The 72089-nt window shown below is 37.5% G+C and overlaps 3 protein-coding genes across 3 annotated transcripts; 2 read left to right on the top strand and 1 right to left on the bottom strand.

Annotated features, from left to right (window-relative positions):
- The first annotated feature begins 14142 nt into the window (after window positions 1-14142).
- On the top strand, window positions 14143-33611 carry LOC139730153 (something about silencing protein 10-like). The gene is made up of 14 exons (XM_071641085.1): window positions 14143-14224; window positions 16013-16211; window positions 17639-17864; window positions 18371-18489; window positions 19969-20070; window positions 21328-21384; window positions 25779-25894; window positions 26395-26491; window positions 27267-27396; window positions 28318-28373; window positions 29708-29817; window positions 30355-30418; window positions 32323-32430; window positions 33359-33611. The coding sequence occupies exons 1-14, from the start codon at window positions 14205-14207 to the stop codon at window positions 33446-33448; spliced, it is 1494 nt and encodes a 497-aa protein (XP_071497186.1). The 5' UTR covers window positions 14143-14204; the 3' UTR covers window positions 33449-33611.
- Window positions 33612-41087: 7476 nt separating this feature from the next.
- LOC139730042 (protein DDI1 homolog 2-like) lies at window positions 41088-56395 on the bottom strand. Its single transcript, XM_071640988.1, has 9 exons — window positions 56066-56395; window positions 54075-54382; window positions 52540-52767; window positions 51854-51980; window positions 51045-51172; window positions 46796-46924; window positions 43933-44036; window positions 42408-42594; window positions 41088-41609 (listed from the first exon to the last, which is right to left on the bottom strand). The coding sequence occupies exons 2-9, from the start codon at window positions 54328-54330 to the stop codon at window positions 41371-41373; spliced, it is 1398 nt and encodes a 465-aa protein (XP_071497089.1). The 5' UTR covers window positions 54331-54382; window positions 56066-56395; the 3' UTR covers window positions 41088-41370.
- Window positions 56396-56491: 96 nt separating this feature from the next.
- LOC139729935 (uncharacterized) lies at window positions 56492-65564 on the top strand. Its single transcript, XM_071640890.1, has 4 exons — window positions 56492-56608; window positions 60027-60139; window positions 65012-65100; window positions 65306-65564. Exons 1-4 carry the CDS (start codon window positions 56506-56508, stop codon window positions 65562-65564), a joined length of 564 nt encoding a protein of 187 aa, XP_071496991.1. The 5' UTR covers window positions 56492-56505.
- Window positions 65565-72089: the final 6525 nt, after the last annotated feature.

Here is a 72089-nt window from a genome sequence, read left to right as displayed (position 1 = left end):
ATTGTAGATGTCACACATGTAACATGTACAGCTGTACTGGTATATAATTAGCAATATTAGATGGTTGAAAATTTTCCAATCAAATCATGTATGTGTCATATCTTTTGTTTCATGTACAAATGGATTACTATCCTACTACTATACAGGTAGATACTGTTTGTATGATGTCATACCAGGGAGGTGGAAGAGAAGCCTCCCTGGTCATACCAACAATAATATATATGCATATATATATATATAGTGATAATGATTGTGAAAACCTTGAATCTTGAATGGAAAATCCTGTTTGGCAGCTTAAGAAGAGCTAAACTGGGGTGATGTATACACTGACATCACTTGTGAATTGAGCTGTAACAGAGGCAGAGGGAGATGATTATTATTCCTATAGATCGGTAGTGTTGGAAAAAAAAACCACTTCATGTTCCTTGTTATGTAGCTTTCTGGATCCTGCTAAATGCTGTAGGCCTACCTTTGTCATGCCTGAATAAACTTTGTGAAATGATGGATGATCCTAGTTGTTATTCTTGCAGAAGAAGGAGGACTTTAATACAGGCTCCATGTAATACTTTAGATCACGACTATGTGCTGCTGTATGAGGCTGGAGTGATACTATGTTAATATACATGTATTATGATGCTGATTATGTTGGGAGAATGAAACCAATGATATGTCATGTATGTGTATAGAATGAAAGAATGAAGCTATATTAGCAGAACACATCAGCAAAGTATGAGGAAACTTGAGCAATTTTGTTCAAAAGTTATAGATTTTTGAAATATCGGTGTGACCATTGCTGGATGAGAAGACTGCAAAGGTTCATGATGTCACACATAGATGACATAAAGGAAATAGAAAAATAATTTAAATACCAAGTATATATTTGTCATTTTTGTAGCACAATGAAAAAATGGACATGCCTCTTTCAGAAAAGAGAGGGAATTGTAAGGGGGAAATGTTATTTTCATTAGATATTAAATTTTGTAGGGTTCTTTGTTATTGTCCATGTGTGACATCACATGTAGCCAGCTATGGCAACAATGAAATGTTAAAAATTCATAAGTTTTGAATGGAATTTCCAACTTTACCAATGAGTTCTACTAATATTGCTGCATGCTGTCCATCCACATAATAATTATGCTATATTTACGTTTTATTCATAATATGATGGTGATGATTAGGATAATATGTAATTATCATTATCATCATAATGCTGCTGGGAGGCTACAGGAGCTATAATGCTATATTACAATGTATATCATCTACAAATCACTGCAGTATATTTTACCATAACTGGCATCAAAGATCATATTGGCATGGTGAAGATAATAATGTAGGTGTATAGGCCTAATGTGTAAATATAAGGATATAATAAGAGCACTCGGACAGAGCGTCTCCGCCAAGCCGGCTTTTAACTTTTTGTGAGATACCAAGAAAACACTTCTGATAGAGTACAGAGCATACCATTAAGAGGAATTCAAAGTTTATTTGATGAAAATCGGGTTTGGAATGACTGAAACATCCAAAAACAAAGTAAAACAAAGCGATCATAATAAAGTGTTGGTCACACACTTTATGAGAATATTGCTCTTTTTTGGATGTCTCTGCCATTTCAAAACCAGATTTTCAGCAAATGTTGAATTCCTCATAGAATTACATGCTCTTTCTGTATCATAAGAGGTTTCTCATTATCACACCAAAAAATGTTAGAAACCTGAAATTAGGTCTCGAACCAAAACTATATGATCCTTGAGCCCAAATTTAATTGCTTCTTGCTTATATACCTTGATATAAATACCGGTACATCCTGCAACATCCGATCATTCATTCTCGAGTTGTTGGGAGATTATGAGCTTATTTTACGGTGTACTTGATGAAACTCTTTGTGTGTATATTAATATTCAAACAGTCACACCCATATTGCCCACGCGCACACGCGCGTGCACACAACACACACACACACATTATATAATATATATATATATATATATATATATATATATATATATATATATATATATAATATATATATATATATATATATATATATATATATATATATATATATATATATATATATATATTGGGCCTATATATGAGTATATGCTTGTGTCTAGCCTATAGTTACTATAGCATTAGTCCCACTTCAACCCAATGTCCCACTTCTCCTGCATTCAAAAGCCCCCCTTTTTTGTAATCAATATAATAATTAACACAAATATGAGACTTTACAACCCATCATGTGGTGTACGTCCCATTCTAAATAACAGAAAAGTTACTAGTATAGGAGAACAGTTCATCAAATCACAGTACTGCATAATTATGTCCCACTTCACCCCACTCACCCCTACTTGAGTTAATGGGAGACTACATGCATGCAGCTTATTTTATGTCTCGAATTCTTATCTATGATCGACCTTTGACCTCAGAATTGCAACCCTAAATTTGTTGTAGCTGTTTCTTTCTGCTCGATCGACAGGCTTCATGAAGTAAACACACCGTGCAATATCCCTTGTAAAAAAATACCATGGTTTGACTATGAGGCATAACCATGGTTTTACATTGGATCCATCCATGGTTTAACCATAGTGCAATATGGTTTGATTATGGTCAAACCATGGTGCACTAGTGTTTAACAATAGTTTAACAATAGTTAAACAATGGTGCACTATGGTTAAACCATGATAACTACGGTTAAACCATAGGTTTAGCATGGGTTAACCATGGTAACCATGGTTTAAAGGTGGTAAATTGGAACGCACTTACCATGACATTACTGTGGTATTACCATGGTCACTACTGTGGTTCTACAGTACCAAAACCATGGTTAAGAAAAAGTAAAACCATGGTTAAGGAAGTGTAAAACCATGGTTAGGAAATGGTGAAACTATGGTTAGGAAAAGATGAAACCATGGCAAACTCATGGTTTAACCATAGTGCAATATGGTTTAATTATGGTCAAACCATGGTGCACTAGTGTTAAACCATAGTTTAACCATAGTTAAACAATGGTGCACTATGGTTAAACCATAGGTCTAGCATGGGTTAACCATGGTAACCATGGTTTAAAGGTGGTAAATTGGAACGCACTTACCATGACATTACTGTGGTATTACCATGGTCACTACTGTGTTTCTACCAAGCCAAAACCATGGTTAAGAAAAAGTGAAACCATGGTAAAGGAAGTGTAAAACCATGGTTAGGAAATGGTGAAACTACGGTTAGGAAAAGATGAAACCATGATAAACTCATGGTTTAACCATAGGGCAATATGGTTTAATTATGGTAAAACCATGGTGCACTAGTGTTAAACCATAGTTTAACCATAGTTAAACAATGGTGCACTATTGTTAAACCATGGTAACCACGGTTAAACCATAGGTTTAGCATGGGTTAACCATGGTAACCATGGTTTAAAGGTGGTAAATTGGAATGCACTTACCATGACATTACTGTGGTTTTACCATGGTCACTACTGTGTTTCTACCGTGCCCAAGCCATGGTTACGAAAAAGTGAAACCATGGTTAAGGAAGTGTAAAACCATGGTTAGGTAAAGGTGAAAGTTTGGTTAGGAAAAGATGAAAACATGGTTTTACAGCTGCCAAACCACAGAATTACAACCCAAATCACGATACAACCATGATCCATTGTACATAGTAAACCCACTATTTAACCACAGTGCAATATTGTAGAAAAATGTATTTTTAACTACAGTTGTATTTCACAAGTACTTTGAGAAACCATGGGGGAAATTGGTGAATAATAAAAATTGGTGAATATAATATTTGATGAATAATGATCAATAAATAGCACAGTAGAGTCTTCACATAAAGTGATGAAATAAAAATATTTTCAGTAAATTACCTGGAGCAGAATAATAATTCTTACAATTCCTATACATATGTATTATGATACAGTACATTTGTAAACATGTATATGAACCTGGACTCTGAAACAGGAGAAAACCAATTCTCTATTATTTTCCTTCTAGCTATAGTCTAAAAAATATGTACAGCTGTATTTAAAAACTGACTTCCATGTGTGTGTTGGTGGATGGGTGCAGATTGTAAGTGTTAATTGATTCACTATTTAATAAAAGAAGCTATATGTAGCAACAAGTAGGTCGATGCTCTTACCAGCATTGACTTTCACACAGCCAAAGCTCTCCCCAAAACATACATGTATATCGAATACACTATGGCCAAATTGAGGAAATCAAAAAGTCCCAATTTTTATGGCCTAGTCATGTGTATTCCTCTGAACATGCAGAAGTCAAACACTGGCCAATTTGATGCGCTTTTTCAGTCAAAACTGACTGACTGGAGTTGACTGTACTGTCATTAGCATTTAAAGGCACATAGACCCGGTGGTTTGCTTGCGTACACGGCGCACGGCACAAGCTTCCTTGAGAGACCTATGCTATCGACTCCTCTTTATCGTTAGCGTACACGGCGCACGGCACAAGCTTCCTTGAGAGACCTATGCTATCGACTCCTCTTTATCGTTAGCGCTTACGCTTTGACCCATTTCCATGAGTCCGAAGAAGTCCAATCCACTGCTGATGATGACAGCTTTAATATTTTTTTCTCTGAAGTCAAACAAAGAAGCATGCACCCTGGCATTCAAATTCTACGGACTGTCTGACACGCAGAGAAGACAATGAAGGCAACATTACCTAGCAACACCTACGCGCTTTACTGTTGACGACAGCTCAATTTCGGCAGTCTTTGTATCAATGCTAATGGTGATCGGCACTCTCATCCAAAAGCGCTGCAGCAACTACCGGGTCTAGGCACCTTTAAAATAAGAAAGTACACAAGGGTAGAAACAGTCAATTATGATTATACATTCAAAAATTATTTTTCAGCAGCTGGGTGTGAGAAGTCAAAGTATCATACAAATATCACATTATTTCCAGTTGCAAAACTGTAGGTTTATGTAAACAAATCAATGAAGAAAATGTACTCTTACTGAACCTCAGTCAACAAATAACACATAAGAATGCACATTTGCTCACTTTGCTGTTACGATTGAAAAGTAGCTTTTTATTGCTTCATGAGCAGCATCTTGACTGTACGTAGGTATGGCTTATTGCCAGTCACATGATTTAAAACTATAACAATATCACCTGCAAAGAATTAGTTGGATAATTAAATACAGTGTACATACATTAGTGCATGTTTGATGTACATGATCATTTGTAGCTTTGTATAGATAATGCAAATTTGGACTTAAGTGACACCAGGAGCACTGGACAACAGAACAAAACAGCATCAAAAAAAAAAAAAAAAATATCTAGCAACCAACAGTCCTGACATGAGAGCATACATGCACACTTCACATGCTTTGAAAACTGTCCTTGTACTTCTACTGTCCAAGAATATCCAGCAGTAAGCTTTGGTGCAACTTCTGGATGAGGCTTCGCAGGAACTAGGTCTTGATATAGCTTGGTTAGTGTGCCCTTTGTCGTTGTGGAGCCTTGAGATGTCCTTCTTTTGCAACTGTGAGCCGTGAGAATTTTCTTGGGGAAGATCACTCCTGCAACGAACTGAGAATTTATTCATTACGCTATTATTTTTTTTAAATAATAATAACATGTAGTACGTGTTAAACTCTACTTCAAATACTCAACACACAAAATTCTTGCACAGAATAGCTACCTTGCAAAAAACATAAGAAGAATGGGATTAGATTGATGTGGTACACCTAGCCATCATTTCATCACTCTAATGTGCTGGAGAGATACTGTTTAAAATACAGTGTACTTTTACAATCATTTTAACCCCTAAGTGCCACATACAGGTGAAGCCATTACGTTCAACATTCCATATCATGTATTGTGCACAAATTGCCTAGAGTAATTTGATGTTTTTCAAAAATTGATCACATTCTATTTTAAGCAGGTTGCCAATATTTTAGGATGCTGCATAGCATGCTGCTGGTATTTGAGGATGTTGCACAAGAATGTGGGCATGCTGCAGTGTAATGCTCAAATTCCTCATGAACCACACTAATAATGGGTTGAAAAAAAAGAAAGAAACAAATAAAGAAAGACAGAGGAGTATCTTACCCTTGATGACATGGAAAAGCGGGAGAAAGTATGACATCAGTAGATGGACTTCTCTGCACCAGAATTCAGCCAGGAGGATGCCATACACGTATCAGCACTGCATGTACTTGTACCCATGAAAGGAGCTAGCTAGGGGACAGCCTGATCGATGGTCATGGGTGGACTTCAAGTCTTCTATGGAGAAACCTTCTCGTGTCAGCCACTGGCACAATCAATCATTGATTCTGATGAGGAAAAAAAAAATAACACAACATAACGATAATAGTGATGATTGAGAGAAGTGAAATAAGGTTAGGCAGAAAAATCACACAGGAAAATGACGTAACATACAAAATACAGCATTGGATGATTTAAAGTTTGGTGCTTGTGCTAGCTCCCAAATGACTGCTGGAATAAAAGACTCCCAAATATTCTACAATGTCGCATAGCATGCTGCTGGTTTTTGAGGATGTTGCACAAGAATTTGGGTATGTTACAGCGATATGCTCAAATTTCTAATGAACCATACTGGGTTGAAATAAAGAAACAAAGAAAAAGGAATACCTTCTCCTTGATGACATGGTCAAACTGGAAAAAACATGACATCAGATGATCCACTTCTTTGCACCAGAATTCAGCCAGGAGGATGCCATGTACACATATTGATGGAAATCAGCGCTGCATGTGCATCATGTACTTGTACCCATGAAAGGAGCAAGCTAGTGGACAGCACGATCAATGGTCATGGATGGACCTCAAGTCTTCTATGGACTGCAAGTCTTCTATGGAAACACCTTCTCACATCAGCCACCTGCACAGTCAATCTTTGATTCTGATGAGGAAAAAAAAAACACACGACATAACAATAATACACCTATTAATGATTGAGAGAAGAAAAATAAGGTTAGCCAGAAAAATCACACAACAATCCGTTAGGTGAATGATATACTGGTATAACATACAAATTACAAAATACAGCATCCTTTGCCATTGGGGGATTTCAAGATCAGTGCTAGTGCTAGCTCCCAAATGACTGACTTAAACTGAGCTCCAACACCGACGGTCGGATTAACTAAGCGATACTGATCAAAGTTATTGATCCCCAGCAATAGGTGTTGGAATCGCAGCATCGCGAGGTCCGTGAGAAAAGTGATGGCGCATGATTACACTCGAATATTAAAAGATGCAGGACTGCTTAGTTTTTACACACAAAGTGAGGAAGACAGACTAAAATGCCCCAAATTTCAACCATTCTTCAAAACACAACTTAATATTTAATTTTATGCTTCCAGGCTCAGATTTATGAAGCCACATGCTTGTGTAGGGCCTACATTTTGTGGCGTGGGTGACCATTGCATTAGCATAAAATGTACATGCTACAGGCCTAACTCTTACACTACGAAATAGCGGAGCTAGGTTCAGTAGACGACATTCTTTGATTTCAACACCAAGCCCAGCACTTGACCGAAAGATTGGTCTGTATCTCGTCGACAGGGATATGTTCCACAGAGCAGAGACTGCATCTGGCTTTACGGATCCCCTCCTATAGACATAGTCCGGAGGTAGAGAGCCATAAGTAACGTAAAAAAAAAATAAAAGACTCCTCCTCCGGACAGACGAATCTTTCACAAGTTTGCCCAGCACCAGCAACCAGAAATTTATGACATATTCTTGAGGTCATCCTACCAGCACCTACGGACTTCAAGTTCACTTCAGTTTTATCGCCAGTGCCAGTGGCTGCCAGTGCTTAAGTTAGTGCTGAGACACAATCAAAAAGCTAAGAGGGCGTACTCTCGCTACTTCGCACGCAAACGGGTGTAGTACGGCATGGAGCGGGAGCCCAACCGAGCCCAATGGCAGCCAATTTAGTAATAATACCGCAAGCTTCTTAAACACGTGAGCCTATGGAGCAAACCCTACCTTCCTTTCATTTTCTTCATTTTAAAAGGAAGCACACAGCGGTAGAATTGCATTTCAGACCTCAAAATATCACAAAAAGTATATTTTCTGTCGATATGTAAAAAAAAAAAAAAAATGAAGTAATGTAAAAGCCTTTACTTTTTTATCTATAGTCCCTCAGCAAGTTTGTGTTTGAGCTGACAAACGCCACCTATCTCTTTCTCTCTCCCTCCCGAAACATAGTTTGGTCTACCTACTTCAGCTCAAACTTTGTGGGCCTGCAGATTGCGATTGGAAAGTAAATGACATTTTTTTTTCAAATACATTTCATAGTTAGAGAGGAATGATACTTCTTTACGACAAAACAAGATTCTAAGTACATACATCCGTACATATCTTCCCCTGTATGCCCCCTAAAAAGGGGAAAAATGAAAGGGAGACAGAAATACGAGGACCCAGTGATACGGCACTGATATCATGATCGCGTAATATACAGTACGCCCTCTAATCAATCTATCGGTCTGTTGCTTTCAATGGCGGAATAGCGTCCGTATTTCGCCCATGAGCGTACTAGTTCGCAGGAGTAAGCCCTTGTGTCTTAGCGTAGCTTCTACTGATACTCTTGATTCACTGGAGCAGTTATACCACTAGAAGTCCTAACAGAGTTAGCAGAAAATAGTGTTGTTGATGTAGCTTGCACCGAACCTGACATCACCACCCAATATGAGGTAGGCCTATGCCTACTAACATTGTTAGGGATTACGCCTAACTGACTATCGTCTTGTTAGCCCGACTAGACGCTGTTAGAGTACGCTGTGCTGTGCAAATAAATCATAGCCTGTCGCTTAGTAGTAGGGTTGGGGGTACCACGTATCGTCACCCTAAGGATCTGTAGCTTGTTTATTCTAAATCCGCCTAATTCTTACCTCAAATATGCCATAAATACTGCAGTTTTGAATGTCATGACCGTCTCGTTGATTATGAATCTCCGTTTTAAAATAGCGCAATTTTAGCGCGTGCGTTTCGTTTTCTTCGCGCAGCTAAAAAGGGAACCTTGCGATCGGCACCCCCTAACCTCCATAGGTATACACGTGAATTTCACAGCATAGGTAATACACGTGAATTTCACAGGCCATAGGTAATACACATGAATTTCACAGCCATGCGTCGTTTCTGAGCGGATGTGTAATTTTTAGCTTGGTTTGTTTGAGTTTGATTTTCGTTTCTTCGTTTTTATTGTTTTTATAGCTCATGACACTTAATCCCGTGCGTACCTTTTCGTTCTATACGCAAACAGCCATGATACGCAGGGTGCCGATGGGAAGGTGCCCTGCCGATAGGTGGTGCCCCAACCATACTAACTTGTTAGATCTACACTGTCTACAGCGACTGGGTTGTGTAGTCATCTATAGAATCTAGTTACCGTAGATAACTTGTAGAATTTACGTGACACAGTAACACTAACAGTTCAGTACATATACAGTAGCTGAGTTAGAACAACTCATTCCAAACTCTTGAGCTCTCATGTCATACTCTCACACTCACTGACTCAGTCACACTCTCAGATACAGAACAGTCTAACTGGACTGGTTATCCCCACTTGATACGATCATGCGAAATTTGCACAGCAGGGGCAGGGCCGCTGCCGGCCCCGGGTCGGTCGGGACAATGCAATGCAAATCTCGCTGGTAATTATTTTAGCTAAGATTAGGTCTACATAATGTATTAAAAGTTACGTTGACCAACCTTCCGCGAAGAATCCCAAAGGAGAAGTTCCTCTTTTTCTTAGGGGCCGTTTGCTAGCCATTTCTCAAAATAGATGGTTCGTACCTCGAGATGTTTGACTCCGGTCAGAGATCATCACGAAAGATAAAGAGCGTTTGAAATGAACAGCGAATCGTAACCGTGTGTGTGGTTTTTGAGCGCGGTCGCGGACTAACGGTTCAGCAGTACATACACGTAAGGTTCAATCAGCGACAACAACAACACGCACATGACCTCTTACGTTACATTATTACCAAGAAAACTTGTAATCATTAATTTTTTGGTTTTGAATAATAAAATATATGAATAAAATATTTTTTATTGGAAATTAGAATTTTTTTAATGTGTCAATATTTTTTGTGCTCCATATATTTTGAAATATATTTTTGTTGTGATCCTTGGTACGAACGAGCCTCATATCAACAACCCGGATCTCCCATTCATCGTACACAATTGCTACACGCCGATTGGATTCATATACAGTGTACTAGTAGTTTTCTATTGTTGTGTGTACATGTCAAAGCTACGGGGAACGAACGGGCGGCAATGGGTTACTACCTTTTTTTATTTTTTCACGAGTATGTAATCTCATTTAAGATTTTTTACGTGCTTTATTCCGTAGTGAATAGATGTTGCATTTTAGGAATGCTGTAAATCAACCAAGTGAAGCAGCTTTTTGTTTGCAATGGTAAGACTACTGTTTGTTTACATAATCCTATTGAAGCCAAACGGGTGGTTGCGTTAGATGAATGTCCGTCATGACTTGCATTGACATTGCGGCCATCAAATTATGAGTTTTCATATTGATTTTTGTGATCGACATCATTCAATAATCATAGTGCACGTGGTTTAAACTTTGGTAAAACAAAAAGTTAACCATGGTTTAATAACCACTGTTCTTATGCTATCATACAAGGTTTCATGGTTAGAAATTCTAGAATATGGTTTTTCTGCACTCTATTATCTATATCTGATCAGCATGAAGCCATGCACGGTTGAAACCATTGTTAAAATATTAACCACTTTTTCAACCGTGGGTAAACAAAAGTTAAACCACGGTTTTATAACCACTGTTCTTATGAGCTATCATATGGTGAAAATCATGGCTTTTTAACCGCCTCTTCACTATCATGAAACCACGGTTCGTAGAACCAATCAATGTTTCATAACCATCATTTGCACATCACACTATGATAAAACCATGGTTCAAATCCTGGTGTAGCTATGACCATCGTTTTCCTCGCTAAAATGGAATTTGAGCGATTGTTTAAAACCGTTGTTTTCACACTTTCGTTAAACCACTGTTAAAGTCATAGTTATATAGCCTAACCATCATTTTTTAACTATGATAAAACCATGGTTAATATCATGGTTAATAGCCATCGTTTTCAACCTTTGTAAAACGAAAGTTTAACCAAGGTATTATAACTAGTGTTTTTGTGCTATCATACAAAACATGGTTAAAATCATGGTTTTATAACTATTGTTTTTACACTATCATAAAACCATGATGAAATCATGGTTTTATAACGATGGTTTTCAACCTTAGTAGAACGAGAGTTACACCATGGTTTCCTAACCATTGTTTTTATACTATTGTGAAACCATGGTTACAACCATTGTTATATTATTATGTTATTTTTACCAAAGTAGAACGATAGTCTTGTGGTTTTCTCACCATTGTTTTTTTAATTTCTTAAAACTGTGGTATAACGATGATTTTTTAACCATGGTTTTAAAACACTTTCATTAAACCACTGTTAGAGCCATGGTTATACAAAATGTATATAACCATCATTTTTTAACTATGATAAAACCATGGTTAATATCATGGTTAATACCCATCATTTTTAACCTTTGTAAAACGAAAGTTTAACCATGGTATTATAACTAGTGTTTTTGTGCTATCATAATACCATGGTTAAAATCATGGTTTATTACTATCTTTTTTACACTATCATAAAACCATGATGAAATCATGGTTTAATAACGATGGTTTCCAACCTTGGTAGAACGAGAGTTACACCATGGTTTCCTAACCATTGTTTTTATACTATTGTGAAACGATGGTTACGACCATTGTTATATTATTATGTTATTTTTACCAAAGTAGAACGATGGTTTTGTCGTGGTTTTCTCACCATTGTTTTTTTAATTTCTTAAAACTGTGGTATAACGATGATTTTTTAACCATGGTTTTAAAACACTTTCATTAAACCACTGTTAGAGCCATGGTTATATAACCATCATTTTTTAACTATGATAAAACCATGGTTAATATCATGGTTAATACCCATCATTTTTAACCTTTGTAAAACGAAAGTTTAACCATGGTATTATAACTAGTGTTTTTGTGCTATCATAATACCATGGTTAAAATCATGGTTTTATTACTATCTTTTTTACACTATCATAAAACCATGAAGAAATCATGGTTTAATAACGATGGTTTTCAACCTTGGTAGAACGAGAGTTACACCATGGTTTCCTAACCATTGTTTTTATACTATTGTGAAACCATGGTTACAACCATTGTTATATTATTATGTTATTTTTACCAAAGTAGAACGATGGTTTTGTCGTGGTTTTCTCACCATTGTTTTTTTAATTTCTTAAAACTGTGGTATAACAATGATTTTTTCACCATGGTTTTAAAACCATCGTAAAATGAAAGTTTTATCATGTTATCATAACTGTGGTATTTTAACAATGGTATTACCACACTTCCGCCACACATTTACCATGGATATGAATTAAAAATCATGGACTACCATCGATCCATTGTAAAACCGTCCATAACCATGGTTATACCATGGTTACGGTTGTAAAACCATGGTTTTTTTTTATAAGGGATAGTTGGATGAATATCCAATCATTCATGTTGAAGGACAAGTTCACCTTCATTAACATAAGGATTGAGAGAATGTAGCAATATTAGTGGAATGCATCATTGAAAGTTTGAGGAAAATCAGACAATCCGTTCAAAAGTTATGAATTTTTGAAGTTTTTGTGGAGTCACCGCTGGATGAGAAGACTACTGCAGTGTATGATGTCACATGCGTAACGTACAACAGCATAAGGAAAATACAAAGAGAATTTCACAAAATTTTGTATTTTGAAAAAAATACACCCATTCCCATGACTCGTTACTGACATAATGTTATGGGTAATATCATTCCCATTGCCTTTAGAAAGAGGCAAGTCAAGTACGTGCTCTTTTATTATATGCGAAAGAAGTGAAAATATAGTATATGTATGTTGAATTTTCTTTACATTTACTTTATAGACCGATTCGGGTTCGTTGAAGGCAGCAGACAATTTGTGGCACAGGGCGCAGCCATGAGCTCATTTTGAGGTGTCTTAGCCGACCCTCCCCCCCCCTCCTCTCCCCCACCCCCGGGCAACATGTTTATCACGCACTTGTAACAAAGGTTCGCGCACTAAGCAAGCGTTCGTGCACTCAGTATGAGACGCCTATTGGCTAAAATGGCTTAATTGCAGAATACCCCACATGACCATGCATCAGTTTTTCATTCCGCGCGCGGAAGGGGGTGGGGGAGAGGGGGGGGGGGGGGGGGGGTCGGCTAAGACACCGCGTAATGGCGCTGCCCACGCCAAAAATACACATAGCGCGTCACAGAATCGGTCTATACTGCTGTACTCATATGACATCACGAGCCTTAGTAGAATAATATGAATAAATTCAAAAAAAATATGAGGCCCTCAGACCCGTGGATTTCCACGGGTGCTGCTAATACATGTATAATGCCCTAATTTATTTATTTCCGTATGACCACCTATGACCTTTGACCTCATGACCCCCAAATTCAATATTTTCTTTATTCATTATGGACACAAGCTGCAAGTTGGTGAGAATGCGTTCATCCGGCAAAATCGTGAAATAGGCCCCACCGCAGTGCGCGTGCACCCGTGCGATGCTATGCTGTGGAAATCGGCCCCACCGCCGTATGCATCTCGCGTAAACGCCGTTTGGTGGGGCCGTATTCACGAGTATTATACTGTGGAAGAAAGCCCCACCGCCGTGCTTATCTACCGATGAACGCCACACGGTGGGGCTGAATTCACGAGTATAAACAGGCGAGCCGCCGTAGTATTTGTACGGATACGCAGTGGTGGGGCCTATTTCACGAGTATGCCGTTCATCCAGTCTCAAGTTTTTTTGGTTTTTTTTTTGTGTACACAGACAGACAGACAGACAGATGTGTAGGGAACTGAATGGACATAGGCTAATACACTATTAACCAAACGTCTGGGGCTAAAGTCTATTTGTCTGACCCCTTGTGCACGTGTATCATCTGTACACTACTAGTACGTCTACTGTTTCTGCTGCATGCATGCATGCATGATATTCATGCTGGATCTCAGCCACAGGTTCTGTGATCTCAGCTCGTGAACAGGAGTGAGAGCGTACATGTACTCTGCCTTCGCCTCCAACAGTTTTGCCAAATTTGCTGCTAAGAACAAGGAAAGTGGATGAACATGGGGAAACGAAGGTAAAAGGACAGTGTTTTTTTTAATCGTATATATCATGTCAGACTGCAAGAACGCTAAAGCCAAAGCCAATAAATAGCTACAATACTGTAGTCTAGTCTGTGCTGGATCATTGTGGTTGGTAATCTGAGTAGAAGTCCGACCCCATTACTTTCGTGTAAGTGACTATAGGCCTAGAGGTATACACTTAGGTAGGCCTAGCGCTATACCGCGCTAGGCCCGGCCTATAGCTCTTTGAATAGCACTGATTTAAGGGAATCTACATTATTCAGAACAGAGTCAGACATGGAACTCTCTTCTTCTTCTTCTTCTGGATACTACAAACAGAACTCCACAGCTGGGATTGCCTTCCTTCAACATTGAACTTGATTGTACTCTGAGTCTTGGCGCTAGTGTTTATACGAAATTATAGTAGTGTAGTTTTGCAACAGGTGCCTGAATTCTTGAGTAATTTACTAGAAAAAGAACTCTACTGTAAATATTCCAGTTTTAATGGCATAAAATAGACTTCAATTTCTACTAGATAGTACTAGGCAGCTTAGCTGTGAAAACCTTATTCCATCTCTCTCTGGGCTTGTCGTCACTTAAAATCCTAAGAAATGATGGATTTTCAACTCGAAATCAATGGTACACATTTGTTCTCACGGCAGCTCGCAGTACAGCTATAAGTTTGCAGTTGATTGTTGATCTGAATGTAGCGATCCCATGGCCATAGCGATCACATTCTGCTTTTCTATGGTATCTTTAAAAAGACATACTTTTTTTCATTTCCCTCGGCCTGTCCCACGTCTTGTATTGGTTGTTTACAAAGCGGTTGATTGAGGTGTTGAGTGTTCTGTGTTGCATGTGTATGTGTATGTGTGTGTGTGTGTGTGTGTGTGTGTGTGTGTTTGAATTAAATAAGAATGAAAGTGGGATTTTATGTCGATCTCCAAAAATGGGGAATTATGAAATTTGGCAGATTAGAAATTAAAGGACAAGTTCACCTTCATAAACATAAGGATTGAGAAAATGCAGCAATATAAGTAAAACACATCAGTGAAAGTTTGAGGAAAATTGGACAATCGATGCAAAAGTTATGAATTTTAAAAAATTTTTTGTTGGAACTGCTGGACGAGGAGACTACTACAGCTTGTGATGTCATATGAGTACAACAGTATAAAGAAAATGCAAAGAAAATTCAACATATTTTCATTTTTTTTTGCATAATAAAAGAGCATTTGACTTGCCTCTTTCTAAAGGTAGGGGGAATAATATTACCCATGACATATGTCGGTATGTCGGTAACGAGTCAAAGGAATGGGTACTTTTTTCAAAAGATGAAATTTTGTGAAATTCTCTTTATATTTTCCTTATATTGTTGTACGCATGTGACATCATACACTGCAGTAGTCTTCTCATCCAGCGGTTACTGCACAAAAAACTTCAAAAATTCATAAGTTTTGAATGGATTGTCCAATTTTCCTCAAACTTTCAATGATGTGTTCTACTAATATTGCTACATTCTCTCAATCCTTATGTTTTTACTCAGTCTGATGAAAATAAGAAGACTAGCATACACATCACAACACAATAACAAGCTCTTATGATCCACCTTTTATTATCAGTGAGAAAAATGGCTGAAATAAAGTGTGAAGTTCCTACAAATTAAACTAGTCTACAATGTATGTCTTGTAGATGCCTCAAGATATTTGTAGCTCTAGCATGTCTATCATACAGTGTACATGTACATATTGATCTGTTGATATACATGTACCATGCTGTTTCTCATTGCTTGAATGAATTCACAGGAAAGGAGGACATCAGAAGAAGGCTGAGGACTATGAGTATGATAGCGATGATCCAAGAGCATATGAAAATGAAAAAGTGCCAGATCCAACTTCAAGGGAGTACTTTTATGATGATGTCGATGAATTCCATGCAAATAAGGACAAGATCAATCTTGAGACAGGAGGAGCATTTGAACCAGCAGACAGCTCAGAAAATGAGGTGGGTCAAAATATTATGAGGTCAGGTGTTATCACCCTTCAGTCCAATCACATACAATAACAGTTCCAGTTGTACAACCTCAAATAAGTATAAGTGAAAGAAAGCTTGTGGAGTGTGTATAACATGTAAGTCTCGTACTTGTCCCATGATTCATTCTACTAGATTATACATACATGTATCTCTAGGGCTCTAGATAAAAAGTGTGTTTTTTGATAGCTTCTGATAGGATACAGTATGCTGCACATGTCCATTAGCAGAAAACTGTTTTAATGGGAATTGAATGGCCCAGCAGTAACTAAAAGACATCAGTTTGCAAGCTGACCAAATGATTAGAATAGAACGAAAAAACACAGAGAAAATGTAAAGAGAGAACTGAAACATTTGGTATTTCTATTAAAGAGGACTGGTTTATGACCCAGTTGTGGATAGCAGTCTCTATTTCTTCTTTTTGTTTTTTTCCTGGCTACACCCCTGATTTGCCTCATCCAGACAGTCATTTTCATTATGAAAATTCTTGACATGTAGTTCTTCCTGGTTGATTACAATGGAAATATTGATGTTGTTGAGGTTCTTCTGCTAGACTGCTCTTCTATCCATCAGTGTGGTGGGAGATTTGATATCTATTCACCATGTTAGAGTATAGATCAAAATGAAAAGTGTCTCCTCTTTTTTTGAGGGGCAAAACCATTGCAACTTACTTTTAAAACTATATTTTTGTGTGTTTGCGGAAATGGTATGAGGGATTAATCTGACGGAACATTTTTCCCATTTTTTTTTTTTTTTTTTGTCTAACCTAGCTGTTGGATCTACTTGAATATGTACATGTATACATGTATGCATCAAATGTATCAAACCATTATTGTTTGAAATGACCATAGATATGTATATACTCTATGATGATGAGAATGGTGATTATGAATCACAACTTTGATGACATTTTGTTTATATATGAGATGATTTCGTGGTATGAAGTTAACTATCAATGTGTTCATTTACTCTCCCATTTTATTTTTGTTTTAGTATTGAGCATAATGGTATAGTCAATTGATGTGTTCTATGGACTCGATACCAATTCAATATTTACTGTTTAGACTACAATGTATCTTAGTACAGTACAGCAAAATAGCTTTAAGGAGCTCTTGCTACACTCTGTAGATCAAACAATTCATGAATATTATCATTTATTTAGTTATTCATTGTCTTTGAATTTACTTGAAATCTCCTCTCTATTTTTTTATTTTTTGTTTCCTTGTTAGAAGTGCTCAGCAGTACTGTTGTCATTAGATTCCTGTGGGCCATAATAAAGCCCACTAACTGCCACATGTATGACACTTTGTACTATTTCTTTTTGTCAGGCACCTGTAGTTTATGTACCATAGGAGGAAACAACTCTTAGATGATAAACTTATTTTGCTTTGTCTATACAGGAGGAAATTCTTGGCTGGGATGATGAAGATGATGATGAAGAAGACGCCATCCTGAAGAAACGACTAGAGGAGTTTAGAAGACAAGAGAAGTTAGAAGAAATTGCCAGTGATCTTGAGGAAGACCAGGAGGATGGAGAGGAGGAGGAGGAGGGTGTGTCGTTGTCGTCATGGGGAAAGAGAAAGCAGACTTTCTATGATACTGACTACATTGATGATGATCTTCCAGGTATTAAAAAAAAACCCCACTGTATCTGAACTTTTATTCCAGTCTTTGAATCTTATGAAAATCAGTGGACTAAGGTTAAAATGAAAGTGCACTATTCATACAACTTGTGTTGGATTCTCAGCTTATGATATGCATGTATTCTAGCCTAGGAGAGATGATTATAATCTACTAGTAGATAAATACGTAAAGATCTTTGAGCAGGGAGACGAACATTGAACATTCTCGATGCAAGTCTATGTTGTGAGCTTTCTCTATTTTACTTGAGATCTTCCTACTTCCAAGGCTTTACACTGGTCCTCTGGTTCTCATAACTTTTTTTTTGTTGTTTTAAGCCTGTACCATTGAGGGCGTTAGAAGCAATCTTCCTTCTTTTTATCAGTGATGTAATTGAGGAAATCATATTGAGCAGTAAATTTGTTTACAAACATCAGCCGGAGTATAGTTGATGAACTTCAAACCATGCTGTTTGGCTTGTTCCCATGGTGATGGTATGATATGACCTCCAGGTTTGGACCAAGCTGAGGAGGAGGCCCAGCAGGAGGAAGAGGAGAAGGAGGCACTGGCCATTCAAACCAGGATGGCTGAGGCTCTGGAAGAAGAAGATTTTGGCCTGGAAATATTCAAGGTTTGACTAACCTCAGATGTAGCTGGAGATCACCCTATCATATGTGACCGTGCATCACAAAACCAACAAAAGGTTGCACTCACTTGATTTTGTGTGAGGATTAAAAATAGGTGAAATTGGTCAACCCAGCCAATCTTGATTTTTAAAAACTTTTTCTGAAAGAATAAGTCTTCTACATTTTACCAAAGTTACTCAGTTTGGGATCATAAAATGAAAAGGATTTTTTTAGCAGTCTTTCTCGTACACTTTGGTAGAATAGTGTGATTAGGTTTTACTTTAAGAGTCCCCTTTTCATTTCTTAAAAAAACCCTATCCATACTTTTTGATTTTTAACTCTAATAACTTTGGAAAGGACGGTGCTACTGCTTTGAAAGTTGGCATTAATCATCTATAGAATGTGTTCGTAAAGCATGCTCAATCTCAGATTAATCTGATAATCTCTTCATTGTTCTTGCTCCAGTGGTTTACATCCCGTCTTTTGTTCCATTCATGGCACAGCTAGCACAGCTTGGTAAAGATTAAGCACTTGAATAGACGCTGTACGTCAAAGCCTCTTTCCAGAGTGTGTGCTTTCTTTCCAATATCAGATAGCTTTGGAGAGTCTATTTGAATTGAGTAATCCATCATTTTAAAACTTAGGGTCTGCTCTTTCAGAATCTGCTCTTAACTAAAAATCCATGTCTGGCAACTTTTTGTTGGCTTTGTGGTGCAGGGTCACATATACCAACATACATGTACATTGTATACCAGTATTTCAGAGAAAGGGAAAGAGGTAGAATCTTCAGGTAAAGAAATTGCACTACCAATTGTATGATTCCAATAAAATGAGATAAACTAGCAAAAACAAAAGAGGGGTCAATGCGTTGATTCACTTTCCAAAAGGCCAATTTATGGAAATTACAAAACAGTGATACACTGCCATGCTGTTCATTATGATTTTTGTTTTTGCTGATGACATAAGAATTGTATGGTTGCAGTAACTTTATTTCATTAGCAATTTTCTCAAGGATGATTCTTCCGCCTGCTAAAAATGGAGAGAAAGGCAGCACAAGTGCTGATTTGAAGAAAATATTTCTGCATCTTTTCACAAACACTCATTTAAAAAAAAAAAAAATCTTCTCATCAAACCTCTTAAGTTCCTGTACTACCTACATATGTGTACCAGGCTGACTACTATTTTGCCATATATGTAGCGAGTCTAGTTTTTTTGCGAATTGGGACTTCTCAACTATTTCGCGTGTGATTAAATTTGTGATTGTAGAGTACTGTACTGAATGGGGGAAATGTATGCGAGCACGTCTCATTTATGTCAGGATTAGAGTTCATCTTTTTGTGTGTTTTAAATTCAGGAATAGCACCTGATTTGCAAAATTTTTGAAAATAAAGACATTGTGAAATTTTTGGCGTATACAGGAACAATTCAGTGAAAAATAGAAGCTGGAATGAAATGTAATGTTCAATAGTCGCATTAATTTACAGATACAAGGCCAGCATGCAGAGAAGGTGTCCAAAGATGAGAAACTTGAAGAGAGCAAAGTTGCCAAGGATCTCAGCAAGTTGTCTAAACGAGAAAAGCTGGATGTGAGTATTAACCATCAGTTGTCTTCTTCATTCTTTTATTTTTTTTTGAGTGTGTGAACCATCATATTGCAGTTCTCTTGTACATGCATAACTCTTGTATGCTATGAACCAAGAGAAGTTTGATTTTTGTAAAATAAATGTATTTTTAATCTAAGAAGTTGCTGTGCACAGAAACCCCATATTGTCAGATTATGAATGAATAAATGGTACACAGAGCACACATAATATTCTATGACTTGTCAAAAATGGACCACTTCCCAATGTGGTGCAAAGGCATCTAGCTTACATTACCATACCATGCCATAGATCACTTGATTGTAAACTGGTCCAAAAGTAGACCGTACCAGAAGTTGACAAAGAAGAGTGTGGGTAACACACACTACATCATAACATGTGACCACTCTGACTAGAGTCCATAAATAACTTGTGATGTACATTTACTGTATGCTGTCTTGACAGAGCGCTTGCATGCTCCCAATGTGACATGTTATGGTACGGTTTGGTTTGCTTTTGAGCGCTTGAACATGGCTTATAATACAAGACAGTCTCATTGATGAGATTTTATGTGGCATACCAAACATGAGTCAAAGTGTATTTGAGAGAATCCCAAACTTCAGCCTTGACTTGGTTTAAGCCTCTCATTTACGTACTGTACTCTCATTGAAAAGAAAAGGAAGCTGAGATTAGTTGAATAGCACATGTCTGCTGAAGTATTACAACAGAGGACAGCATTCCCTTTATATAGAGCGATATCAATATACAGTTGTATTACATGTACACGAGCATTTGTGCTGCAAGGTGCACTATATTAGTACACTAAGACCTTTGTTTCTAGCTGAATACATCATTGTGGCTCTTGTGTAATTTAGTATATTCAGTCGCAAGGGTAGATTTATTGATATAAAAAAAAAATAGAGCATGTGGCAACTTTTTTTTTTCTTTACACTGTACTAATTACTCCAAATGCTGTTGTGATAAATTGTATTAATTGGACCCATGTTGTCAAGCAAGTTACTAACAATCATGGCAGCATGATGTAATTTAAGTTTTGTTATTGCACCTGGACCTGAACCAGCTAGCTACATATATTCTCTTTTTTCTCTGATCAGTTCATTTATCATAAGTTCTGATACTCAAATTGAAAAAGTTTGTAATAGCAACATTAGGCAAAGTTGACAATAGGTTGCTTTTGATTATTACTCGCTAAAGAAAAGTGAAACTCATATGTGTAAACTTCATTTGCCTTCTCAAAAACAGATCTTGAAGAAGGAGTCTCCAGAATTTCTCCAACTTGCAGCAGATTTCAAACTCAGGGTGGGTATCTCAATACATTTGTTATTACCTCCCAACTCATTGTGGCAATTGATTTTTCACTTGCTTTAAGTCTTCCACATCACCACCTTCTTCTTCTTCTTCTTCTTCTTCTTCTTCTTCTTCTTCTTCTTCTTCTTCTTCTTCTTCTTCTTCTTCTTCTTTTTGCCTATGAAGCCTGCTGCTACACTGATCACTGATCAAAGTAGAAGTCATGTAGATAAATGTTGCTGAGCATACAGGCAAGATAACAAGCAAATTTTATTTAGAAGACACGTTGATGTAGTGCAAAAACTGTTTGACTTGTTACATTTACTTTTTTTTGTATAATAAAATACCTCTGATTATAACTCATTGTCTCTTCTCGGCACACTAACCAAGATTGAATCATTTCTTAAAACTTGTAGGTAGAACATGTCCAAACATGTGAGGTCTACACCATTTTGATTTGGAATGGATGCTGATGTACAGTGTGCACAGTGCTCTGTATTACAAACAGAAATGTAACAAACTTTTATACTTTTGTAGTGCCAAAATGCACTGATGGTACACTTCTTGCATTCAGTGTACAATGTAGGTTCTTCAATCATTGATATTCTGGTTGTCAACAGATACATGTATGTATGTTGTGAAGTAGTCGGTCTCTTTGAATTCATTTCATGTTTTGTCATCAGATGTTTTGATCTGGCTGTAATAAATGTACACTGTCCTCTTTTTTATTTATTTTTTGTTAATTCTCTCCAGTCTTTGGCTACATGAGTACATTGATGATACATTGAACGCATTAAACAACCATAGAAGCAACACATTTTACTAGTCCCCATAAAGCAGTGTTATGACCAATGGATTATGCAAATTTTGAAACTTTAATGCTATTGGAATTATGTATTTGGTCCAGAAAAAAAAGTACTGATTTCTTGTCACAAAAACTGTTATCTGTGGTTTCTCGGTGTACATTGTATAGTATATGTAGTGTTCTGGTAGTAGACCTATGCGACAGATGCCGGACAACGCATGACACACGACGGACACCGGACGAGGAGCGATCGCAATAGCTCACTTGAGCCTTTGGCTCATGTGAGCTAAAAATATTGGTAATTTCACAGAAAGTGAAATTCAATTCGAATGATAAGCTTTGCAGTAGGTCTACTATAATGTTCTCTGTAGTACTTGGAAAGTCCTATAGTCCATTGGTGTGTATGTACTGCAAAGCTTATCATTCGAATTGAATTTCACTTTCTGTGAAATTACCAATATTTTTAGCTCACATGAGCCAAAGGCTCAAGTGAGCTATTGCGATCGCTCCTCGTCCGGTGTCCGTCGTGTGTCATGCGTTGTCCGGCATCTGTCGTGCGTCGTGCGTAAACTTTTTACATTTTCCTCTTCTTGAGAACCCCATGACCGATTTTCACCAAACTTGGCAGGTAGCATCCCTAGGGGGATAGGATCTCAACATGTTCAAATGGGCACCATGCCCCACCTGGGGGCTGCCAGGGGGCCCAAACCCACTAAAATTAAGGAATCTTAAAAAAAAAAAATCTTCTTCTCTAGAACCAGAAGTGATAGGACTTAGTTAATAATATGAGTTAGTACATTGATGACTGCAGTTTCAACTTTGTTCATGGCGGAATCAGGGCCCCCCCGTGAGACCCAGCCAGGGAAGGGGATGGGGAGGTAAACTGGCACCTCGTCTACAACCACACTGTCCACTGTTCACCTAGTCTAATGCCATCTCGTCTAAACTCGCTTCGTCTACTACCAACTCGTCTACCAACCATTTTGTCTAAATGCCAATTAGTCTAATTGCCATTTCGTCTACTAACCATTTAATCTAATCTCTAATTTGTCTAAATCACATTTCGTCTAATACCCATTATGTCTATCGACCATTTCGTCTATTAATCATTAGGTCTATGAATGAAACAGTCTACAGCTCAGTTTGTCTAATAGCCAATTGGTCTACATTCACCTTGTCTAATACTCAATTAGTCTAATAACCAATTAGTCTACTCCCAACTGGTCTACACCCAACTCGTCTACTCCCAACTGGTCTACTCCCAACTGGTCTACTGGCTATTAGATCAATTGCTCAGTAGACGAAATGCTCCTTAGACGAGTTCGGTATTAGACAGTATGGGTAGTGGGCAAAGTGACTACTAGACAATATGTGTACTAGACAAAACAAGTTGTAGACCAAATGGGTATTAGACGAATCGGTAATAGACGATTTGCCAGTAGACCAATTGGAAAATAGACAGAGTGGCTGTAGACGAGGTCACTATAAACCGGAAGGGAGGGGTCCTAACGGGGCCCAAATTGTACATTTTCATCTTCTTTGAAAACCAGGGATACCATTTATGTCATCAAATGGACATCATGCCCCAAGCTCTCAAAGCTGCCCTTGCCCCAAGTTTCCAATGTTTTCAGGTAAGAGTCTGCAAGAATGCATGGAAAGTGAACTTGCGATACTCAGGTGAGCGCGTGACCCCCTGGTCTCTTGTTTTTATGCCTCCGCCACGAAGTGGTGCCGGAGGCATTATGTTTTCGGGTTGTCCGTCCGTCCGTCCGTCCGTCAGTCCGTCCTTCCGTCCGTCCGTCCGTCCGTCCGTCCGTCCGTCCGTCCGTCCGTCCGTCCGTCCGTCTTTCCGTCCGTCCGTCCTTCCGTCCGTAATGAATTTTGTGGACAGCGTAACTAAAAAACCTTTTGAGGTATCCTAATGAAACTTGGCATGTATGTGTATTAGGGGGTGAAGTTGTGCCTATCAACTTTTGGGTGCACGTGCTCAAGGTCAAAGGTCAAAAGGTCAAGGTCAAATACGTAAAATTTCACTATTTCCACCATAACTATGCAATGCTTGAAGATATTTTCTTGAAACTTAGTGTATACATGTATTACCCAATTTAGATTCTCTGGTGAAAGTTCGGGGTCATGAGGTCAAAGGTCAAAGGTCAAAAGGTCAAGTAAAAATATTAAAACTTCACTTTTTTCTCCGTATCTTGGAAATTGTTCAAGGTATCTTCATGGAACATAGTACTAGTATATATACATGTACTGACTGGCAGTGATTATCTAGAGAATTTAGGGTTCATGGGTCAAAGGTCAGGGGTCAAAGGTCAAGGGCAACACTTCGAAATTTTACTATTTCCCTCATATTTATGCAATGCCAGCAGGATTATTTTTATGCCTCCGCCACGAAGTGGTGCCGGAGGCATTATGTTTTCGGGTTGTCCGTCCGTCCGTCCTTCCGTCCGTCCGTCCATCCGTCCGTCCTTCCGTCCGTCCGTCCGTCTTTCCGTCCGTCCGTAATGAATTTTGTGGACAAGGTAACTATCAAAACCTGTTGAGGTATCGTAATGAAACTTGGCATGTATGTGTATTAGGGGATGAAGTTGTGCCTATCAACTTTTGGGTGCACATGCTCAAGGTCAAAGGTCAAAAGGTCAAGGTCAAATACATAAAATTTTACTATTTCCACCATATCTATGCAATGCCAGAAGATATTTTCTTGAAACTTAGTGTATACATGTATTACCCAATTTCAATTCTCTGGTGAAAGTTTGGGTCAGGCGGTCAAAGGTCAAAGGTCAAAAGGTCGAGTAAAAGTATTAAAACTTCTTTTTTTTCTCTGTAAATTGGAAAATTGTTCAAGGTATCTTCATGGAACATCTGACTGGCAGTGATTATCTAGAGAATGTAGGGTTCATGGGGTCAAAGGTCAGGGGTCAAAGGTCAAGTGCAACACTTCAAAATTTTACTATTTCCCTCATGTTCATGCAATGCCAGCAGGATTATTATTATTATTTTTTTTTTACACTTGGTGTATGCATGTGTAACCTAATAGAAATTCTCTGGAGAGTTTTTTCTTTTTCTTTTTTTTTGCCTCTAAGGTCAAAAGGTCAAAGATCAAGTGAAAGTGCTGAACTAACTTTTCCGCCATATCTCAGAAGTGGCTCAATTTATCGTGAAACTTACTGCATATTTACGCATGTTCTACCTGAAAGTTATTACTAGTATCTTATGAATTTTAGGGTCAAAGGCCAGATGAACATGGTAACAATTTACTATTCAGTACAGAAATTGCACTTTTTCTCCATACCGGTACCATGAAAATTACTCAGTGCATAAATGTATGAATGGGTCAAAGTCAAGTTAAAGTCCTTAAATCCCCAATTACATGCTCTCCTATTCATCCAATTAAACCAAGGTCAAGGAAGGTGAACATTCAACACATTTGTGACAAGCTTGTCATTTCAATATTTTGCCAGTTTTGTGAAAATGTAATCACACATTGTCCACATGTACTATCTAGACCTATTAGGAAAATCATGCATTATGGCGGAGGCATACCAGTCGCCATAGCGACATTTCTAGTTAATGATTGTTGTTTTCATTTCAGATGAGTGAGCTGGTGGATCGCCTTGAACCCCTCCTTACACTCATAAAGGAAGGGACCATTGATAAAGATTCAGACGTTGCCCATTACATCCACACCAAATACCAGTTGTACCTGTGGTAAGGTCATTCTACTTTTATCATCTCTATTGTCTAATGAAGGTGACTGTGATTTGACAGTTGACAATCTGTGTAAAATTTTCTCTACATGGGAAAAACCTTTTACAAAGTTTTGATGGAAATTATTATTTTCAAAAAACAACCCTCCCCCCCAAAAAAAAATAAGATGAAAGAAACCCTGTACAATGTTTGTTTGCTTGTTTGTTTTTTAAAGCTATGAACGGTATTCAATGCTACAAAGCCATGAACAAAGACCTGTGTTGTTTAGCAACACCTGAAACATAGTTCATGGGGCTAAGCTGTTGATAAAAGTCACTAGATGAAAGTACAGTCAAAAACTATTTTACTTTTCACATTTTCCCTCCTTTTCAGTCATCATGAAGCATGTTCTTTCTGTTGCAAATCATTTCATTTTTAAAGTAATAAGAGTTAAGGTACATGTAGTCTGTTGAAGATCAAGTGATGCAACAGGATTGATCGACTTTATATCCCTCTCACAGCTACTGTATGAATATTAGCTTCTACATGGTCCTGAAAGCAAAGCAGGCAGCTGTAAGATCTCATCCAGTCATTGCAAGAATCTTGGCTTTTAGAAAGGTAACACAATAGTCTTGTTATTCATCTATCTATTGATCACTGAGACAAGGTTAGGATGAAGTGACTTACCTGAGTTATATCCATCCAAACTGTTGGTGCAAGATGCAGTCAGCCAAGCAGTCAGTCAATCCAGACGAGTCATTAGGAGGAACCCGCAGGATAGGGAGGGTAATTGCCTCTGGATATATTGTCGGCACTATTGATAGAATCTGCTTGGAAACTGTCTGTCATAAACTTAGTGGAGTCCTGCAGAAACCACTCCCAACAACCACCAAGAGATGAAAACTTGTGTGTCTTTTCACTTCTTGGAGCATGTTTGTCTTCCCATTTATCTTGCAAGATACCATCAAGATACAAATGACAAAAGTTGAGCTGGTTCTGACAGTGTCAAGGGTTGGCCAATATAATCATACCATATGTACTCTGCAATATATGCTCCCGTACAAGCCTGGTGTATTGAACAAAGAATGTCCAAATAGTTGAGTGACATGTCTGCTGTTAGAGACAGTTTTTTATAGACAATGTAGTACACACTTGGATTTTGCCCTCAATATTAATTCATTGTCTTTTGTTTCATTTTACCCATTCATCAGACATCAGACATGTGTATTTAATAGTCAAATTCACAAAGAACTTGACTCATACAGTGGGAGATGTTTCTCTTTAGATTGTGTCATTAAGAGCCAATATGCATTCTTTGCAAAGGCCCATGATGAGAAACTGAGCTAATGAGGGACTTCTAGCTGTAAAAGTACAAACTGCTACATTCCCACAGCTTATCTCTGAACTTGAGCCTGTTGAGAAGAAACTAAGAGATGAAATTGATTCTTGTCTGGATGGAGAGAAGACACCAGGTGTAGATGACAGTGGCCCAGCTCAGAGGAGAGATAATAGAAGAGAAAAGAGTAAGTCTTGACTTTATTTATACTGGTACTGTACATAGCGACAAGAGATCCCACTGAGGCACTGACAGTGGTTTGAGGTTTAATGGTAACGTGATATTCAGAACTTTTTAAAGAACACAAACACAGCAACACGGAAATAGAGACATTTAACACAGCTGCACACACACACACACACACACACACACACACACACACACACACAAGCTACTCAAACTGTAATACTGGTTCCTCGTTACTTCTTGTTCTGCGATATGGGTTGATGTGAATGTTTTCATCATGATGTACATGAAGAAGAAAATGTTTTGTCTAGATGGATTGTCTGGTGATTGTTTAGATTGATGAGAAATGATTGATAGAATTGAAGGCAAGCCAGGTGATCTCACTTACCTGGACTCCAGGGGCATGCCAGATGAAGAAAAGCTCAGATGATTTTGAGAGTTAGATGTTTGTAATCATATAATCCAACATTGACAGACTCATCAAAAAAGTTCTAAATGTTGTTGTTGTGTTTGTTTGTTTTTTACAGAGGTTTGGAGGTTTGTCAATTAAAAATAGAAATATATAACCCTGAGAAAAAAACAAAACAAAACTTAAGACAGATGTGTCTACAATTTGAAATACAACCACAAAACATGAATGAAAGAAATGTAATAGGAAAAAAAGAAAACAATAGCATGACTTATGATAATTATGATCACAACATGACTGATGATATATGACCATAACATTTATGAGTAACAAAATTCAGTTCATTGGTAGTAAAAAAAAAATTGTGGAAAGTTTTTCAGTTTTTCAGGTTTTCAGTGCCTGAAGTAGAGACTGCATAGAGAATAAATTTTTTACCTAACTAATGATTGTGTGTGTAGGGGCAAAGAAATTTTTATTTGTTGTTGCTTTTTCTGACTTTGTCTTTGTCTTCAGTGAAGAGGAAACAAGAAGGCACTGTGCCAGATAGAGACCACCCAGCACCATCAAAGGTAAAATATTATCAAAGTTATCACCTAATACCATCAAACATAAAACATACTGTAAAACCAGAAACAGTTGTGGTATGAAACTTTTGCTGACATTTTTATGCCTCCGCCACAAAGTGGTGCCGGAGGCATTATGTTTTCGGGTTGTCCGTCCGTACGTCCGTCCGTACGTCTGTCCGTCTGTACTTACATCCGTCCGCATTCGTTTACGCGATAACTTGAGTAATATTGACTGGAATTATACCAAACTTGGTCCAAGTATAAAGTATGATGGGGCAATTGATTAGATATTGGGTGAAATCGGCTAAAGGCCAAGGTCAAAGGTCAAGGTCAAATCATGAAATTGTATCTGTTTACGCGATAACTCAAGACTGGATCAAGCAAATTTCACCAAACTGTGTTAGAGGATGATGTATGATAGGACAATTACTTGATAGTTTTTGAGTGAAATGGGACAGTGGTCAAAGGTCAAAGATCAAGGTCAAATCCTAAAATTTATCTGTTTACGTGATAACTCAAAACTGGATGAAGCAACTTTCACCAAACTTGGTCCAAGGATGAAGTATGATGGGCAATTAGTCGAGTAGTTTTTTAGTGAAATTTGCAAGGGGTCAAAGGTCAAAAAGTCAAGGTCAAATATTAAATTGTTGCTAATTCCCCCATATATCTATGCAATGCTCAAAGGTATTTTATCAAAACTTAATGTGGACATGTACTACTGCATAATGATTCTCCAGAGAGAGTTTCATGTCATGAGGTAAGAGGTCAAAAGGTCAAAGGTCAAGTGAAAATGTTACAATTTCACTTTTCTGGCAAATGGTTCAATGTTTCTTCATGGAACTCGGTACATATGCATGCATTGACTAGCAGGGATTAGCTAGGGAATTTAGGGGTCATGGGTCAATAGTCAGGGTCAAAGGTCAAGGTTAACTCCTTAAAAATTACTTTTTCTTCATACCTTGAAAATTATTCAATGCAATACGAATAAAGGAACCACTCAGCACCATCAAAGGTCAAAAACACAAAAAGGACCAACTGTCCCCCTTTAAAAACATGCTATATTTCCACATTTATTTATTTTACACATCATTACCGTAATAAAAGTTTCTACTGTGAAAAGAGCATCAAACTGAAATGCAGCATATTCTTTATGGTAAATGAACTTCTTCTTTCTCTCTCTGTCATCAACCTTATCACGAGTTTAGGAATTTTTCAAAGCAATGACAGTAAAACAAATCAATGACATGTACATGTATACCCCAAAAAGCTGATGGTGTTGTTAATTGTGAGAAACCATTCACAAAGCTTTTCCATGACATTTTTACCCAACATCTCAGAAGACTGCTGGTAATCCACACCTGTCAGAGGAGGAACTTAAGGCCTTGGAATACTACAGGAGTGTAGCTAGCAGAAAGCAGGAGAAGAGAGCAAAGATGGCTGATGATGGGTAAAGTCATGTGTGGAAGGATGTACAAAAAAACGGAAAAAAAACAAACAAACAAACAAACAAACACATGTAGGCAGAGAGAGTCTTTGGTAGTGGTAGAGATATAAACAGATACATATGATGTAGAAAGCAATGTAGTCATGAAATCAATGACAGACAGTCATATCAATATAACAAGAAACTAATGGCTCTGTTCTCGTACAGGCCTTACTCCTACTTGTTAGCCTTGTGAAAAAGTGTTTCTTTGTTGCCATGGCAACCCATAAAAGTGATTGAGATGAGCTTTCTTGAAATAAAATCAAAGCATCGACAATGTGATAAGAATAGTTGCTCAATTGTTGGCTGCCTGTCCATCACAGCTGCCCATGCTGTGTTCACTTTTGTAAATCAAGTACATTTTATTTTTGTCTAACAGAAATTAAAACACTTAAATCAGCGTTGTGTTTAATCCAGTACAGCTTACATTCAATGTCTTTGATTCATACTACATGTGAGTGTATGTATATTGTTTCTTTCCTTTCTGCTCTCTCTACCCAGAGAGCCTGATGATGATGATGAGGAGGAGGAGGAAGAGGAAGGCAAGAGAGGAATCACTTATCAGGTGAAGTCAACAAAAACAATAACTACAGCAAACCCCTCTTCTTGATCCATGCTGTAATCAACATTTGACTAATATAACTCAGCATCCAAATATGCACTTTATTTGATATACTCATGAAAAAAAAAATATGCCCTACAGTGGCTGCTAGGAATGGTTGAGAAAGTGATGATTTATGGTTACACACAGAATAAAATCAGTGATTATTGTAAACTCTGTGCAAGTGGCAGAAACAATTCTTGTGAAGTGAGTTTAACCCTAAAAAGGCCGGGGGGGTTGAATCAACCCCCCCCCTCGACATTTTTCGCGACTTCTCCGCCGCGCGAAATTTTTTGACCGCGCCGTTCGCTGACTTTTTACTTTGAAGTCTCGTGCATCTTTTGACACCATTTTCGCGAAAATCGTGCATACAGTTACGACGCTGCATAACGTTTTATACATGCCTGTCAGACCGATAATGGCTCAAAAACGTGATTTTGTGTGTAAAGTCTATGCAAATTGAGTTTTCTCTTCTTATTCATAAAGATATGATTATTTTCACTTTTATCGGCTGAAACTAATTAATTTTAGCATAATTATGCTTGATATAGGTTCTGTCATAAATTTTGCGGAAAAAAAATTGTAAAACAAAAGGTCGAAAAAACAAAGAAATACATAAGAAATTCATAAAACAATAAAATACATAAGAAATTGATTTTGATACCAAATTTTTTTTGCAAGTACATTGTTAGGAATGCTACAAAGAATGTTCTCACCAAAAATTAGGATTCTAGGAGCTTTAATTTCTGATTTAGAGCAAAATGTATGATTTTATGCATATATTAGCATAATTAATTATTATGACAAAAATTTCCATTTCTTTTTGTATAGCTTGGTAGATTACGCCACAGGTAATGCACGTGCCAAATTTCATGGCGATTGCGCGATCGACGGCCGAGATCTCAGGGGGGGGGGGGGGGGGGGTTGAATCAACCCCTCCCCGGCCACAGAACACCCAAAAAAGCCCGGCCTGGTTAGGGTTAAGGCCTGATGGGTGGGGAGACAAGCTGGCTTCACTGACTTACTGTAAAAGTGGACGTTTTCATCGTGTTGAAATTTTCATGCATTTTATGCAACAAGAAACTAGCTTGAAAATAAAAGCACACGAATATCTTTGCTTACTCTATTTTGCAGTAGTTGATGTTTTGATTCTGTGGAATTAAGAACTCATAAAACTCTTCTCATCTGGCCAAGCACAAAAAATTACTCAAGCAAAAATATAAACTTTTACAGTAATCTTTATTCTCTGCCAACCAGGGTACATTTAAAAGTCAAAACTGGTGCAGGCCTGCTGGAATAGAATTACCCATCAGGGAGTATGCACACCAAAGCATACGCTAATCAGTAACTGTCAACTCCTGTCAAGATTCTCACCTGTATACAAGGTTGTATGTTCTGGCATAAAGATTAAATGATAGAACTGTACACAATTCTTTATGGATATTCCTGAATATATCCTAGTTTGGCCAGCTTCCCATCGCAATGTGTCTCCATGCTACCAGCTCTTTAACAGAGTAATGTGGCTGTAATATTGGCCAGATTATGCACAGCCTGAACTGTTATTGAATTTTGGCTCTGAAAAGCCATCTGAAATTTCAAATCAACTTTTGATAACTTCTGATGAGTAGTAATAGCTGAAATTGTGAATCATGCAATTAATGTCAAAGTGATCAAAAAGCACATGAGCTGTTTAAACAGGAAAGGTTGAACCAGTAGATTCACATTGTATACAGTATATAAAGTATAGTAAGTACAAGGATGTATCTGTGAAGTAATTCATTTCAGAGAAAGGAATGTGTTTTCAGGCAAGGAAGAAACTTTTTTATGACTGTTGTAGTAATCCAATGATTTCTAATTTCTTCCATCAGATTTCTAAGAACAGGGGACTGACGCCACACAGACGAAAAGAGCTGAGGACTCCAAGAGTGAAACACAGAATGAAATTTAAGAAGGCGAAAGTCAGGAGAAAGGGACAGGTAAGTCTTGCTGAGCAGCTGAATTTTGCTGCATTGAGATAATAAGAGTTTACATTTACCAACATGAACAAGATGAATTCAGTGCTAGAGAAGAAGAAAATATTTGTAACAGGATATCACAGTATGCACACTATGCAGTTACCAGTGTGTGTGGTTGAGGTATTAGCCCTATTGAATGCAGGATCCCATAGTTTTGGAAGTCCCTATTATCCTGTTCCTTGCGCAATTCTCTGAGACCTTCAATGCCCCCAAACGAGATTTTTTTTTTTTGTTGTTGTTGTGCAGGTCGTAAGGTTGGTTACTAAATCCACCTGTGCGAAAGCAGTTAAGTGGTGCAATGTTCAGCGTATCCTCTATCCATGGTCAACTACCATATGCCAGCAAACAGTGAAAATATCAATCGGGTGCAAGGTATAAATAAAGCGTATGCTGATGGGCTCACACACTCTTTTGTTAGACACAAAAGAGGCACCTGAATGGGGCCAGCAAAAATCAAAATCTACTGAGCTCAACCTTGATCGCTATGTACATCTTCATACAAGTTTTGTAGCAAAACAAGCCCACGCTTCATTGGAAAAAGTTAAATTACACAATGATACACACAGATTACAGGTTTTGTACAGAAAGAGGTCAGATATTGAGAGAGGAAACTCTAATCTTTTTATAAAAGCCATTTTTCTGGGCAGCATAACACAAATTTCCATGAATTTAGGCCACAAATGCAGAGAGTCATGTCTACATTTTAGGAAACTGGTATACCAGGTTCCAGTATATCAGTTTTATGCCATAAGGATTGGGTTATATATTCTAATAGTGTACAGAAGCCATTCTTTCCCTCTCCCTTGCCTGTGAGTTCAGTACTTTTCCCTCTCCCTTGCCTGTGAGTACACAGAGTTCAGTACTTTTTCCTCCACCTTTCTTTGCACAGGTTCGTGAGGCCAGAACAGAACTACATCGCTATGGAGGAGAAGCTTCAGGCATTCGATCAGGAGTCATCAAAAGCATCAAGATTAAATAACTGTGGAGTATCTAACCATTTTTAATGAGGTTGTTCATTGATAGATTCAAACACCTCCAATAATCAGTGCGGTGTTACAAGTAGCTGTACTTGCAAGTCTTATCAGTGTACATTATCATTGCAGTTATGCCCTTTCTTGATGAGAGGATTATCAACGATCACTTTGGAGACTTTCATTTTTTTTTTTTTTGGACATAGTAGATATTTTTATTGCAAGAACCTTGTTACGTGTCAGATTTACATTTTGCAGTTCAATAAAATAAAACTGCTTCTTTATCGCTAGGTTACTCCATGCACCAAGTGTTGGATTTGTTTCAAGGTAGATGTGATGACCTGACTGGTGTAGAACCTTTCAAAGTTTTATAATAGCCACTTCTCTCCCAGGAACAGCTTTTTAAGATGTACATGTATCTAATCAAGTCTGGACAATATTACACACTCAATATGTAATGTGGTCTTTGTACAAGCCTTCTCACTGTAATACTTGTGAGAGAAACAAGCTAAGTTTAGCCAACAATGGGAGACAAACTCCAGTGGGAGAGCCTTGGAACATCCTTCCAGATTTGAAGAGTTTCATTGCAAAGAGGACTATGCACCATTGTAAAACAATTTATAGTTAGTCCAAAAGGGCAAGATTAAATCTTTCCAGTGGTACTTCACTTGTATTCTTGAAGTTATGATTGAAAATTATTTTTTTGTTTTTTAGCAGCATTAATCACAAATACGCCTATAGAATGAAGTTAATGACAAGCTTGTTTTTGTCATAAAACCCTTAATTTCTTACCTTCTATGCCTTTTGATTACTGAATCTTGCTATCGGCATTTGTTAGCATAAAATTACAACCAGTCGGCCCATCTCTGTTCCAAAAAGCTCATGCATGATACACTGATAGCTGGTAGTGAAAGTCAACATCTGCTGGAACTAACTCTATTACTAGTATTCAGTGTGAGTGGTGTGTTGGTTAGGCATTCTGCCTGAATAGGAATGATAATCACATTTGTATAATTATACAATAAACACTCTTACAAGCTTGGCTTCAGCTCTCTTCACTCACAAATCTTAGTACATGTACTACTGTAAAAGTGGAAATTTTCGCGGTGTTGAAATTTTCGCGCATGTCGCACAACCCAAAACTAGCTCGGAAATAAAAGCAAGCAAATATTTTTGCTTGCTGTATGTTCCTGTAGTTGTGGTCTAGATTCCGCGGAATTAAAAACATGCGAGACTCTTCTTACCCCGCCAAGCGTGAAAAATTAGTCGCGCGAAAAATATCCACTTTTAAGGTAACTGTTGTGCGGTCTTTGGATGAGGCTCTTTGTAGTATGACAATCTTCTGATTTGAGTTGAGGCTTTGAAACAGTTAAAAGCTCAGGAGGTCAACAATCTGATTTAAATTCTTGTATGTTATCCTCAAGAATTACCATATTATAAGGCCAGATATTGTTCTGTATGGGATGCTTGCAGTCATTAGTGGGTATTGCGTGTTTATCATCGAACAGGAATGAAGAAAAAAGATTGTTCTTAAATCATTGTGAATGGCTCCAAAAAGCAGGAAAGTTTAGACAAAATCTATAGTAAATTCAGGGTGATCTTCATATTGACATACGTGTACGTGTACCATGCTTGATAATGTACATTCAAATCTTTCCATATCACTGTCAGTGTGGTTTCTCAGGGTAGCTTTGATTCACTTGTCATTGCAGCAAGATTTCTGCCATGTCATGTGTACCTGTGCACATATTACATGTATACACTGTATTTTAACCCTGAAAAGACTGGGGGAGCTTTTTTGTCCCCCCTCGACATTTTTAGCGATAAATCTGGAACGTAAAAATATCGCGCCGCGACGTTTCATGACTTTTTTCTTTTAAGTCTTGCTCAACCTTTGAGACCAAATTCGCGGCGCCTGGGTATGCGGTTCTGAAGTTACGCAATATTTTGTAAGTGCATGTCAGACCCGAAATTGCTCAAAAACGTGATTTCATGTACAAATCCAATGCAAATTCTGTTTCTGACCAAAATTCGTAAATGTATCATTATTTTTACTTTTACTGATCAAATTCAATTAATTTCATGTTCTTTATTATTTAAATAGTGTTGCCGATGATTTCCATCAAAAAAAAAAGTCAAAAACAATGAAATACATAAGAAATTTTTAAAACACTAAAATACATAAGAAAAAATTTTGATACCGCCGTTTTTTTTAATGTACATTCAATATTTAAAGGATCCTACACAGATTACCTAAACCAAAAATTAGCAGTTTTGGACATTTAATTACAGATTTACATCCATTTTTTTGAATTCATGCATAAATTAGCAGAATTAATTGATTAAAAAATAAATTTGAATATTTGTGAAATAATTACCTATTCAATTTTGTAGATTACCTTAGAGGTGACGCGCGTGCCAATTTTCCTTGCGATCACGCGGTCAACGGCCAAGATCTTGGGGGGGGGGGGCCCAATGAGCCCCCCCAGTCCTACGAGGCATCAAAATAGCCCAGTCTTTTTAGGGTTAAGTGTAGAATATTTTATCACAAACATGAAGATGCCTTTTCATGAATATCTGGATATACATACTCTAATCAATTGTTAAGGCAATTTTTCACATTTTAAAATTCAAAATACCGGTGCATGGTCAGATTTTGCCAAAATTGGCAGGTACAGTGTATTGTCACAACTGTGATAAAATGTATAATCATGGAAATGAGAACCATGATGAGGACTTTTGTGCAAGTCAGTGCATGACTTTAATATGAGACAAATGACATAGTTGAAGACTAGTTGTTCCCAGATACATGAACGGGTGTCTATGGGAAATGTGTGCTACATATGTACAACAAAATCAGCTTGTCCTCAGCAGGTAAGGTACCGGTACTTATCTAAACGTCTTATGTGACTGCAGTCAACTCTGTGTAAGTTGATCTTGGTGGGAGTGAGAAAAAAAATGCATTGACTGAGGTGACATTCGACTGAAGTGTGTGCACAGAAGGACAAACATAAGGCTACCATTGACTTTCATCGACTTAGCCAATGATTTGACATATGTTGTATGTGGCATCGACTTACGCTGTGTAACCGATACTTTGATGTGACCGCTCAGCCCGAAACCCACAGACAATTGCAGATTGATTGTCTGTGATGGGCTAAAATACTGTAAAAGTGGACATTTTTTGGCTCATTTCGCACAACTGGTAGTGTGAAAATAAAAACATGCAAATATTTTTGCATGCCATATGTTCCAGTACTTATGTTCTAATTACACAAGTTAGAAATATGCAAAATCCATCTTAGTGAAAAATTACATAAAAATATCCACTTTTACAGTAGTCATTTTTATTGACTGACTTTCTTACCAGGGAGAGTAACTTTTTTTGTATTTACTGTCAAAATTTTGTGGCGTAGAATAAAACCGAAATAAAGGTACATGTATTTCCAATTTTTTTCTGGACCCTATTTTTTTTGGACAGGAACTGCTTTCACTGGGATGTAGAATATATATGTACACCTGTACATTGTGCTTTCATTGATACCTCTGCACAGCTCACCTCGGTGATCAGAATCTTCAAATCTTTCATTTTCTTTCTGCACCTCCTCTAATATAAATCACTTCTTGAATGGATTAAGAGGGTCCAATTTTGATGTTGCATCAATGTACAGTCATGATTGTTTTAAAGCTTAAAAGAGGTTTATTTTTTAGGCTGTAGAAAAGAGGAAATTTGCTTTGGCCTAATTTGGGGTTTTCGAGCTGGACGGTTATAAACATGGTTGTACTTTCCATATACTGGCAAGCAGAAGTAAACGATCCTCTCTTCAAATTCTTGTGGCTTCATAGCTTTGCTTGTCAGCTGTCTGCTTTGAATGACTCATGGTTTTATCATTTTAACTTATTAAGAGGAGAAAGTGATGTGGAAATTAGATCAGTACATTGTATTGTGTGTCTATCAATTATGTAAAGTGTATATTGACAGCAAGCCTTGCTGTAAATTAAAGCAAAAAGCAGTACCACTAATTCCTGCATAAAATCATGATGCTGCAGACTCTGTCTTCAAGTGCGAGTAACAAAAACCTAACATTATGATGATGAAGAGTGAGGTTACTGTGGCAAATAATATTAGAGAAATGATGATGAGAGTAACGATTGTAATGATAATACATGTAATGGTGATGGCACAGCTGGAAGTGGTAATCTGATGCAAATACCTTTGATGATAATAAAGTTGAGAATGCTAATGACAACTTTAAACAATTTTTGTGACGACGATTAGTTTTAAAACCGTCAGGAGATATGCTGGTCTGTACATTGTTCCTCTAAAGTCAAATGTGATATTTACCCAAGCAGAATTCCTCCTTGTATACACATTCCTTTTGTACTCCTAAAAGCACACAAAATGAGCCCATACAAGTGTGGATGGAAAAACAAGCATTTTATTGAAGTGGCTTCATTGCAAGGTATGTCTCATTAAACTGGCTTCTTCATCGACCCCTTTCATATGCACCATTCATGTCTATTAGCACACAGGAGGCTTGTTTCCATGGATCCAATAGTTCACATAAGCCATTTTGTATGCCTATTGATCTTTGAGGATTGCATTTTAAGTAGGACTGATGGTGTAGGTCACCTAATCCATCCGAATGTACTACACTTACCTCTTAACCCGTTGAAGACAAGTTCCAAGAATACTTGGGCTGGTGTCTATGGGAAATGCGTGTTATAGTAAAATCAGTTTGTCCTCAATGGGTTTAATACAGTAGTCTTTGGAAGCAGGGACATTGGAGCCTTGTTATAATGCAGACCTAAACACCATGACAATAACACATTATTTTGGGTCTCTCACTATATCAGGTTACAAAAAAAAAGAAGAAGAAATATATTGGGACCTGCTAAATCACATTGTTATTGGAGGGTTTAGTTATATGTGACCTTTTTATAACAAGGTTACACTGTCCTTGAGTTATCTTCAGCCTCTAAATTAATGTGGTGCTGGAGCTTCAGCACACTAGATGAATGGGCAAAGTGAAGGTTAAAAGCAATCCTCATAATCTATAAACATACTTCATACAAGCATAATTGGACAAACATTATATATCAGTTAAAATGATAGTCTAGGGGGAAAAAACAGTGGAAAGATCAAGTGGCTTTGTGGTGAAACAAAACTGGAATGTGCAAAATTTCAGAGAAAGGGCAATGATATACACTGTAGCTCTCATGGTTACATGGAATCGGCCAAAACATCTTAAAGCATTTGTACCAAAGTGCTTGTTGACTCTTCCCCAATGACAAACTTGAAATACTTCAGCACAAACACACGACCAAGAACTGACCATTTTTCAAGCTATCTACTCACTCTCATGGCATGAAATAACTTGAAACTTAAATTCAAATCAATACAAGTGCCTGCGAGTCTTTCTCTCTATGAAGTACAGTCTGTAGGTGATAATGAAATAGTGCGGAGAGGCACAGTTCATCACAGTTTATACTGTAAGTATTTGGAAGGGAGCTCTGACACAAGTTCCTACAGTGTACAGGCAACTCTCACTAAAACAAAGCCCTAAAAATGGCAGTTGTCTTTTGTTACATCAAAATTCCTATTATAACTAGACAAAGTATGTAAAGACAGAAAATGATTGTGGGACCTGAATTTTTATTTCATTGTATCAGGAAAATTGTTTTAACTGTGTTGATTATAATGGGAGTGCATTTCATAACATTACCACTTTATGTACATTGAAATCCATGTTTCTCTGTTTCTGTAATTACCGCATGACAGCACCATCTTGTGTTTAAGACCAATAACTATCACTAGGGTAGCTGATTAGTAGAAATACAAAGAAATCCCTCTTTTTTTTCTCTCACTAGCCGTCAAAAACAGGTTGTGAGTTTATTAACCGTAACTACTTTTTTTTTTTTACACAGATCGAATCATACTTTTGTGGATTCAATAGCCACTGAACTACTAAATTACTTACGATAATTCTGTGATGATACCTGTGTTGAGACAAGCATGTTTAAGAAAAGGAAAATAGTCCTCACTCCTAATACAATGTGACATCTCCACACTTTCACAGATATATTCAGAGGTGTTTGATTATCTCACATACCTGTATAATTCATGAAGACAGCTACAAATAATGTACAGTGCGGGACTTCCCTGTACATGTAGTCCGGTGAAACCTTGTATTTCAAAGTTGCATTGGAGGTTATTCCCCATTTGACAAGCAACAAAAGGAATGTGCAATGAAGTTTAGTCACAACACAGTTTCTCTACTGAAGGAAGAATGGGCAACAACCAAAATCTTTTCACAAGACTTTTCTTGTAACCAATATCTACCTTTTTACATTGATTCATATTTGTACTTTAGCCTGTCACTCTTGCCATGTAACAAACAAAATCTGACTTGTTGACAGTTTCAGAATACATAACAGTCATTAAATAAATGTTTCATGGATTTGTATGTAGATTAATCAGCATGGCAGTGAAATGCTCACCATCAATAAATTGAAAATGGAGGCTAATTTTGAGACATTTTTGTTTGTGCAGTATGCAGACTTTGTCAACTGTAGATGATTGAATTCACTTCAGTCAGAAACAATAACTACTGGTTGGTTTGTGGCGTATGGTCTAACTAATCAGAGAGTTGTGGGTGATAACACAACCTTGCCTAATTTGCATATTTGACTGCAACTTATGCTTTATAATAACAAACTTAACTTCAGAATCTGTTCAGTGTCTTTTAAACCTAATTCCAATATAAAAGTTTCATTGCTATGCTAGCTAAAGTTACTCGTCTCTTTTTTATTACAGTAAATTGATCCCAAATTGGCATTTCATATTGTCTACCAGCAATGCACCATCAAAGCAAAAAATAGATAAAATTTCTAGCTCAAACCTGATACCAGGTTCCCAACATGTAGACAAGAGTGTCTGCATTTGTGGCCTAAATTCATGTTTATTTGTATTATGCTGATTTGAAAAAAAACAAAACAATAACTGACTGAAAGATGAAAGTTTTTTTCTACCAATATCTGTTCTTTTCTGCATAAAAACTGCACATATTTTTGTCTAATATATGTTTTCCAACACTTGGTTTGCTATAAAACTAGTATGAAGGCATAAGTAGCAGCTTTTGACTTTTGCTGACCCCATTGCGGTACCCTTAATGGTGTTTCACAAAAATTTGCGAGCTCGGCGCATGCTCTATTCATATCTCACGTCTGGCTGATATTTTCCATTGTTTGGCGACACATGCAGTTGACTTTGGAAAGGGAATACATGTACTGCTTGACTGCTTTTGCTTGTTTCGACGGATAAAAAAATGTTGTTTCGACGGATAAAAAAATCTTGTTTGGGGGCACTGAAGGTTCTCAGAGAACTGCAGAAGGAATGGGTAAAATGCAAGCAAATATTTACCGTTATGATTCTTTGCATCGCAAATATCTTGCATGACATTACCAGCAGTTTGCCAGGTGTAAGCTTTAATGTGGTCACATTATCTGTGGCATAGAGTAACATAACAGCATCTTGGCAATTAATATGTTTCAATATGCTCCACTTGCCCTTAGTGGCTATAAGAACCTTTTTGCATTGAAAAGCTTGGTGGGCAAATTTTCAAATCATGAACAAAAGTGCTGTGTGAAATCCATTCCTGGCCAAGCAGAGGTGAGACTTGTATTCCTGTCAAATGCTGCAGAGAAGTCACAGATTCCCAGAGGTAGTTGCTTTTTCCTTTCTTTTTTTCCCCCAATCTCCTGCATCTAAAAGAAACAGTCTTATCCCTGCCAAAGGCATTTGGGTTTGACTAGCATGGAAGAACTTGGCTTGCTTGTTGATGAAGATATGGCAATGTGCAAACGAGAACTTTGCTGGTAATTGGTGAGCACATTTCAACTCATATTTCAATTTTCTGGCTTCAAGTTTTCATTGTTTCGGCACTGTGATGGACTTGGCAATGAGGCCCATAAGTGCTTTGTTAACGTCACCGCTACTTTTACGAAGTTCTGCCAAGACCTGGTCTCGAGTGTAGCCCATGTCCACCAGCTTTTTCACATCAGCTTCAGGAAACATCCTTGCTGATGCTCCTGATGAAGATGAAGATGAGGAGGAATTTGTTGCTCTGTTGCCTTGACTAACAGAGGATGTTGATGCTCTACTTGCCCCTAAAAACAAAACAAAACAAAACAAAACATGAACACAAACTTTTCAAGAACCTAGTTATTGTTTGTTTTTCCTATTTTTGTTTTCGTTTTTTGTCCACCAGGAGACAGATATCCTTATTTCAAAAATAAAGCTCAACAATTATCACAATATTTATGACTCATAATGCAAAGACTCTAAACCCAAGCATCTGTTGACCCATTCCAATACTGAGCTTTGAAAGTCTCGAGTTGGGAGCCAGAGATTTTGAGAAAACGGCCTCAAAACAGGAAATGTATCTAAAGATGGAGCCTACAATGAGAACCAATCAGGCAGTCACCTACAGTATCCTGGTTTCTGGGATCAGTTTCTGGGATGTGGTATACAGGATGTAGTCAGACAGACAAAGAGATCTCCTTTGATGCTTTTCTTTATAACACAAAGTTATGGGCAAATTATTTGATTGAAGGCAAGAATAAACTGGCTGAATTTTTCCTCTGCAGTAACACCAATACACATCATACACATGCTGCCATGCACATGGAATACATGTTCTCACCCCAACCACAATACTAACTTCTGGCAAGTAAACACTATGGAACCATTTCCAAAGAGCAGAGAGATTATTCTCTAGTCTTGCTTCATGGTAAAATTTTCTTTCAACAGCAATACCATATCTCCTAAGTACAATGTGAATGAAGCTGAATGTTACCAAATGAAACTAGAGTTCCATCAAATTTCTCATCACACTGACAATTTGAGCTCTATCTGGAACACTACCTTACATGATATGCTATGGAAGGGACTGAGACAGATCATACCTGCATCCTCTGCTGATTTAGCCAAAGCCTCTGCCAAAGCCCTGTCTTCATCTTCCCTCATTGGTTCATCTGAGAGGGCACTAGATCCTGTCCTGTCGATGATGGGAATTTCTGCCTCACTAAGGAATGGTGTTTCTGTGCCTGTTGTTCCAATCACCAGGCAGTTTCTCTTTAAATCTATACAACACTGGTAAAAACAACAACAAAAAATGATAATACAAATAAATACCAACCATGCAATATGTTTAAGCACCTTCATTACTGTTTGTTTGTTTGTTGTTGTTGTTGTTTTTTTGGGGGGTGGGGGGGTGGGGACTTGCTCTTGCATCCACAGCAATGCTGACGTGAAGAAACAAAATGACACAAATATTTAAAATTAACATGACTCTACTAGCAAACATAATAGGAATGCCAGATCTACATGAATCTGTAAAAGCATGATTTGTCACACTTAAAAACCATACAGAGATTTATTGAATATAATGTGAACTTTCTGGTATATCTTATTGGTATAATCTTTCAGTTTAATATATTGTACAGTATAATATGCCAGTGTTTTACTAAATCCTGGTGTAACCGGTTTTTCTAAATACCATGATTTGATAAGGTATCGTGCTGGTCAACACCAAGTCATATGTACACTGTACTCCACATTCCAATGATTAAAGATGACTGCAGAATGGATGGCTGTAAGTAACTGTTTCCTCACTTAAATTTCCGCATATAGTTTGGATGAAACAGTCATTGTCACGAAGTGCTTTTAATCAGCAGTTACATATTACTGTACCTGAACAACTATATATACATGAACATAATGTGTCGTAAACATTAATGATGAATGATAGTAAGTGTAGAAGGAAGTATAGTTCAACAAAGAGAAGACCATCCTTTTTGTATGGGTCCTTTGATTTACAACAGATGTGCTTTTTCTTTTTGTGTAGCTTCTGTAGGGGATAAAGATCTTCAAATGCATTACTAATCAGGGAGGTACTTCAATAATCCGGTCAAGAAGGGATTAGGAATATACACATCAAGTAACAGGTATCCATATTGATGTATCTTCTAATTAATGCAATGTTACATAGAAAAAATATTAACTGATTTACAGACATTGGTTACATGACCGTTCACTGTTATTCTATCATCTATTGCTCCTCCTAGGACATGGAGAGAACTATGGGTAGGTAAGTAGAGGAACTACTTACAGTCAGCTGGTGCTTCCAGTACTACAATGTATTTTCTAGTCTCATTTAATCAATGTCAGCAGGCAGTTTATGATTGTGCAATGGAAAACAACAACAACAACAACAACAACAACAACAACAACAACAACAACAACAACAACAACATAAACCCAGTCTTCTCTTGGTTATCTATTAAAAAGCACTTTTTAATGACAAAATAGTCATGGGCAAGCTCAATGAGATGAAACTGGTAGAAAAAAGAAGTGTGTTTAAATATACCTCCTTCTCAAGTCCATAGTATAATACTTGGGTCAATTATTAAGGAGGCAGTGTATGTATACCTGATGTCTTTTGAGCATATCTAGACCAAGAAGCATGTCCATCGGTTGGTCCTCTAAGATTGAGAATGAAGACTGGAGGAAGTCATCACCGATCTGAATCTGACCTACCAGTGAAAAGAAACAACAATATTACTCATTGGTACGAAAATTTCTCACAAAATTCCATTACATCTTAAAAGATCAACAATCTAAAACCACATGGTCATTGGAATGGAGTAAAGGAGAGACATGCCAGAGATTATTCTGTCATCTGAATTCCTGAATTCATAAGGTAATTCAGTAAGTTTAACCACATACTGACCCGACATCAATAATCTACAATGATCACTTGGTCATCTTGAATTCCTATATTGAAAGTATCACATTGTTTTACATGTTAAAACACATTTGACAAATCTCTGAGCATTTCTGCTACTCTGGACCACATGCAATGGTGGTACAAGAATTACAGACCATTCTTCAGTATTCTCTACTGCAGAAACTAAATTGGGGGGGGGGGGGGGGGGAGGGAGTTGCAGCCCCCAAGATTATGCTAAATTAAGCATTTTTTTTTGTTGTATGTGTGTGCAGCAGATTTTAAGCTCTAAATCCCTAATTGGCCTTCACATGCACTCAGCTAATTATTGAGATAACGTAAACCAGAAATGATACTAAAGGTGATTTTATAATGCCCCTGGACAACACTTCCGTACTAAAACACTGCCAAGAATAACAATCAAGAGTCCTGGGAATCCAGCATTCACCCGAGTATCACCAGTTTTCTTGAAATACCAACATTCTAGCAGACTATTACATAAGTAAACAAACCATACTCAGGGTGCTTTGGCGACCACCAGGGGGCATGGTGTCCATTTCTATGTATGCTTTCATACCAGCAATAATACCTGCTAAGTTTGTACAAAAATTTGACCATGCCTTTTAAAAAAGAAGATCAAAATGTGAAATTTGGCCTCCAATTTAGTCCCAGTCCATTGGGGCCAATCCTTGCACCCCTCCACCCCCTGGGGGTCAGGTGAGCTAAAAAAAACCTAGAAATGTCGCTAAGGCGACTGGTATGCCTCCGCCATAATGCATGATTCTCCTAATAGGTCTATAGTACATGTAGTCAATGTGTGATTACATTTTCACAAAATTGGCAAAGTATTAAAATGGCAAGTTTGTCACAAATGTGTTGAATGTTCACCTTCCTTGACCTAGGTTTAATTGGATGAATAGGAGAGCATGTATTTGAGGATTTAAGGACTTTAACTTGACTTTGACCCATTCATAAGTTTATGTATTGAGTAATTTTCAAGGTATGGAGAAAAAGTGCAATTTCTGTATTGAAAAGTACATAGTTACCATTTTAATCTGGCCTTTGACCCTAAAATTCATAGGATAATCACTGTCAGGCAGAATATGCATAAATATGTAGTTAGTTTCAAGATAACTTGAGCCATTTCCGAGATATGGAGGAAAAGTTAGTTCAGCACTTTCCCTTGATCTTTGACCTTTTAAAGGTGCATGGTCCCCGTGTTTTAGTCAAATGCGTACGCGGGCGCACTGCGCAAGTTTCCTATAGAGACCTACGCTATCGACTCCTCTTAAGCGCTTACGTTTTGGCCCACTTCCCCGAGTCCGAAGAAGTCCGATTCACTGTAGTCAGTGGTCTGATCACAGTTCGGCTCATGATTCGGCTGAGGGGGATGACAGCTCTAGCAAACTTCTTTTGTGATGTCATAATAACACGCATATATGCACGCACCCTGGCATTACTACAGACTGCGCAATGCGCAGAGAAGACAGCGAAGGCAACGTTACTTAGCAACACCTACGCACTTTACTCTTGATGACTTCAGTAATCTTTGTATCAATGCTAACGGTGATCAGCAGTATCATCAACAGCGCCCTCTACACTACCAGGACTATGCACCTTTAACCTTTGAGGCAAGAAAAAAAAGAAAGCTTCCAGGGAATCTCTATTAGGTTATACATGCATACACCAAGTGTTTAAAAAAAATAATGATCCTGCTGGCATTACATAAATATGAGGGAAATAGTAAAATTTTGAAGTGTTGCCCTTGACCTTTGACCCTATGAACCCTAAATTCTCTAGATAATCACTGCTAGTCAGTACATGTATATATACTACAAATCGTTTTTCTCTGTACCTTATGTTGTCCACAAAATTCATTACGGACGGACGGACGGACGGACAACCCGAAAACATAATGCCTCCGGCACCACTTTGTGACGGAGGCATAAAAAAAAAAAGAGTTACCCCAATCCACAATACATGTAATCTGTATTATCTTCTATTAAAACAAAAACAAAACAAATCAAAAAACAAAAACAAAAACAAAAACAAAAAAAACACACACACACAAAAAAAACCCACTAACAATCTGTTACATGCATCATACTATCATGGAAGTTCATTGTCCAAAATCATAAATCAACAGGTCAAAAACTAAAGGAGTTAAACTAATCCACGATATCTTCACACCGCATCAAAACCAAATTTTTGATAACATGGCAATATATGGTTGAACATTAATGAGAAATAAGACTTGAAAATCTACATATCATTTGAGGCATATGCCACATTTCAAGTCAACTGTTAAACTATTGAAATCTAAGGTATAATTTAATATTCTAAAGATCAATTGACCATGCACTGATTCCTATTAATATACCCACTTAACGCTTCAATTGGAAAAGGTATAATAAACTTCTATTTCAATTTGCTTCTTGAATTGTTGTCAGAGAAACTCTTTGGCATAATATTGGTGTCATGTTTGATTAGCCCAGGATTACACTCACTTGCTGAGTGTTCATAGAATACATCTTTGAGTGTCATAGGTCAAGATAAATTCACACCAACCTAGGTGGACTCTGCCAATGATTTTCTGGGTGCCAACACCTTTAGCCACCCCTGCCCAGCGTTTGTCTACTAGCCTCATGATGTTACACCTCTCTGCACATGCCTGGCTCATAATGGTCATCTGTGCACCTGCAAAGAAATAAACCCTTTAAGATGACGTATACATACCTCATTACAATTAGATACAATTTATGATATATATATATATATATATATATATATATATATATATATATACTTTCATATCTACAAGTATCCGTTTTTTTTTATTGATTCAAGTTGTAAATCTTATCGTATTTTGCATTCATGTTTGTTTCAATTCAGTTACAAACCAATGACTATAAATGATTACATATATTTACATCACAATATTTCTTAAGGGATCATTTTCAATAAGCCTTCTTTGTGCTTCTCATGATTCCGCCACTATCATATTTGACACCATGTATTTTTGTTTGTTTGTTTGTCTGTCTGTTTGTTTTTAATGCAAAGTTTGTAAACCAATTATGAAAGTGGAAATAAATGAAATGAAATGAAATATAGACTCAGTAAAACAAAAAGAAAGCAAACACTTTTTCAAGTTTATATTTCTCATAGAATATTTGGCTAAAAGTTAATGTTTTATGTACCATATCCATGGTAATTCAAAGGGGAATACTGAAGATATTATATTATATATGAAGTCAAAGAGTAGGACACATAGAACATATTGTCGTTTACATCGTTTAAAATGGCCTTTTTGAAGTGGAGTTAGAGGATATTGAAGATTTACACCTGTCACCCCCCTGAAATCTAGATCACAGCGTAAATTTCGAGGCTTTGCCGATGACGTCATGGGGTGAAGGGAATCGCACAAAGTCTCGAGCGCCGCAGGCCCCCACGCGCATATAATGCATGCATTGTATTATACAAGTTGTTGTAGATACCCGGTATTTGCATATAAAAAGAAAGTTTTGAAAGTTTGTTTTTTGATAATGACATCGTATGTTAAGATCAGTGATGATCAGGATGATTTCTTGGTGGAATTTGAATGTGGAAGCGATGATGAACTGAGTGATATACACTAGTGATGATAGCGATGATGAAACTAGTGATGATGACCCTGGTGAAGTTGGAGAGATAGATGTTGATGACGAGCCGCACGGCGGGGCGCAGGAGGGAGACGCTGCGGGTGAGCTAGGAGGGGAAGGCCCAGGGCGGTCCGGTTGAAGCGGACGGACTTCCTGAAGATTGGCAGTATGAGCCCTTGCCACACGGCAGGCCAGGGGACAATGCTGGTGACGCAGGACCAATGCCAGACAGACTTCAAAATTTAGATTGGTGAGAGTTGTTTTTATTCTGAACTGAAAATGAACTGAGCTTAGTGCTGACTTGAACTCGTACTTCAGAGCAGCAGTAGGACTAACAATTTAAATTGGGCTGGTCGCTGTACTAACTTGGGTCTAGGGCCTACTGTAAGATTTTAGCTACGTTCAGAAAATAGAAGTCCATGTCAAAATTTCGGCTGTGTGATGAGCTTTGATGTAAAATGTGAGACACATTAACTTCGTAATATCGCTCTTGACTCAGGTCTCAGTGTCATCTCAGTACAGTAGGCCCAGGTCTTTCTATCATTAATTTAAATCCTTACGTAGGGCCTAGCCTGACCAGACGCAGCTGTGCAGCGACTGGGCTGTGTAGAGCCTAGGCCCTAGTTATCCTTCACGCAATCTCAACTTCGCAGCTCGGCCGTATGTAACGTTAAGAAGAGTGGATTCCCGAATTGCCTACTCATCGAAGATCGACCATCCTCCTCCCTCAATGGCTTTCTCACGTGTAAAATCAAAAATACGCGTGGGCTGGGGCGCAATACGCTGGAACATTCGCACATGAATACAAATCAAGAAAAAATAGGGGGATACATGTAAATAACTTGAGGAAACAGGAGGAAAAAGAATTAAAGAATATCCTCATTAAGGCAGTAAATACACGTAATTATTGTTAACACCGGTCTATTTGCCCATTCACTGGATTTACATGCTTTTCAATGGGAAAACGGGCGGTCGGTTTAAAAAACATAGGCGCCTATACCTATACTAAAGTTATCACGGGCGCACGAAAAAAAAAATAGATCTAATCATTCACTCTGAATTTTGGAATAATAGACTGCAAATTAACCCTTGTATGAAAAGTTATCTTTTTACTGTAGCGCTATGTAAACATCGCATTATAATTCAGGACGATTTTCGTCACGGAATAATCAACGTCTTTCACGATACACCACAGCAACTTTACCCATTAATTCTACCGAGCAAACTAAAGAGAAAATCGGTAAAGGGAAGCACAAATTTGGTATTGTACTGTGTAGTAGAAGGTCTAACATGAGCATTTCAAACGTTTGCGATCAAATCTTGTGATATATCAACATCTTCTAAATCGGAGGTGAATTAAGGTGAATTTCTTAGCGTTTCTACATTTTTGTGTCGCATTTTTGGCGAATTCGGCCCGTAACAACGCTCTGTAGATCATGATATACTAGTAGGCCTACCTTAGTATCTAACTATACACAGCCCAGTCGCTGTAAGTAGTGCAGCGTCTGGTCGGGCTACGTAGTATCATATCTTATCACATCACACTCACTCCGTACTCCCGGTCACAGCTCATCAGCATTCTATCTAGCTTGGAACCCTCATAAATTCACTCACGATCCATTCATTACTTCACCGAGTTCATCAAAGTTTTATCACAATCGATGAAAACCGCAGTGCTCTGTATCGTTTATTTTATCACCAGATAGGCCAGCTGGCCTAGTCAAGACTTCCACTTAGCCGATGCCCGCGCATTGCGTAGTATCTAGTATTAGCGATCCACATACGCCAAATGTTTCGCGAGGTTTTTTTATTTTCACCAATTTTGCGAACCTGGTGCTTTTTGTGAATTTAAAAACACGAGAAAATATTAACTCTCTTTCCGTATAGCGTCCCCCTTCCGTAGTGTACTCCACAACCACAAATTCAAGCACTCGCGAAATTATTGGCAAGACCCGATTCGCGAAAAAAAGACTCGCAAAATATATGAAGTACACAGCTGTAGTAGCACCAAGGAGCTGCTGATAGTACGTACCAAAGAGGTACGAAGCCCAGGCTTCTCCACTCTTTGATACACGAAGGCTACTGCACAGGGACATACGCGGCTGGTGATGGGTGCATGCATGTGACTGATTGACTATGAAGCACCCACTACAGGCACTAGGCCTGACAACTTCTGTATTCGTGGCCTAAATAACACGAAACAGACTTTATTTAAACGAGGAAATGTATGATTTCACAGGAGAATTGAAGTAGAAAACAATTCTATTTCATTTTTTGCGACATTCTGATAAAAAACGTCTTGGGATTTCGGGGTATGAGCCTCGACATCTCGCTCTCATCGGGAGCATACATAGGTAAGCTTAGGCTGTTGTGTGATACTTCCGCGTTTGCCCTTCACCCCATGACGTCATGGACACGTCCCCAAAATAACCACGGATCTTCCGATTGAACATGATTCAGGATACAATTTTTCTAAGCAGCCGTTCTCCAAAACGCAATTTTCTAAATGGATGAATTAAAGGCCGCTGTGTTTAACATGCTCTAAGCTTGAAATGGGGGAATAATCCAACATGTTATGCGTTTCCTTTAGTATTCTGCTTTAATTGGCTGTCAACCTGGTAGGTCAATAAAAAGGGAAACTTTATGGATGAGTGAACACCTTTGTTTCTCTTCTAAGGCACAAAAGTAAGAATTGCAAATATGAACAAGTTGTCATTCATGCATAAGTGCTCTTCCATATAACAATAAGAACAAAAGATGAATTAAATACATTAATCAAGGAGCAAAATTAAACCTACGATCTCTATATCTTTGAAGCCCAACATACATTTGTATCAATAGAGGCTAAAAACACAGGAGAAAAATGAAGAATCTTGTGTCAAATCCAAATTCAAATGAAACAAGAGAAGAAGCAATATCAACATTTGAAAATGGTAGGAATTTGAATTGTTCTTTTCAAATTATGAAAATTGTAAATATTTGGTTCTTAAATTTATCTAATGAATTCTTAAATTACTAAATTAAACAAAAAATTATGTTTATTTAATTATCTTTGTGCCATTACTTCCTATATTGTTTGAAGTTTGAGCGGAGAGAAAATTCTAATTTCCCCCTTGCATGTCCATAAGGGGCATAATGAGGGTCCGTCCCTTTAATTAAAAGTTAAAAGCCTTACTGACCGGAATCCACAAAGGCCTTGACAGGATGACCATTGACCACACAGTTGATATACAGCATGACCACTTGACCGAAACTCTCAGGTGCATGTTCCATAGCGGTCTCCATGTTATCTTCCACATTCTGTAATCTAGACAATATTGAATCAGACAGAGCACCGACTGTAGCGAGACACTTTATATCAAGATATGATTCTACTATATAAACACACAGCCATACTAATTGGCGATGCTTTATACTCACTACAAAGGCTGGAAATAGATAACATGAAATAGGACCTTGTATCACTTTCTCCTGCTTAATTCAGTGGAATGTTCCTAACAAGAAAATTGAAGATTGGAAAGAAATAATTTAAAGTATCTCAAACTTTGGCTTTTTGAGGAGCACTTTTGAAAGCACAATTTTCCTAGACAGCCTTGGTCACTTCTCCCTTTATTGCAAAGTATTCTGACCTTTACTCTGCCATTTGCTTTCTTTTTTTTCTTCTTTTCAAAGGAGGGTCAGGACCTCTGTCTGTTTTCTCCACATTGTTTTCTTTTTAATTCTATTTTATTTCTTTTTTTTTTAGATACTGCATTAGAAAGTCTCTGAAAGTGAGTTTTCAAGTAGAATTTGTATATATATTCATTTTAAAGCTTTAGCATTATCTAAATCTATATTTAATTTGATGTACCGCTTTTTTTTTCTCTCTGTGATTCAGGCCTAGGAAAAAAGATTTTTCAGATAACAATTCTTATTGCACATATTTAGAAATGCATGACATATGCTTGAGAAATTAGCTGCAATTGAGAGGTCAAGAGTCTATTCTTGCCTGATTGCTTCAGCTATCTTGGACTGTGCATTTGGGTCAAACGGGTCAGCATTCAGCATCAAAATCCTCTGTCTCTCTCTCTCTGCTTTTTCTCTCCGCTGCCTTTCTAGAACTTCTCTGAATTTTTCTGTAAGGGGAAATAGAAACAAAGGGGACAGCAATGATTTGAGAAATTAAACATAAGCGTTATCTTAGAAATAGGACAAAGATGTGGCAATAATCATTTTATAATCCTTTGTATCTGAATAATTTCTTCAAGCACTGGTACACATTATTACAGCATTTAACTTCAAATATGAATAACTGGAAGTCATGGGTATCCATTTCGAAAGTCTCCCCCCCCCCCCCCACCAAAATATATACATTTCTTGAAAATATACATGTTGGTAGGTGGCTCAATTAGGTAAACATTTCTTGAAAATACACAGATTGGAAGGTGGCCCCATTACTCCCCCCCACCGGGGAAAGTGGGTAGGCACTCTATTTCTATTATCTTCAAGGTGTATATATTCAAATTAGAGTTGGAATTTTCAAAGAAAGTTTTTTTAGCACAACTACGTGTATGTACATGCAAGGGGGGGGGGGTAGGGGCTATGCACCCTCAAAAACAAACACACTAACAAAACAAGAAGCAAAACATTTGAGTAGGAAATTATCATATCGCTGATGTGTTGATTCCAACTCACGCAGGTTGCCCTGTTCTAAGGCTTCTGCCAAGGGAGGGTTTCTCTCTTTCAGGATGGCCCTCTCCGATGGGTTGGCCCTCAGCATCTCCATCAGTCTAGCTGGATCCTCCTCAATTGGTTGAGGGCGCACTGAAGGACCAGTACCAGGGGCCCGGGCCTGAGCGTGACTGGGACCAGCCATTAAGCCTGGGATCCTCACACTGCTAAAGTCTGGAAGTTGTGCAGATGCTAAAAAGAACAAGACAAACAGAATTCTAAAGGAATGATTCATTTCTGTCATGTATTAAGATTTACAGATCATGTTTCTTTTCCTACAGGCTGGCAATGAACATTTTTATTCACAAATGAATAGAGCTGTTCCCTACAACTAAAGGCAGGACAATTCACTAAAGCATTCATCAGTTCTGGCTATGTAGGGAAAGCCTCCATCAAGCTTTGTGGTTGTTAATGTAATCTTTTGTGAACAATGCATGCATAGAATCTAAACACATAGAACAAAACAAATGGTCTATTGCAGAAACCCAATGACCAATAATCAGAATCAGATCATATTGTGTTCTGTAATTAGATATTAAAAAGATTTGATGTCACAAACAAAATACTGCAATGATCAGAGAGGATACTCGGATCACCTAAAAATGAAAACAGAAACATAAACTTGTGTACGTACATCCAGCTTCACGCCCAAATGTAAAATACATCTTACTGCTTTGAATACTGGAACCTCCTGAAAGCTCATAATTAATTTTTTCGTTTGCCTTTTAGAACTGCTAAACAGAATGAACATATCATGTACAAGTATTTAGTCAGAAAGTAGACCACTATTGAATCAGTGAACATCACCACTCGGTGGATAGCGACTCTAAATTCTTCTCACTGACTATCAAGACATGGTGAATGATTTCTCTACCAACATATTCAATTCAAAGCTTGATACCATAGGGAGATCATCCACCGCATTCTCCTACACAACATTAAAATTACTTGCTGTTCAGTTTCTAAGTTTTTAATTTGCCATGTTATAATCCTGCAGAAAATATGATTTGCTGCATCCAATCAGGAATGAATTTCACTGATCTTTAGCCTTTAGAAAAAAAAAAAAGGCCCTGCAGCATAGTTTTTATTCCACATTGCTCATCCCATATGGGTCTAATAATGGTGACGCAAGTGGTGCAAGGGCAAAGGAGTGGCTTTGGCAAAGGGAGGCCATTCTGCAACTTCCTTTTTGTTAAATCTTATTTATGATTTCTCACTCAGGTTCACAAACAGCACCAAAAATGGGGATATGTGCATGCGGCATGAATCTTCCTGTGTTTCACATACCAGTACCAAATTTGACAGAAATAAAAATCTTTGATGTTCCAGTTTAAGTAATAGATCCCTTAAAGACTCTTGAACAAAACTTTATACACACTCACATGGGAACAGAGAGACAGAAGTCCATGATTCACTAACTTTATTAACCCAACTGGTCCCTGTGTTAGACCCCAAAATCTCGGAGGGAACGGGTTAAGAAGCAAGAACTAGAGACTTACATGATGATTGTTGCTGCTGCTGAGGAGGCATCATCATCACGGGTTGAAGCAGAAGTACATCGCCTTCGATAACGCCATATGCTTTCAGCGTCTTTTTCATGTCCAGCATGGGACGTCCATTGAAGAGAATGACGCATTGACTGGAAGGCAACCCAACTTCCACTTCAACCAGCACCTTGAAGTTTTCTAACTCAATCTCTGGACTCACTTCCACCGAGATGAGGGCACCCTCTAGATTAGCGATGCTTACTTTCATCCTTGTTGCATAAATACCACAACTATATCTCGTCTTGTCTGCTGTCTAACAGCTGAAAAAAAGGAAAAAACATGTACGCTAAGGGTCTGGGTAAAAGTTTATTTTGTCATAATCAGTTGCAAATTACCGTATACCTGTTCTTGGAGAGACTTTTGCTATCTGTATGCTTCTTTTCTAGATCAAACACTGTGACAGAGTCTTCCCACCAGCTGATGTAGCTGGAGCACGGTGACGCCGATCTGAGAGAATGGGATCGTATGAGGAAAGTGAGCATTGCCCCAGGTCTTGGTTGTAGGTTTTCCCCATTCTTTGTGAATTCTCTTTCATATAAAATAGTTGAGATAGTCAAGAGTTATAAATACCTAGGGACAACAATGGACAGTAAACTTTCTTGGACTGAAGAGTGCAGATCTGTTATCTCAAAAGCCCGGACTCGTATATGTACTCTCTGAGAAAACTGAGATCACTCCACATTGATAGAACAAATCTCAATCTTTTCTACAAATTAGTTGTTGAAAGTATTGTACTGTTTAACTGTGTCATCTGGTTCGCGGTTTGCAGGAAACAAGACTTCAAGAGAATGGAAGCTATAGTGAGACAGGCTAGCAAAATCACAGGGGAAAGTTACGACCTTACCAAGGAATGTACAGATCAGCTCGTCAATATGGCAGATGGTATTATGTTAAACAAGAATCACCCGCTACATGATTATTTCAAATTCCTACGATCAGGCACAAGACCACGTTCTCTGAATACGCACTCCATGTGATATTTTGTAAATACACTACTCATGGAAATTGACTGGTGGAGCACACATACGGCTGCACACTCTCACACACGTCACACTACAGTGCGTAATCTTCAAACATGAAAACTGCACTTAACGGAAGAAGAAGAAATGGCATACTCGTGAAATAGGCCCCACCACTGCGTGTCCGTACTAATACTACTACGGCTGCTCGCCTATTTATACTCGTGAATTCAGCCCCACCATGTGGCATTCATCGGTAGGTAAGCACGGCGGTGGGGCTTCCTTCCACAGAATAATACTCGTGAATGCGGCCCCACCAAACGGCGTTTACGCGAAATTGCTACAGCGGTGGGGCCGATTTCCACAGCATAGAATTTTTCGTCCTCACTTTCTTCTCGAAAGGACTCCCTAATGTCCCTCGACCAATTTAACGGCCAATTTAACCATAAATACAACCCTACCTAACCCTAGGACCTACCCTTGCTTGCTAATGCACGGATGCACGCGCACTGCGGTGGGGCCTATTTCACGATTTTGCCGAAGAAATGTCATACAAATCAATATGCAGACTCCTTGGCCTTTGTTCCATATGCAATCAGGATGTGCAATAACAGCTGCTGATTTTTGCGTAAAGTGAAGGGAGAGCTGTAGCTAATTTTGTGTAAGAAGGCAGGCGGGGGGGGGGGGGGGGGGGGGGGATTTTTGATTTTGTGCATTATTCAAAACACATGCCACATGGAAGAATTTATGGTTTGTGATTTTTTGAATAAAACAAGTGAAATAAGATTACAAAAGTAAATTGATTTTTTTTTTTGGGGGGGGAACATTATTTTGTTTTGTTTTTCAGTTTTTGTCTTGTACGTATAAAATCATTTTGCTGTGAAATTAAATTTACCTGATTAACAAATAGTTCATTTTGTAATTTTCATTAGCTAATCCGAACTGAAAATAGTAACAGATGCCTAACCTGCTAATTAGATTTACCTGTCTTCCCGTCCAACTTCTTCGGTGTCAGAGGCCGATGCGCGATGGCCCGGCCCCTCAGAGGTTAGGTATCGGCCCGGCCCACACACAGTCGAGTTGCCCACACGACACACTCACACAGGCAACGTGTTTCTTCTGCAGTTCTGCCCTTTTCTTTTAGGTCATGGACGCATAGATTGCCCTGATGTTTCTAGACTCTTATGGCTCAGCAGAATGCGCTGCACACCCATCCAGCTACCATAAACGAGTTGCTCAAAGTTCAAACTATAAAGTTGAGTAGTAGATCTGTAATTTTAGCAGTCTTCATGAGCGACATTGTCACACAGTACAGGCTACAGCTATGGGGCAATATCTTATGTATGTACAGCTAGTTTAGGTCATGAACGTTGAGGGCAGCATTGAATTTCTCGAAACACAGTCACAACATAACAAAAAACAAAATGGATTGCCTCGCCGAGAAAGTCTTACGCATCTCTTTAATTATATTTGTGGCATGTTTCGTATATTCCATCGCCAGCGAGGGATCTCTCTGCACATACTATAGTACGTACTTTCATGTGATTTTATTCATAACTCTTTGTTATTCATTGATTAACTTCGAGTGTGCTTGAAATATATGAGCAATCGAAATGTAGTCCCATGTATTGAATTTCTTGTCAAGTAAAAAAAGAGTGACCCTTAAAGCCTATTGACCAAATTTACTAGGGTACCTAATTTAATTCTTCTTCTTCTTCTTCCAGTAAAGTACAGACCGCCATTGGCGTATTATCGTACTTGTGCTTGTCAAGTGCCCAGATGAAAAGTGCGAGTAAAAGGATCACTACAGATTCTATATAGGCCTATGTGCAGTTAAAAAAAAAAACAGAAGAGGCTTAACGAAGCCTAATCTGTTGCACCCCCTGTTTGAAGAACTGTAGGGAGGTGCTTCTACTTATAATGTTGTTGAGCTTGAGTGAGAATGACCTTTATTGCATAATGACAAGAGGCCGGGATCTGGTACGAGGTGTCGGGCTAAAATGTCAGAGGCCCGGCAAGTTTAATAATGCAATGTCGGGTAGGCCTAAACAATGTCAGTAAATTACCAGGCTAATACCACATTTACATAGGTCTAGGTCTAGTCTATCTTCTTCTTCTTCCAGTAAAGTACAGACCGCCGTTGGCGTATTATCGTACTTGTGCTTGTCAAGTGCCCAGATGAAAAGTGCGAGTAAAAGGATCACTACAGATTCTATATGTGCAGTTAAAAAAGACAGAAGAGGCTTAACGAAGCCTAATCTGTTGCACCCCCTGTTTGAAGAACTGTAGGGAGGTGCTTCTAGATCTACTTATACTTGGTGGTAAAGAGTTCCATAGTTTAAATGCGTCAGGAAAGAATGTCTTCTGATATGTTTGGGTTCTGGCATACGGGATTTGAAATTTGTTTGGATTCCCTCGTGTAGATGGTCCAGTGGCTGGTATGAAGTGTTCATGCGGGATGTCGATCAGCCTGTGGATTATGGAGTATACCATGCACACTCTCTGCTGAGCCCTTCTCTCCTGAAGAGTGGCCCACTGAAGTTGCTTCAACATGTCAGTTACGCTGCTTGTACGGCTAAAATCTCCTACAGCAAAGCGAGCGTAGCGGCGTTGCACCATTTCCAATTTCATGATATTCTTCTGGGTAAATGGGTCCCACACCACGGCAGCATATTCTAGAACAGAAGTGGGAGGACAAGTGTTTTGTAGCAGAGCACTTTTGTCTTCAGGGGGCAGTCTCTAATGTTTCTCTGAAGGAAGCTGCTTGTTGAGTTAGCAGACTTGGTAGTGACATATCGCATATCGGCAGGGCCAGGGACAAGGGTAATTTACCTTGACATCGGCAACATGTGTATCATGGCTGTTGATACATAGTGTTGGCATAGATTCTACAATCAATAGAACGAAAAGCAGGCCGCAGGTATGTGTGGGATTACGCGCCATATCTAGACTAATATAAGCTATGAAAGTAAAAAACAAACAAACTTGTAAACGAACTAAACTTAACATGGGAATATACACATAACAGTTAATACACATCCATTTAGTAAATTACGAAAGTGACGCATGACTGTGAAATTCACGTGTACATGATGTATTACCTATTGAAGGATAGGTACGTTTTAACTGTGCGAAGAAAAATGCATTGCACGCATAAAAATTGCATGTACATGTATTTCACTAACACAGATTCAGAATCAACAGGATTGTCATGAGATTTGAAAATTCTGCAGTATTTATGGCATATTTTAAGCAAAACTTAGGGGAATTTGTTTTATACTTTTGGAATAAACAAGTTGCATATCCTTGGGGTGGCGATTGGTGGTACATACTGTTTTCCTGCATATTGTACATTTAAACAATTGTATGAAAAAGTTGACACAGAAATTTGGACTAAAGAAAAGAAATAATGATTTAGGAAATTACAATCAGTTAACAAATACTATGAAAAATAATTAACTGTAAGTCTTTTTGTGCCAAATGAGGAAAGAACAGGTAAATAACCTGAGGAAACAGGAGGAAAAAGAATGGCAGGAAATCCTTTTTAGTGAATACATACAATTGACGTTAACACGTCTTTGTCATTCACTAGATTTACAAGTGTATGTGCTTTATCAATGCAGAAAAGGCAGTTTGTTAAAATCATGAGTTTACACTGGCACACTGTAAAAAATGTCACTTGCATTTGTCGCTGAAAATTCTGCACATGCAATACAAGTCAACAATCTGAGCACATGATATGAATGTGCAGTATTTTCTGCCATATGGAAATGAAATCAAGGTGAAACTGAGGAATACTTTCTGAAATACAAGGTAATTAATCAAAAAAGCGGTCAATGAGTGCACTAGTACAACCTAGTAGGTCCGACCATACTTAATTAGAGAGGAAAAGGAGGAGCTAGAGTAGAGGGGTGCTAGTGCTAGGAATGCTTGGGGCTGCAGCCACTACCTGCCCTGTCCCTGTGTGAAAATAACAATATTCAGCCATCCACCACATCTTATAGCAGGTTGCCTGAATTTCCTTCTTGGTTATGCTGGAATATCTACACATTGCAGTTTCCTCTTCACAACAAAAATGCTCGAAGTATTATATTACTGACTTCAGAAAAGATAATAAGACAAAGTGTCAACACTTGACTTTTTTGGAAGGTGCATTTCTGTAATTACACAGGAAAGGAAAAAGAACTGATGTAATGTATTCATAAGTTATTATTTTTTCGTACAGATACTTTCACGAATGAAATCATGGACATTTTCGCGAAATGTTTCCGCGATTTTGACACCTGTAATATCGGAAGTGCGCTATTACTCAATGACATGACAACATTTTTGCGTGTTGTTAAATTAGCTGTCCTTAACAGTGATTCGCAAAATTTGTGAAAATTAAGCCCTTGCGAAAATAACAGCTTATACAGTACTGTAGAAGTCATGGCATCCAATAAGGGTCATGTGAAAATAATTCATGATGGACATACAGATATCTCTGATATCTTTACTTCTGACATTTTTACCTTGAAACTGATTAATATTTTTAACTCTTTAATTTTTACACCAAACTGTACTTGAGCTTTTGGCTGTTATTTTCTCTCCTTTGCAAAGTAGATTCTAAATCTTTTAGACAGGTGATCTGAGCAGCTCATGCTGTTTGTTTTAATGAACATTCCTTCTGTATTTTCTGTTGTGTTATTTTTACAATAAATGTATGTTTAAGTTGATAACTCGCTGTGATTTTGTGCCCACCTAGTCATTTCTTTTTTCTTGAATGTACGTGTACATGTCTGAAGTGATTACTGTGCTATACATAATCATCAATATTACCATTGAGTCAAAGGGGCCTGAGCTTTTAATCCTAACAGAATCTTTATCAGAGGCAATTTGACAAACATGAAAGGAAAGCAGACTTTCTTCATCCATCAGTATTTTCTCTGATTACTGTCACATGCAGTAGATGCCAGGGTTTCACAGCCTGAATCAAGCCTTCCCAACTGCTCCTGGTACAGCAAAAATGCTTGCTGTAAACGTACAGAAGTGACGGCTGTATTTGGTAGCATGTACAAGGTGAGTTTATACTGAACTATGGAGAAAGTGTCTCAGACATTCTTGACACACAAACATCCCCATATCAACATTGATATCATTTGTTAATAGCTGTAATAAGAATAAAGAAAGAACAGATAGATTTCACTTTGTCAAGGTTGTCAAGGTCAATATTTGAGCATTATAAATCTTTATGCCTTCACCGTGAAGTGTCACCAGAGGCATTATGTATTCGGGTTGTCTGTCTTTCCGTCCTTCCATACGTCCGTCCTTCCGTCCACAATCAATTTTGTGGACAGCATAACTCCAAAACAGTTCTAGGTTTCCTGACGAAACTTGGCACGTATGTATGAGTGGATGAAGTTGTGCCTATTTACTTTTGGGTGCACTTACTCAAGGTCAAAGGTCAAGGTCAAATTGTCTACGTTTCACTATTTCTCCAATATCTATACATTGCCTGCAGGTATTTTCTTGAAACTTAGTGTTGTATGCATTAGCTGATATAATTTCTCTAGTGAAAGTTTGTGGCCATGAAGTCAGAGGTCAAGTAAAAATGCTACAAAATGGCAGAGATGGCGGACGAGCATCACTCGCCATAGTGATACAACTGTATATCTAGTGTTAAGTTCTATTCTATTCTATAATGTACAATAAATAATTCACGTGGTGGACATGCTCAATTGTAATAATTTGTATTACCGGTACCCGTACTGTATGTTGTGTGTGTTTTAGCTACTCCCTGATGTGCTTGGAGAGACCGAAGGGTCATAGTGATTTGGATTGCCGTTTTCCAACCCGGCAACTTACGGAGGTGCACCAGAGAAAGCCTGACAGCGTGTACCCTTGAATTTTGCTTTTTTCTTTTGTTTATCTGTTATCGCTTGTATTGCCTTGCAAATGCTGAATAAATGATAAATCAATAATGATGATGATAATGATAATGATGTTAAATTTCATTTTTTTCTCTATAGGTCCTACATCTAGGAAATAGTTCAATGTATCTTCATGGAATTTGTATATGCATGCTGCATAACAGAGATTCTCATAGAAATTTTGAGGCATGGGTCAAAGGTCAAGGGTCGAAGGTTAAAGATCAAAGATCAAGGTCAACTTCTCAAAATGTCTGTATTTTTCTCATATCTATGCAATGCCTCAAAACTTAGTGTACATGTATTACCCAAAAGAAATTCTGTGGGAAAGTTTTTGGCTTAAAGTTCAAAGGTCAAATGAAAATGCTGAATTTCACTGGAACTTCCGCCATATTCTTGTACAGTAACTGATGTGGCTTTAAAGGGTGTCATCATGAAACTTATTATGGATTTTCTGCCTGACAGTGATTCTCTTGGTCAAAGGCCTGGTTAAAGGACAAGTTCGCCTTCACAGACATGTAGGTTGAGTGAATGCAGCAATATTAGTAGAACACATCAGTGAGAGTTTGAGGAAAATCCGACAATCCGTTCAAAAGTTATGAATTTTTTAAGTTTCTGCTCAGTCATGGCTGGATGAGAAGACTACTATAGCTTGTGATGTCGCATGAGTACAACGGTATAAAGAAAGTATAAAGAAAATCCACCTTATTTTCACTTTTCTCGCATAACAAAAGAATACTCGACTTCTCTCTTTCAGAAGGCAAGGGGGAATAATATTATCCTTAACATACATCAGTAACAAGTCCAAGAAATGTGCACTTTATTCAAAAAGTAAAATTTTGTGAAATTCTCTTTTTATTTTCATTATATCGTTGTACGCATGTGACATCACACACTGTAGTAGTCTTCTCATCCAGCAGTAATTGTGCAGATACTTTAAAAATTCATACCTTTTGAACGGATTTTCGGATTTTCCTCAAACTTTCACTGATGTGTTCTACTAATATTGTTGCATTCACTCAATCCACATGTACATGAAGGTGAACTTGTCCTTTAAAATGCTAAATCTTTTACATTTAATGGCACTGAAATTACACACATACTGTGGAGATTTCTCAATGCATAAACTTATAAAAGAGTCAAAGGTCAAGTAAAAATTCTCAAATTCCCAAATACCGTACCTCTCGTAAACAATAAAGCAATTCATCCAATTAAATCTGTTTCAAGAAAAGTGAAAACTTTCCCCAAAGAGTCTTTACTTGGGAATAACATGCCCAAGTACTAAATATATGTGACCTGCTACAACAAAAGGATCCAATAGTCGGGGGAGGACAATTATTCCTGTACTCTTCTACTTTAATTCCATATCATAGCACAACTCATAAAAGTACTCGGTTGCAGAGATATCGATGATTTTATTAGCACATGTCAAGTGGTTGTGGAAATCAGAGTTTCGAGAAAAATGCCTGCAAAGTTTTTCTTCTGACTCTATCATGATCAAGGGGAGGCGAGACAGTTTTCACCGCTGGACAGTAGAAAGTATGCTCATAGCGACCTCGGCGATGTTCGTTCAAGCTTAGCGCCAGCAGTCTACGCACAACCAATCAGTAATCAGGATGCCACGCACTGACCAATAAGATTGCTCCATCATTGCTAGGGGCAGAGTCTACTAAATCGAAATCTTCGGACAGGATTCTGTTATGTTGAAAGTCGGAAAATCATGGCCTGGAAAAACGCTGATTTCTTGTCTTTCCTTTAATCATTTAGCTTCGAAATTTCGGCAGTTGATAGACAAAACATTAGACTACAAAATTATGCCAAAAACAGAAATCTGATTGTTTTGACCAATTTTGATGATGTGACTTCAAACTTGATTTTCTCGGCTCAGCCGTCAGCGACTTTAGGATCCTTTTGTTGTAGCGGGTCACATCTATTCATGAAAATACCTATAAATAGGCATTGTAGAGACATCAGGGAAATAGTGATGTTTGTAGATTTGACCTTGACCCTTGACTTTTGACCTTGAGCATGTGTACCACAAGTTGGCAGATTGTGCAGCATTGTCCACTCATACCCTAGCATATGTATGGTCCACGCCAATGTTCATTTTGATGCATATCAAAAGTAGGAACATACAATACCTCAAATAGATCTATACGAAGACTTGATTTTGGACAGATGGATGGACAGTCAACCCCAAAAACATGATTCCTCTGCTGGGCAATTCTGTGGTTGATAGTTACGTTACATTTACGCCAATTTACTCTTTAATTTGTACAACTAAATCACCAATTATTCATTTCCAAATCAAAATCATGTTAAAAACATGTTTACCCTTCCGAGGTTTATGATTTTATACCGTAATAAAAATTGATACAATTCAATTAATATTAGAGTTGCCATGTGGCTTTAGACGTTACAAAAAAGATAATGACAACAAAAAAAAATCAACGTCGTGTGACAAAAAGTGTGCAAAAATATAAGTTTCCAAACCATTAAGTGTTGCTTTAATTTCAATTATGCATCATGACAAATGTTCCCACAAACATTTTTAGCATTTCCATCAATAAGTTTTTAGCTTCCCTGCCAAAAGTATGTTTCGTAACGTTGCATAATTGTCCATGGAATAATTTTGCAGGTCATTTCACCCGTTTATGATTGATAAACTATCACATGACCCCTGAGATTTAATTCATCTTTTTCCCTTTAGCAAAACGTGGAGGGAAAAAATATCAAAGGAACCCACTGTAATTAGCATTTAATCCATATCCGCCGATCTACGGCATAATATGCATGTAACATATATCACTGTAAAGCTCTTGCTTTGAATATTTTGAAAATGATATTCAAATCTACACGCAAAGGAAGAAAATATTTTTGATTTATGAATAAATATCAAATATGATATTTATTATTCATATTTTCATAAATCATGTATGACTTCTGTCAACTTGTAAATTCTTCTGATTGGTCAAAATGCATGGAAATTTATATCATGATAAAGGCAATTTTATGCTCTTTCTTTTGATACATAATTTGTCAATTTTCCTTTATTTTTTAGTGCCTTTGAAAGAGATGTATAACCCGTTGAGGGTGCTTTGAGTGCAAATATTTGCCTGTAGTGGCTTGGTACAAATGGCGTTTACAAAATATAACGCAGTAGGCGGATATGGGTAACAGGGTTAAGTTAAGCCATATAGGGCCAACGCACGTGTGTACACAAACACCCAAGTGGCCCAGCACCATTCGCGCACACACGCCGACAAACAGACAACTCTTCAAACGATCGCTCTTCATTAGCAAGCAACGAAAAAAACATAGACAAGTTATATATCATTTGAAACAGGAAAAAAAATCTCTTTAATATAGGTACATGTATATAACATGCTGCCATTCAATGCTTAGTACAGTCAAAGTACTCTGCGGAAGTGAATGACGTCGTTCATATGTCGTTTTATTCACTACCAGTACGGGATATTCCGTATTTGGCCCCTGCAGTGCTCGGACGAAGTACGGAATATCCCGTGGATGGCCCGATATGGGTTAATTTAATTGTCCCCAGTCTCTCATGTACATTTTGAATTATGGTTTGAGATCTTGCAATATCAATGAAAAAAAAAAATGAAATCTGCTGAATTTGAAAGACCTTTATGATTTCTGAAGATCCATGGCATTAGTTGAAGCCTAAATAAAAGATTAAGATAAAAAGGCACATTTCTTTCATTGACGTAATGTCCTGACTGCAGCATTGCCCTGCTACACTTATTATGGACGCATAAAAGAATTATGGTATGAGAAGTGCAGCTCATACATGTATATTATGCAAGAATGATGCTCCCAGTTGATGAGTATGTGGGCATCTAAACGTCTACCTGCAAGAAGACTCTGAGGAAATGGGAAACCCTGACCCCCCCCCCCCCCCCCCCCCCCCCCCCCGGGCTGTTTGTACACTGTTTCAGATACTTTTCAGTTACTAGTAGTAGATAAAGACAGGCCTATTTGCTCTTCTTTTGCTTTTGCATAGGTTCATTTAGCCACCAACTCATGTCTGTATCATCTCAACTACATGATGTGCTACTTTTGCAGCCCTGAACAGATCGACTGGTATGATACGTAAGTAGTTTTCACATCTACAGCCATATTGTTACTTGCTTCCTGCCTCTGTATCTCCTTCCTCTTGTACATAGTGGGAGAATAGTTTCAATTCATGACTGCTGCAGCTTCCACCTTTTGCCAATTATTTATCTATTCATTTGTTTTTTTAGTTGAATGCACCATTCCAGTATTATTTCTGTTGTATTTGTGATTTGTTCTGCAGGAAATTATACATATGCTCAGAGTTTTGTGAAGCCACATTTGAAGAATGCAAGACAGCATACTATGATGGCAAGAACATTGGCAGTGAATTTGGCAGTGGAAAAGCATTCTGTGAAGCAAACAGCTTTGATGTTGTGCATGGCAGAGATCGATGCTTCAACTACGATCCCACTGTCTTTGCTAAGGCACCGTTGACTGTTGGATCTCTCTTTCTCATCCTCTTCCTCTCAACAGTTGTTCTTCTCACTGTTTTGAAATGATATCCTTTATGTTAACTTTCAAATACTCATTTATAAGCTTCTTTCCCCTTACAACCTCAAGTATGATGGCTGCTTTCGTTAATTCTTAAATGATGCAATGTTTTATAAACCCACATGAGTTCTGAGAGAACTAGGAGGTCTTTGTTCTGTAATATTTACACAGATGATGGTTATAATCATGTAGAGTATGTTACTTCATAAATTCCAGTAAGATTTCCATTTATAGTACAACTGTAGATACTGTAGGGAAACACCACAAATGACTCATACCAACTCTGAAATTTGAAGTTGACGTTTCGCTTATTCCACAGTCCCATTCCTTGCAGGGTAATAATGTACAAGTTTGGAAAATATATATTGACATAACTGCTTTTTGGGGGAATTCTTGAAAGAAATGTCAAAATTCCTTGATTTGCTCTAACATTTTGTTGAAATGTTATCTACTTTGATGAGAAAAGCAGCAAGGTGCACTTGTATTTGAGACCTAATAGCAACCACTTTTATAGAGATATGATTTTGATAATATGTGCACTTGATCAACTTCCATAATCATACCACAACACAAAATGGATGTGCATATTTATGCTCATAATCAAAAGTGTGACTGCCCAGCTCAAAACCCACAAAAAAAGTAGGCCAGGCGAAGTCCCACTTTTCTATACAATAAAAAGAGAAAGGTCTACAGCTTGAAAAGGATGTACATTGTATAACTTGTTAAAATTGGACCATCCTAACCCATTTAAAAAGTGATTGAAATAGCACTGACTAATAGGAGGTTTTTGCATCAGTATGTCACATTACAATATGTGTTAGTTTAGTCACATGCAATGGAATAATGCAAACCTCTCAGACTTCTCAGTGCAAAATCAATAAGTGAACTTCTGATTTTGCGTGAAAACATCATCGTTAGTTCTATCCAAATCCTATGATACTTACATAGATTCACCATGTAACAACAGAATTCTTTGTAGTCATTGCAAGCGATATTTCTCATTGCAACAATGTAAGTAAATACATGGTATAAAGGACTTGTGTAATACATATCGCAATGGATTTATTTCATTTTGCAACTTGATTTGTTGAAAACCTTCGACAACAATTATTCAGTGATTTTCATAGAGCCTCAATGAAGGTCAGTTTGAGATTCCTTCTGAGATGGCTGCAAACAAAGTGTTTTGACAGATGTGATTTACAGTATTCATTTTCATCTCTTGATAAAAATTGTAGTGAAAATAGAATGTTTTAGCCCGTTGAGGACAGACTGATATTGCTACAACACGCATTTCCCATAAACACTTGCCCAAACGTACTCGGGACTTGTCCTCAACGGGGTTTTTTTTTTTTTTTTTTTGTCTGTATGTGGCATTTGCGAACAGAAATTTAAATGCAATAGTGCATCATGTTCTAAGTTTAAAAACTGTGTGTACATTGTATGTTGGCCTTTTAAAACACATTGTGCAGACAGACTGCAGCATCAAGACTGAAGAAAAAAGCCCAGAAGCAGCATCATTATTGAATTTTTTTGTGACTGTTCAGCTATTGTAGTTTCACAGTTATTTATGTCTGCAAAGTAGTCTGTACTCTAATTAATTAATAATTGCTCTACACAAACTGTCATGGCTTCATGGAATGATGTGACTGTAAATTACATGGTTTTAATTGTTTTACATTTGTCTTGTTTGGATTATAGGGAAATTCTTCACTCACAATTTATGTATAAAACTTAAATATGAATAATTTCACCTCACAATGTATTGTTCACTCATAAAACAAAAGATGATTTTAAATGATTGAGTTTCTTTTCTTTCTTTTTTTTTTGGGGGGGGGGAGGGGGACACATCCCTTCCTCACGCAGACTTAAAAAAGGTGCATTACTGATGTACTTTTTCTGGTCTGCCTGTGTTAACTAGCAATAGCCAACATAATGATGATCAGTAGAGCATGTTACCGACATTATGTGCCACAAAAGAAGGAAGGAGACCCATCATTTTACGTGTAGAGCCTGCTTAAAGTCAATGAACTTTCAATATCCATTTATAAGTACTCTGAACTTGTGCAATTCATTTTGCCACTCAACTTGCTTGGTTAAGAGATAATCTTTGCCAAAGTTTACAATGATAAGTAAAATGCCAAATATTGTGTAAAATTGCTATGTTTTCCATGTTTAGTATTAAAGTCTCACATGAATGTTTTTTGTTTTTTTTCAAATGTACTGCAAACCATAGTACTAAGCATGAAGCTGAGTGATTTTTTTTCTTAACCATATTCCTGTATTCCTGACAATGGACTTAATACAGACTTTCACACCAATGTCCACCTTGATATGATAAGCCTTTAAATAATCTGCAAACTTGAATTATGAACATTGTTGATTCTTCTTTTTCATCCATTGTCTTTATGCAGTTATTAGGAATGTTGTAAATAATTAGCTCATTGTGAGGCTATGATAGTTCTTACTTAATTGTCTCACGGAACATGCATTAAAAATGCAAATATTGTGAAGAAGTCTTTGCTTAGAGAGTAGGGTAAATAGTGCCATGTGTTTGATTATGTGCTAGCATTGTTATACATGTATGTACAGCCAGTATACCATGCTACTAGGTTTGGCTTTATTTTCTTGTTTATAGCAGGGTAAGTAATGAAACATGCATTAGCCCTTTACCCCATACTTGATGCCTGCCTATAATGAAGTAATCCCAGCTACAACCAGTAGCCAGGGATAGCTTTAGATCATTTGAGATGGAAGGCAGAGGACTGTACAAAGGTGTGGCTGCATTGCCATCAGTCACTAAAATCATGTACACAACTGGCTTCATAACGGTAAGCGTATGTGCAGATGTTGCAAATTTAGTCTCAAAAGTTGCATGAGACTTGAAAGAAAAAAAAAGTTAAGAAGCATCGGGATAGGGTTTTCTGGCATCGTAGGACTGCGTGAAACATTAAGGGGTGAAGATTCATTCACCCCCAGTCTGGTTAGGGTTAAGTGAGTAAAGAAAGTTAGCATTCTTTTGCCTTTGAAGGATTTTCTACTTGATATTGAATTACTTTAAATTGTAGTGCAAAATAATATTGCCTGAGCAAGGACAGTAGAGAGTGACGAGTGCTTTTTGCTGTAAGGATAATACATTGTATTTTCCATACTAAAATCAAGTGCAGAGACAGGTTAGAATGCACCTGACGTAATAGACATATATCCTTTTCATATGGTAGGGAAATGGCAGATACTCTCACTACTGTACTTACATTGTATATTCTATGCTTTATTTAAATGTGTGTGCAATATTTGCTGCAATAAACATGTATGGTGATAGTAGCTGTGTTCTCATTCATTTTCTGCCATAACAGGCAGTCAGACATGTTATGTTGTGCAATATGTGTACCCCTATACAGTGTCATTATAAACAATAATTAATGAAGAAGTCAAAATGTGCACTTTGTCTGAGTGTCAGTTCATCACTCATCATTTGTATTTTTTGTTGTTTTTCATTTCCTTCACCACGAAGTGTCACAGAAGGTACTGTTTTTCAAGTTGTCCGTCCTTAATCAATTTTGTAGACATAAGTTCCGGGTGAGATATCCTCATAAAGCTTTGTATATAATGTGTGTATCAGTGGACAAAGCTGACCCTGTCAATTTAAGGGCACACACATTCAAGGTTAGCTCTTTATGTGCATGTGCCATTTTTGCATGCTGACTCAGTCAACGGCATGCCAAGTTTCCATGTTTTGCTCAAACGCACAAATCACCCAAACTGATCGCTAAATCACCATGCCACAATACAATGAAAGCTTCGCTTGTGATTCTTCTATCGCATTGTGTAGCTCTAATACTAGCTTGGATTAAATGGTGATAGAATATCAAGCAGTGCTCCCTTTTAGATTTTCATGTAAATTCTATGTATGTGTCATTGTTTTTGTGCAAAAGCCATGCCATGCTTACTATGATATAGCTACTGGTCAATAGAGGAAATACAGTGTAACCATAAATTTGTCATAAAATTACATTTACATCATAGCAAAGCTCGAGAATTTTTCTCCAAGTTTTCTCATTGCATGTCCAGCATAACAAAATGGTTATAAATAAAAAGTGACATGGATTAAAAAACAAACAGAATATTTTCCAAAGCATGTCTGCATCGTAGTCTCAAAATAATGTGGCATACTGGGAGTTCACACCGTGGCGCATAATAGTAAAAGGTCATATGTCAAGGTCAAGTTCCAATATTTTACAGTTTCCCCCATATGTTATCTGCAAAGCATAAAGGGGAATTCAGTGTAAGTGTGTATTTCAACAACGAGATAGAGATTATCTAGAGAAAGTTTAGGGCCGTGTGTTTACGGTCAAAGGTCAAGTAAAAATGCTACAATATAACTTTTTTTCTCACCATGTCTTGGAAATGGCTGAAAGTGTCTTCATTAGACTTTGTACATTACATATAGCTCAACAAATAAGTTTGCTTGGAAGTTTTAGTGCAAAGGGTCAAAGGTCAAGTAAATTGTTATTGAAATACTATTGGAATTGCTTAATGCTGGAATTTTACTACATTGTATTTCCTCCATACTTGGAAATGATACACTTATTGAGCTTGCTATATACATGCAATCACTAATGCATATAATTTTACACACTATTACTGTTTAGAAAAAAGTTGTGGACCATGGGATCAAACTGGCAAGTGAAAGTGCTCAAATTTCATTACTTTCTGTATGTATTTTTGTAATAACTCAAGGTTCATGCATGCAATTTGTATATGAATGCATGTTTGGAGAGTTGAAATCTTTGATGCAGTTTTGGGTCACCATCTGGATGTCAAACGTAGGGACACCGATTTTGTACCATCTCAAAAAATGGTTGGAAACTGTAGAAAGTGCCATGTACTGTTACACCAGTAGACCTGGAGTTGTATTGGGTGATTAATGTGATATAGCAGAGTCATATCAGTCACCGTCGTGACATTTCTAGTTTCGATGTTGGTTACTTGTATGTGTATGAAGTAAAAATTTTGTGCTCTCCTTTATGCTGAATTCTCTGAAAGGTTTGAAAACAATGGAGCCAAGTATTACTTAGATGAATTCTACTGTGTAAATTATATCATTTTATGAGAACCATTGCATATTCTACATAGTACTGTGTTTGAACCAAAGAAGTTTTATCTTGTTCTTAGCCAATAGTCTTGATGGCAAAGTATACCAGGGTATTAAAGGCAATATTTGCGATAAGAAAATTAAGGCGGCATACTGGTTATGTGTTACTTTACATGAAATATAGTCCTTTGTGTTAATGTTTATTATTGAGAAGAGATAATGGAAGTTAGTTTAAGACAGATACTTATCATGATTATGATGAATCATGATTGTCTCCTTTTTTTTAATGTTTTTTTTTTTTCAATGGACAGGTAAGGTGTGCTTAGTATGTGTACTATGTGTGAAATGAATACTGGTTTATAGCAGTTTGTTAGGCCATTTCAAGTAAAAAGAGCTTTGCAGTACATACAGTCACCAAAAAAGGAAGTAAACACTTTTTTTAGTTCATCTTTCTCATACGCTTTTTGGCTAATAATAGTGTTTTACATACCATGTTAAAGGTAATTCAATTGGCTATAAACCCAGTAGGGCAATAAAAAGGGAAACTTCATGCATGAGTGAACACATTCGTTTTCTCTTTCAAGGCACAAAAGTAAAAATTGCAAAAATGGACTAGTTATTCAAGCGTGTATGCTCTTCCATATAACAACGAGAACATAAGACAAATTCAACAAGATAAAAATGCAAATTAATTTCCAAAACTCTACCTATGTCTATAATGTCTCTGTAACTCTCCAAAGATAAAGAAAGACAAAAAATAATGGAAAAAATTAAAACATCTTCTGTCAAATCCATAGTCAAAAGTCATAGGAGAAAAAATAATGGTAACAAAGAAGGTAAAATTTCAAGTTATTCCAAATTAAGAAAATTTGAAATAATATTTGGTTCCTAAATTTGTTTTATGCATTCCTTAAATTTCTTAATCAAAAGGTTAAATTAAGAAATTATGTCGATTCTATCACCTTTGCAGCTTACTCCCTATGTCATTTGAAGTTTGAATTGATAGAAAATTCTTATGTTCCACCTTCAGTTTCCCCAATATGTTTTTGTTTTAGAACGTAAAGAGAAACGAGGGAACGGAAACTTGTTTCTGTTATTTCATTGATATCTCATTGCGTTAAGTTGGTCTTCTGTTATCATTGCTATCTTTGAAGGCACTTGCAAATGAATTTCAATATGTCCATTTTTTGCAATTTTTACTTTTCTGCCTTGGAGGACAAAAATGAATGTTTTCTCTCATGCATAATGTCACCCATTATATACACCTACCAGGTTGATAGCCAATTAAATATTCTTTAATATGGTATGACACAATTTCCATCAAAATCTATGAGAAATATTAACTGGAAAAAGTGTTTACTTTCTTTTTTTGCTGAGTGTAGAGTGAGAGCTGAAACGGCACATTGTTGGCAGAAAAACTGCACGTAGGCCTACATGGTTT

The sequence above is a fragment of the Diadema antillarum genome, unplaced genomic scaffold, assembly GCF_040938485.1.
Source record: "Diadema antillarum isolate AM-2024a unplaced genomic scaffold, OU_Dant_1.0 scf00000002, whole genome shotgun sequence".
In the NCBI taxonomy this organism is placed as follows: Eukaryota; Metazoa; Echinodermata; class Echinoidea; order Diadematoida; family Diadematidae; genus Diadema; species Diadema antillarum.
The sequence above is the reverse complement of the archived record's forward strand: the minus strand, read 5'-3'. Positions and strand labels throughout refer to the sequence as shown.

Excerpts from the sequence above, each read along its gene's own strand:
- LOC139730153 (XM_071641085.1), top strand. The coding sequence starts at position 14,205 with ATGAACATGGGGAAACGAAG. Across the intron at positions 20,071-21,327 it reads CTAAACGAGAAAAGCTGGAT|ATCTTGAAGAAGGAGTCTCC; the intron begins GTGAGTATTAAC and ends TCTCAAAAACAG. Across the intron at positions 25,895-26,394 it reads AAATACCAGTTGTACCTGTG|CTACTGTATGAATATTAGCT; the intron begins GTAAGGTCATTC and ends TCCCTCTCACAG.
- LOC139730042 (XM_071640988.1), bottom strand. The coding sequence starts at position 54,330 with ATGAAAGTAAGCATCGCTAATCTAGAGGGTGCCCTCATCTCGGTGGAA. Across the intron at positions 46,925-51,044 it reads CAAGGCCTTTGTGGATTCCG|GTGCACAGATGACCATTATG; the intron begins GTCAGTAAGGCT and ends ATTTCTTTGCAG. Across the intron at positions 44,037-46,795 it reads CATTGGCAGAGTCCACCTAG|GTCAGATTCAGATCGGTGAT; the intron begins GTTGGTGTGAAT and ends TTTCACTGGTAG.
- LOC139729935 (XM_071640890.1), top strand. The coding sequence starts at position 56,506 with ATGGATTGCCTCGCCGAGAAAGTCTTACGCATCTCTTTAATTATATTT. Across the intron at positions 60,140-65,011 it reads TATTTGGTAGCATGTACAAG|GTTCATTTAGCCACCAACTC; the intron begins GTGAGTTTATAC and ends GCTTTTGCATAG. Across the intron at positions 65,101-65,305 it reads CAGATCGACTGGTATGATAC|GAAATTATACATATGCTCAG; the intron begins GTAAGTAGTTTT and ends TTTGTTCTGCAG.